This window comes from Macrosteles quadrilineatus, unplaced genomic scaffold (genome assembly GCF_028750875.1).
Source record: "Macrosteles quadrilineatus isolate MER2022 unplaced genomic scaffold, UCM_ALF_1.0 Scaffold_8__2_contigs__length_117827958, whole genome shotgun sequence".
Taxonomy (NCBI): Eukaryota; Metazoa; Arthropoda; class Insecta; order Hemiptera; family Cicadellidae; genus Macrosteles; species Macrosteles quadrilineatus.
Window position 1 is genome coordinate 37,653,217 of NW_026542601.1, and position 54,218 is coordinate 37,707,434.

The window sequence follows — 54,218 nt, forward strand, 5'->3', positions numbered from 1 at the left end:
AGTGGGTCTGGTAGTACCTCGCAAAGTTTGAACCAAGCAAAGCTCCAATCACCAACAAAAGCAAAAGATGGACAATGAGTTCATAAAATCTTTGCCAGCGTCTAGCCCTCATCATACTTTGTCGGTGCTGCTCTCGAAAAACTTCATGAAGGGGTTTGTACATAGATTCAGATTTCAACCTCAAGATTTTACTCAAGTAATTCACATCACCAAAGAACTTTAGATTACGACCATCTTCAGGATCAAAGGTATAATTGTCTTTGTAAATTATGCGTTTGAATGCAACAGCTAAAAGGGCTGAATTTAATAATATTTTTAAAGGCAAAAAGATTATTGAATGGATTAATACAGACAATATCACAATAGATAGCCACTTTTTAGTTTTCACAGGTGGAAGATTTTGGGACAGAAACAATGTGATAATTACACTTGCAAAAATTACAATAACCACAACTGTCCATGTCAGAACTAACCATGCGTGTCTTACAAATACATTTGGTGTATCTCCCTCTAACTGAACCGGAACTAATGGCTTGGGCATCAAATTCAAATTAATTATCTCGGCTAACCTCATTTTTCTAGCATCATGCGATGTCTTGTGTCTTCGGCCGTAGTGTACATGGGTTTGATCATCTCTGAGAGATGTGTATGAAGGCACTGTTAAATAATCAATGTCCATACTGGTTCTTGTCACTCTTCTTCTGTGAGATAAATCCTTTTTTTTTCGTTCCATGAAGAATACAGTTTTATAATTCTTCCTGAACATGTACATCAGTAGACAAGCCACAATACCTGCTGGGATACATGTGATAATACTAATATAGACCATTGGCCATGTTAATGAATATGAGAAATCGTCAACTTCAATGTAAGTGTCAGTTATCAATATTAAAACAATACTGACAGCCATCGAGACGAGGATGAAGCACATGATGATAGCAAGTCTATCTACTCTTGTCACAGGATCTCTAGGGTGTCTGAATATTGTATTTAGCCAAACATGACAAGTGTGAAAACCAGACCTAACACATTCACCAAACACCCTCGATGGACTTGTTATCTCAGAGAAGGGTGTGGGGAACAAACATACTTGAGGGAATCGTGTTGAACTCAAAGTTATCCAATCATTTATAATGAAAAAGTAGCAATCTTTGTGATGTAGGTCGTAAACCAATATAGAATCACAAAACCAGTCCGGTTTTGCTCCTGCATTGTCGTGCCAGACGTCCAACAAAACAATGTTCCCAAGTGACTCTGGTTCGTAGATAAGAAACCAGTCTTCCCCTACCCCTTCCATTACGCCGTATTTCTCGTTGCTCAAAATATGTGTCCGTCCATCATTCTTTGTTCCACAAATCTTGATCCCTACTGCTGCATCTGTTCCTGACCCAAATCTAGCACCCGTCACCACACATACAAGAAATCCAAATTTATCCCCAGGGAGATTGTCTGGCAAAATTGACACAAATCTCCTGGTACTATCGTGGTGGTCTGCCTTTTTACAAATTATAAAGAGAATTAGAAATAGTAACATTAGGAGTGATAATAATAACACTTTAATTCTGTTATCACTAGGTACAGTCAGATACAATGGAAAGTCTGATACAACATCCAACGGGAAATCAACCTCCTTGACAAGACCACCTATCAAAGAAAGTCTATTGCACTCACATATCAATGATCCAGTATCAGGGTCGGTTTTTGATTGGCAACCCCTAGTCTCCCAATAGTTATGCCAAGTGTAGCATGCCCTTGAATATATTTTCATGTCATATTTTATCGTATAATTTTTCTTTACTTCTGGATGTGATTGAATTGCCAAGTAATAAAAATGTCTGTGGTAAGTCGGTTTAGTGACTATCTGATACACCGGATTTTCTGGTGTGACTTTTTGGCCTTCTCTCATTAGTGATTCAAAAGTTGGTCTTATGTCTCTCATTGCTAGAATTAATAACACTGTGTCATTCTCATAAAACTGGAATTGTACATCAACCTGTGCTGTTGGTAGCGGATCTATCTTGTACACAGGAAGTTCTAGGTCTAGTGGAGTAGGATCCGAGAGGTAAGCTATTAAACTATTTATTGAAGTATTAAAATTCTTGAAATCCATTTGTTTTATAAGATCAGAAATAACAAATGACACTTTAATTCCAAACTTTAAAACCTTGGGGTACACACAAGTATGATAATTGCTTGCTTTGAAACATATGTTTACATCTAGAATGTTTTCCGTATTTGTTTTTGTCACACAGGTAGGATTAAGTTTGAAATTTACAAATTGAAGGGATAAATAGAAGTCTTTTTGTTGTACATAACTTGCAAGATCTCCTGAAATAAACACAGGAAACAATTTATTACTATATTCTGCCAAAGTGAAGTTACTGAGTGCTGATGGTAAGTCTACTTTGATCCACATAGAGAGGTTTCCCACCTTGGATTCAATCAAACTATGTTTCTGTGCTGGTAATTGTCTGTAAGCAAGAGCTGACTGAAGAAGAAACAAACTGTTTGTTACTAACGTTGATATTTCCTTCAGTCGGGAGAAAACCACAGGTTCACGATATCTCATGTTCAACAGATCATTGCCTTTATATTTATCTTGAAATTCTAACACTATATTGAAGCAATCCAAAATCCTACTGTAAATCTGGTAAAGTACTTTAAAGGTGCAAAGTATCCCACGTTTCAGTCCAGCAGTGAAAAGCTTGGTCAATGTGTGTAGAGTACGAGTTGTGTACAACGTCCCTTCAAGGCTCAGGGACTCTCTTGCACACAAAAGGATAATATGCAACGTTGAAATACCCACCTTGGCATCACTGTAACTGTTTATACTTAGTGTGTAAATAGATGCCACTAACTTTTCAATAATGTCTGCCTTATAGAATTGCTTATTCTGTGTTATTGAAACCAACAAGTCGGATAATATTGACGCTTTTTTCAAAGATTCTCCAACGCTTAGTAATCCAAAGTTATACGTTTCTAATACATTAATAAAATCTTTAAACACAGTTGAAACATTATAGTAGTTCGGTGTAGACAACTTTACATCAATGGTACTAACCGTAATCAACCCATAGTCGTTAATCAAATGTATTTCCACCTTCCCTCTTGTAAGAATTAGTTCTTCAATATTGCCTGTTAATTGAGAGGCAATCATCCGTCCGCTGAAATCTGGTTCATCTGTGCTGTATTTATCGTAAAGTTCAAACATTGATATAGGGCTTTCGGCCACACAAGAAATATTAAAAACAGTAGACCCTGCCACTCCCGTCTCTGGGTAAATCTTACATGAATGTAACGCTGAGAATGAAGTTGAAATAGGGTATATCGCAAACTGGTTTGAGCTTGAATAAGTGACTTTTAACTGGTATGACGAGTTTTCTTTTAGAACATTCTCATTCAAAATCAGTATAAAAGAAGGGGTATCAAATTGCCTTAAAGACTCGACCGAGAAATCAGTGTTTAGTAAAGCACCTTGCTCATCGAACTCAAATATTTTCCATTCAAAGGTCATTTGATTTAAAAGAGCCCAATGACCGCCAACTCGCAAGTAAATTATGTCTTTTGGATTAGTTTTGGTCTCACAGTTGTAAACACAGTCAATTAAGATACTTTGGAGTAAGGTTTTGTTTGGTCCCAAGTCGCCAACAGAAATAATCTGATGTGTATAAGCTGGCTCTAACTTATTATCAAAACCTTCAGAAGTAACTTTAAGGGTGAACTTATAATTTCTATCACTTTTTAATACCATATGCTCAATTTCATAAAGCCCTTTAAAGTTATCTGTTATCGTGTAAGGTTGGCACACAGCTTCTGTGGTCCAGTTACAAGAAAACGTCAAGGTCATTTGCGACTTACCATCACGCGTGTTTGGGTTTGAAGAGCGAGATGCGTCTAGGACTAATCCTTGTTGTCTAAAGATAAATCTTGAGCTTCCTCCAGATATGACAGCAATTAAAGGAGAATATGAAACGTTCAATAAACAAATGTTAAAGTTCTCAAACCTTAAACGTAGACCTTTTCTATCCTTTGAACTTGTAAAGTGAAATAAACCTTTGTACGAACAATTAATAATGTACAATCCATACCAATAAAAAGCTGGAATACTCCAGACATGACTTTTAAATCTATAGTCTTCTATTGATTTGAATGTATCAGTGTCTCCTTCCACTTTGAAAGCTTCCCACTTTTGTTCAAATTCAATCTTATCTACCTTCTCGTCAATATCAACGATTTTTATCCACCATAGGTTGTAATCGAGGTGAATATTGTCTTTATATTCGTATCTCATGATTGAGGAAACAGTATATGCGCATCCTTTAAATCGCACAAACGGTTTCTTTTTGGGATAATCTGGCAAGCTCACATGGTATCGATGATTATTCTCCGACAATTTCATTTCGTCCCAGTATGTATCCACTCGGAGTTTTCTAATCAAAGACCTTGGTGTGCCAGAGATAGAATCAAGAGACCAGGGCATATAACCAAACAACTGGTTCGTCCAGTCAAACGGAACTATGATCTGAGCTGTGGCCAAGTGTTCTGTCACAGACTCACTTATATAACGACACATATCTATGTCCAAATACGTGTCATTCACGAAACTTTTGCAATACCCCCTTACGTCGCTCTGATAATCTAAGTGTACAAACTTGTTAATCCGAGCGAAGTAGCCTCTGTCAAGATCGTAGACGTGAAAAGACAATCTCTCCAGTTGTGCTTTATCCCTCGGACCCCGACCCACACTTATGAGCAGTGGCGCCGGAGTGTTGAACTCCATATGTATTGGAGGGAAGAACTGAATACCGCTTGGATACCTGAAGCCAATATCTCCCGTCTTCTCACATCGCTTTCCGTAGGCAGAATCATGGCAGAGACAAACACATTCACCGTAGCCATCGTAAGCTTTCATTTCTCTGCTGAAGCAGCCTGCCTCACATTTTCCACCTGCATATTTACATGGATTGTTTCTTTTAAATATATCCCCGTCTCCGAGACTGTTGGTAAAAAATATTTCATCGTCTATGAGTTCACAAATGCCTTCAGGTTCATTAAGCCGTCCTCTACAGAAGCCACATTTAATAAAATCAGCGGGCTTGTTACAATCCAAATCATCTTTGCACTTAGTGGTGCCGGTTTGAAATTTAAAGAAAAAAACAGAATGAACTATGAGAAGCAACAAGAAGAGAAATCTGATCATGTTGCAGGACATCAGTGAATTAGTTTCAACAACATTGATTGAGGTTAGAATATTACAATTGACGTGCTTTGACTTTGTTTGTATTAAAACAAAGCATTAAGTTGTGGTTTTACATCAGCTGTTGCTTGGCCTTTAATTTCAACATAGCGTTTTGTCATTATGTTTGTGTTAACATCTGTGATCGCCCATCATATATTACTATGCTTTGCCAGATTGCCCTGGTCATCAACTAGTTTATTTCACGTACTACAGTATAGCCAAATATAATGATTACCAAAAAGAAGACACACCCAACGGGGAAGATCAAGATCTTATATTAGGACTGATGATGGCAATTTATTCTGCCGAAATGCATATCCTGTAATAGGACACAGCACATAAGGATCGACTGGCGGACACAGGTAACTTAACCTTTTATTGTATGTCATACCGATCCGGAACAACAACAAACAACATAAAATTAAAATATAATGATTACCAAAAATGAAATCTACTATCTAAGATCCAGCCTTGTCTTAGATTCCCTTACAAAACGAGATCGGCAAATATTGTCTGACAATGGTTCTGTTATCTAAAAAGAGAATTTGTGTTCATGCCTTTTTAGACAATTGCACTCACAAATTTAAACATCCATGAATAAAATAAACTAGGCGACGATCTGTATTTTTACCACATAAATCTGCCATATTATAAAATGGCAACTTATTTTCAAAATATAAATACTATTTTAAGATTTGTCATTCTTACAGATCCCCTAAGACAAGTTTAATGTTAGTTACACAATCAATCATAACACAAGATGAAAAGAATTTCGTCGACACTAGCGCTCAACGTCATCAACAAGAAACGCCCACACAGATTGTTCATAGGATGAGGAGGCTGCTTGTGCTCGTCAATTTTTATGATCTACGGCAATATTGTATGGAGCCGATGGGACCTGTACCTGTACCAATACAGAAAAGATTTTATTGGGATCGGTACTAGCACGAATACAGTATTCGTGAGTACTAGCATAGACTACCGTATATTTAATCTATAGTACAATTATTCTTCGTTGACGATAATAATGATATCCATGGTTCTTACCGTCAACGCAATCAGGGGTAATATTCCACTACGGCCGTTTCGGAGATGACTCCATCGTCAGGTGCGTAGTGGCACCTATACTACACTATACACCTATATTGACTATACACCTCTACTCATACACTCTGACTATATTGACTATATTGACTATACACTCTGTAGAGGTGTATAGTCAATGGTAGTGGTACACTAAACCATACTAAACTATAGTCTTGTCACATTTAACACGAACTTTCTTCATTTGCATTACGCCAGGGGTTGAATAAATAATACACATATAAGCACAGGACGGACACACGATAACACGAATACACGAAAACATTTAGAGCGCGTGCACGGCTTGAAAACTGACGACCGAATGTTCAATCCTGACCACTGCAGGATCGAGTTACATGGATGACTCAACAACATTGTTTTCCATGTTAACTTCCTATATAAATGGATACCTAAGTATTTAACCTATATTTAAGTTAGTTCAGGAAGTTGTTGTTTATTGTGACATGAGGACAAGAATTTCGATTTAGAGTAAGAGAAAGGTGGACAGATTTAGTTTCATTAATTTGAATCTCCATTTTTAAATTTAAGTAAGGTTTTAAATCATTTTACTTTCGGGCCAGTTGCATGATTTGTTATGTTTATGATCCATACAGTTTCTGTTCAAATATTCGTGTCCACAACAAAGGTTTTGACGCTAGTTGCAGTATGACTACCATGTCGAGAAATATCTCATCGTTTTAATTTAATAGTGGGTCGCTCAAGGTACTTATATGTACACAAACACACTGGGACACTCACATTGTTGACGAAAAAGACAAACCAGCACTACCACACTTGCGCTGCGCCACTGCAGCGGTGTGTGCCGTAACTACAACGGCAATCCTTGTGATGGACGCCAGAACATATGATAACCGCAGCGAATATTCTTAACCAGAGGTCTATATTCTTTTTGTCAATGATATTGCTCAGAAGTTTAAAATGATTATTAAAGAGTAATAGATTTATTTCCTCAAGAGGAAATAATCACTAGCCGTTGCCCGTCGGCTTTGTCCGACATATTTTAGAGGTTTATTACTGCTATGAGCCGGTTGAAGTTGTGACTACGGGCTAAAATTACCTTTCAAATTAGTTTTACGTGCAGTAACATTTATAAGGATGAAATCCATTGAGCCTAATTCGCTTGAACTAAATAAAAATATGAGAGTACTGAAGTATATAAGGGATAAATATTTCATTTGAAAAATTAACTGTCCTTCTACATAGGCTTCAAATATCTCTGGACCGACCTACATAATGTTGTTTTATCAAAATACTCTTTCCGCTATATCTCCTTTTACCTAGAACTATACATTTAAACCAAATTTGCCAATAGTACGGTCAGTTTTCTCATAACTTTATTAAAAAAGTATTATATAGGCTATCTGAAGTAGCACGAAGTAACAAACACCTGTTGAAACGTTTTTATTAGCTCGCTTTCTTGTCCGGTACAAACTTTGCAATCAATTTTATACTAACTTCCCGATGAGCTAGAAACTTTAAATTTGAAACATAGCTCACAAATGGATGACAATGCAATATTATATCATTTAATTTTCATACTTCCCTTGGGCTACACCCCATGGGCTTCCAAATTTTCCATGTTTACATTTTGAAAGAATGTAAATATATCAATTAATTTAAGTCAGCTGTAAATACTTAAGTTTGACAGTTTGAAGACGAGAGGTTAAGACGTTAGTCGGTATTTACTCAGGGGAGGTATTAGAATTCGCTACGATGACAGCTGTGGGCTTCTTATTAGCTGAGGGAACGCCTTTACCGTAACACAACGGTCGGTAGCCATCTGCTTCGGTGGTCTAATGGTTAGCGTACCGGGCTGACATACTGCAGGTCCCGGGATCGTATCTTAATGGTAGCATTAACTTTTTGTCCAAGATTTTTTTTATTATCAGCAAGTTTGGTTGGTTTGGTTCGGTTATTACAGTTTAATTTTATTATTAAGTCATTATAAAATTTTAATTGAGCAAATTCTAGTTTTATTTAATAAACAGAATTATTTTTCCTATTACTAAACTTTTGTTATATTATTTCTTTATCAGCAAGTTTGGTTAATTCGGTTAGGTTATGATAGTTTAATTTTATAATTAAAAAATATTAAATCGAATTTGAGACATTTATAATTTTATTTTATGAACAGAACTATTTTTGCGATTAGTAAACCTTCATTGCCAAAGTTTTCTCTACTACAGCGCTGTTCACGGAGGAATTTTGAACTAAATGCCTCATTCGTACCTCCCCTAAGTCAGACCCACGTTAGTCTATGTTTATAGTTAGTAGGTAGGCCATACATTCAATCTAATACATAATTATATGAAAAGAAACTGAAATAATCCTTAGATTTCCCACTTGTCTTTGTCTTAATCTGATATAGATGCTTGAAATAGATTTAACATCCGCACACTTTAAAAACTAAAAAGTAGAAAATAATTTGTAATAAAAAACTTTTTTAAAACAAAACGTTTTTAAACGCACTAAAAAGTAGAAAATAATTTTTAATAAAAAACTTTTATTGATAATAATACATTAGTTCAATAGGTTAAGGTAATTGTAAATTATCTATTGCATGCACCCCACGTTTTTCGTTTTAAATCTTACAAGTATTTATACTCTCCACATATTAAAATATTATTTCCTATTTTTTAGTGCGTTTAAAAACGTTTTGTTTTTAAAAAAGTGTTTTATTTATAAATTATTTTGTTACTTTATGTTACAAAGATAAATAAATAAAACAGTTTGTATTGACAGGAGCACAAATTTAAAAAAAATGATCAGCTGTTAGGGTTTTTATCTTTTTCTTGGTCAAAAACGTGTCAAAAACTGTTGGGAAATGGCTGAGTACGCAGGTTTGCTTTAATTTCAACTATTTGTTTAGCGAAAATTATAACCATCAGGTGTGCATAGTGGTAGCAGCTTGTACTAAAAATAAAGTTTTAGAGTATCAAATTTGCAATATTTGTATGAGATTACGGGTTTTATCTGGTAAGTTTTTCGGAAATAATAGTATGAGCAATAACTTCAAATACCCCCGCCGCAGCAAACCTGCAGACTAAGCGAATTTCAACTTGTCTGATTACATTTTTACTAAAATGCGTCCATTAATAAGACATATTTATTCCAAATTTAAATAACATTAGATCTAACGAGTGCTTAGGTTTGCTGTTACGGGGAAGGTAAAAAGTGTTTTTTGACCATACGTCAATAGTATAGGATGAAATAAATAATTTGCCAAATTTTATCATTATATATCCGTAAACAAGTAAACTACAACAATTTTCATTTTCTCCATAAGAATAACATTTTAATTACACTATTTTTAAATTTTCTCCGTGACCAGCAGACAACAGCGCTTCAATATACTAAATTATTTATTTTTTAAGCTCTACAAACAGGTTTAAAAAGAAATTTGCAAATTTTTGTTTTAGGATAAAAAATGGGAAAACCCCATTTTTACCCCATAAAACGGGGTAGCGGATTTTTATCCCCCTGGAATTTTACCCCCTGGGCAAACGTGACGTCACAAACCAGGGGGTAAAATTCTGGCCGCGAACTTCTGAGTTTCGCGACATCAGCTCGATGGATTAAACGTGGAATTAAACATATATTTTCACGGTTGTGAATTTAATCAGAACGCATCAAATTATAAAAACCTAGAGTGTACGGCCCGGATTTTTACCCCCGGAATTTTACCTCGGAATTTTACCCCCGGAATTTTACCCCCGGATTTTTACCCCCGGAATTTTACCCCCTGGCCAGATATATAAATTAGTGAGAATGATTAATTATCTTCATTCTGTTTTAATTTAAAAGTAAACATGTTACAGTATTATTAATTTGCCTATCTTAATTTATTTGTAACATCAACTAATCGAACAGGTTTTTGTTTTTAATTTTTAGATTCGAGTATCATGATTCTATCTTTGAAGCCAACTGTTCATTAATATGACGTATAAACAAACATCAGAATGGTAATTGATTCGAAGATTTCTTTAACGTTTTATTATACAACCGTGGTAAACAATGTTTTTCGTTTGTATTGTAACAATAATAAAATATGCCTTATTGTTTCTTTACGAAGAAATGTTCACCCAATTATCATTTAAATGAGCTACTCAGTTTATTTTACATACTTATTAACCAACAGTTGGCCCCAGACGCAAATCCCGAACATCAAAATTAAACAGCGAATTCTGTTTACTTAGTTGAGGTTGCAAAATAAATAAATAAAAATAGGCGACTAAATAATGAAATGTTTACAATTAATTAAAAACAGAAATAAGAAAATCAATCATTCAATTTCTAAAATCGGCCAGGGGGTAAAATTTCGGGGGTTAAAATTTCGGGGGTAAAAATCCGGCCCGTACATCTTCAGTTGTCTAAACGCTAGTTATATGGACAGGGAGTAAAATTCCGGTTTTTATCGCTAATCTAATTAATTAATCACGCTCTGGCTATTTTCATTAGACTTCCAAATCCGCGGGGGTAAAATTACGGCCGCGGACAAACCTTTGGCCACTCGGGTTACTACGTCATAGTGACGTTAGCTTTGCCCAAGGTGTAAAATTCCTGGGGGATAAAATTCCGGCGACCCATAAATATCACTACTTTTACGCGGAAATCAAAGCTCTACAACTAGTTTGGGTTGTACTATACTACAGTATTAGATTTTACATAGTTTTCTCGGGGTATACTTGATTACAGATACCTTTTGCACACAATTTTCACTAAATGCGTTCTTGTAATTAATGAGTGCATTTAATGAAAAATGATTAAACCTATTTTTACGTTTAATGCAATATTTCTCCCCTTAGGCTGATGTTATATATTCCAAATAATCTATCTTTTATTTAATATTGATCATATGACTGGAATAATTTCATATTGAAAATAATTCAATGTTTACATTTATTATTAAGAAATAAAAATGTATCAAGAGTTGTGTTCATATATTTTGTATTATTTTTATATCTAATAATTTGGTGACGAGGAAGAAAATGACTGAAATACAAGACCTTATATCTACTTTGAACAGTTTTATGACATTAATGACACAACATACAAGTCAACAGACAGAACAGCCTAGATCAAAACATAGTACCAAGGAACTACTACAGAGCAATGCCTTGATGTTTGATGCTTATGATGAAAGTAAGGAAACGTTTGAAAGCTACACTCAGCGTTTAGAAATATTTTTTAAAATAAAAGGATTTACAGACAATGATTCAGAGACTGAACAATTGAAAGGTTTATTTTTAATCAATTGCTTAGGTGCTAAGCACTACAATCTGATCTGTAGTCTAACATCTCCAGACAAACCAGACTCAAAAACATATCAAGAATTACTTATATTACTATATGAGCACCTAAGCCCAAAGAAGAACATACTTACAGAACAGCACAAATTCTTATCCCGTTTACAAGATGGAAATGAATCAATCACAAATTATGTCACAGTCCTCAAACAACTGGCTTGTTCAGCAGATTTCAAATCTGGGTGTAAAGAAGGAAAATGTACAAAATCAGTTATAAACCTCATGCTCAGGGCTCAATTCATCAGAGGCTTATATGACTCGGACATCAGAGAAAAACTCTTACAACTGGGGGAAATATCATTTGACAAAGCCTTAGAAATCGCCTTGGCTATAGAGGCATCAAAACTTGACAACCAGATTTTATATACTAGTAATAACCAGAATGACATTCACAAAATAAGTTAAACAACAAAGAACAATATCGGCCCTAAGAATAAAAGTTTCTCAACCAAAAACCATTTCTCTAATGACTCAAGTAAAAAGAAAGTCAGGAAAAACAAAAGGCTACAAAGACTTGGACATTTATTTGTCTGTTTGCACTGTGGAAGGAATAACCACGAAACACAAAATTGCCGATTAATAGATGAACTAAATTGCAGGTATTGTCATAAAGATGGACACATAGAAAATGTTTGCATAGCGAAACGAATACAGGAATTACAGTCTTCAGAGAAAAATGTAAAAAGAGTTGATGAAATTGATTCTGAATATGAATACGACGTTCAACGGATCATAAATGTATTGAAGAATGACGAAGGAGATGACAGAATGATGATTAACGTATCTCTAAATGGTAAACAGCAACGTTTTGAGTGTGATTCCGGAAGTCGTGTTAGCATAATAAATAATGATGACTTCAAGAAACTAGACTTACATGTTCCAGTTTGCAAAACAAGTGCCCTTTTTCGATCTTATACTGGACAAATTTTCAAACCAATCGGGGTCTGTACCCTAAGCATATCTTACGAAGGGAGATCTTGCAGAGAGGATCTATACATTGTAAATCTACTTAAAAACGCTATTCTTGGAAGGGATTGGATTCGAAAATTGAAAATTAACTTACACAATATTAATCTTGTTAATATGAAGAAACCAGAGGTTGATACCAACACTATTGTCAAATCTATCAAGCAAAGATTCTCAAGCGTTTTTGAACAATGCATTGGTAACACACCCAACTTTACATGCTCTTTAAAACTAAAGGATAATTCAAGACCTGTGTACTTAAAACCCAGACCAGTACCTCATGCTCTTCGAGAAGCTGTTGAGAATGAACTAGATAAACTTGAAAAAGAAGACGTAATAGAGAAAGTGGATCAATCTGAGTGGGGAACACCGATTGTTGTGATTCCAAAAGCAAATGGAGCGGTCCGTATTTGCGCGGATTACAAGGTAACTGTGAACCAACAACTACATGACAGTCGTTATCGAATACCAAGAATAGAGGATATCCTTAATAAAATGAGAAATGGAAACTATTTTTGCACTTTAGACATTTACAAGGTTTATTTACATCTTTCAGTGGACTCTGAAAGTTCTAAGATCCAGACAATTACCACACATAAGGGTACATATCTAGCAAAAAGACTGTTTTTCGGAATTAAGACTGCCCCAAATGAATTTCATAAATTTATTGACCAAGTCGTACAAAATCTTGAAGGGACAGTGGCTTATTTTGATGATATTGTTGTACAAGGATGCACTTTTGAAGAATGCAAATCCAGGCTCATAAAGGTCTTAGAAAAATTGGAACAACACAATCTACATGTGAATGTTGAAAAATTCAAATTTTTTGAGAGAAAGGTGCAGTATCTGGGTCATATCATCAGCAAAGACGGTATCCAGAAATCACCAGAAAAGGTGAGGGCAATCCAGGATGCTCCCCGTCCAACAAATATCACAGGAGTGCGTCAATTCCTTGGACTAGTACAGTACTATTCAAAGTTCATCAAAGATGCATCTACACTGCTAAATCCCTTACATCAGCTTCTAAGGAAAGAAAAACGTTTTCACTGGTCCCAGGAATGTGAAAAAGCTTTTAATTGTGTTAAAGAAGAGATAGCAAGTGACACAGTCCTTACTCCATACAACCCAGACTTACCCGTGATACTTGCTACAGATGCTAGACCTGTTGGCTTATCAGCTGTGCTGTCTCATAAAATGCCAAATAATGAAGAGAGGCCTATTGTATTTCCCAGCAGATCCCTCACTGCTGCAGAGAGCAACTATAGCCAATTGGACAGAGAAGCAACTGCTGTATATTGGGGGTGTAAAAAAATGTTCGATTATATATACGGAAGGAAGTTTACTCTTGCCATTGACAACAAACCACTGATGACCATATTTCATCCAGACAAGAAACTACCATTGTTGACTTCATCCAGGATGCTTAGATATGCTCATTTTCTTTCAGGATTTGATTATGAGATCGTACATAAAAAATCAAACGACCACTGTAATGCAGATTACCTCTCAAGACATCCCTTGCCAATAAAAGAAGAGAATATAAATGTGGTTGACGAAGATTACACTGTTCGAAGAGAGACAATACACTGCATAGCAACCGATACAATCATGGCTAAAGACATAGAAAAAGAAACATCACTTGACGAAGAACTCTCTCGCTTAAAGGAAAAGCTCCTAAACGGAGAAGTCGCTGACCCAGAAATATCACTTCAAGACGGAATTATTTTTAGAGGAAATCGTGTTATCATTCCAGAAAAGCTACAACCTAAAATCCTCCAAGAATTACACTCAACACACGTAGGAATAGTGCGGTTGAAGAGTCTGGCAAGAAACTACTGTTACTGGAAAAACATTGATACGGATATTGAGAGTATGGTGGCAAGTTGTAAGGCATGTTGTGAGAATAAGAAAAATCCAGAGAAGGCTCCTACCCATGTTTGGGAAATACCAAAACGCAATTGGCAGCGAGTCCACATGGATTACTGTAATATTTCATTTCATTTCATTCATTATTTAGTATTAAATTTTTTTTTTTATGTTAACTTTTATTCATACACCTAATAATCACTCCTCAGAAAGGCTGCCCTAATATTCATTTTCCTAATTTATATCATTTCATTAATATGTTCAATTAATCATTAATAATATTCATTCCATAGCCTATATTTTTTTTTACAACACCCACAACCTAATTATTTATTAAATATGTAAGAGAATTGCAATACATCAAAATTTCTTATAATATCATTTCAAAATTAGTCCTTAAGGAATCAAAATTTAAGAAGCAGTGAAAGTGATCCCATGTGTTCAACAATCAGTGATGTGAACATTGGAATGGAGAGAGAAGTGTTACAAGTCAGGACAATGTTACAAGCCCCGCGCAACAATAGCCAGGCGCCGTCTCAAAAAGGGTTGTTTGTTTACACGGGTTTCTAGCGGGGTAATGGTTAGCTGGTCCCGTAATCCGAGGGTCGAAAAAGGTTGGGGCAATAAAACGACTCCACTGGTCCCAAGAGGTCCAGGTAGTTTTGGGACGGCTAATCCAGTGGGGCAATGAGGCATGAAGCGTGATGTAAACAAACAATAAATACTTGCAGTCCTGTCCTCGGCAATGAATGGTGCGAATTTTGGAATTCCCTCGCCAGGTCATCATCCCATCGCGAAGCTCTAAACAATGCATCACTTCACTCTACACGTCAACAACAGCAAATACTTGCAGCGCTCTCGGCATCAAAGAATGTCGCGAATTTGGGGTTTCGAAGCACTCACCTACCTTCAAAAATGCACCATTATGACGGAAAGTCCAAATATGCTGCCCCTTCTCCCAATAAATACCCGATACACTTAGTCAATAGGTCAGTTGTGTGTTTGTGTTAGTGAGTGAAGGTTGCAAGTGTATTTAATATGTTGAAAAAAGTGTTTAGCCAAAGGGGGGCGATTTTGATAGAGCACGATGGTGCGACCTTCAGAAATGACACGCGAGGACCTGTCTTCGTGGAGGAACGGTGGAGGTGCACGAAAAATGGTAAGTAAATATTTATTTTGTGTTCCTACATTTTATTAAACGCAGTTTTAAACTAATAAAAACCTTTTTAACAGAGGAAATAAGAAAATGTGAATTCAATAAAATTGTGTTATAAATAACTTCTTGACCAATAATTTACGTGTTAGTAAACATACTCAAAGTAAATATAAATAGTCCAATAACAAATTACATTCCCCTATCGAATCTGATGATGATTATGATGTTCCGTCAAAATCAATCAACACGTACTTAATCTGTTATATTATGTACGGTATTTACCGTCTTGTGAGTTAACAGTACATGTGTTTTAAGTGTTATTAGCCGTATTTTATTTACATTTCGTAATTCATTTAATCTAATTATAGTCTAACTAAAGAATAAATGGATTGTAAATCTTGTATTGCTATTTTGGTCTAATGTTTTCCATAAAACAAAACTAGTTTAAAATCGTCACACTAATTACTAAATTAAGAAGCTTTCCAAAAAACATAATCTCTATAGGAAAAAATCATTATGATCATAATAGGATAAAATGTTGTAAATATATTTATTTATTTAAATGAGAGTTTTCTAAATCCACCATTTTTATTTGTCCTAGACACCAATTTGTGGTGTGGTGTAACTCGGGCAAAGCTAATAAATTTATAATAATACACTATAACTTACTGTTAGTTAACTTTTTATCCTCATCTTAAATCTACTTTTATGCCTAAAACCCTTTAGTTAGTTCTTTCATTCGTTATCTATGATTTTGATACGGTTAATACGGTTAAGTGTAGCTTTATAAGCCAATAAAGAATCAATAAATGTTATTTAAACATGTGTCCTAACGCATTCCGTTTTTGGTCCATCCATCCTGTATGTATTAAAACATAATTTATATATAAAAATAATTGTTGAAAATGCCACATTTTTAAGCGCACTAAAAATTAGAAAATAATTTATAAATTTGTTGAGAGAATAAATACTTGTAAGATTTAAAACGGAAAACGTGGGGAGCATGCTAATTTACAATTAACTTCACCTATCGAACTATTATGATCAATTGCATGCGCCCCACATATTTTGTTTTAAATCTTACAAGTATTTATTCTCTCAACATATTTATAAATTATTTTCTAATTTTTTGTTTATCTTATTTGTATAAAAAATTAATAAAACGTCTTAAACCTAAAGGTTTAAAACTAGCAGCTATTTTAAATATTTTATGCAAATTCCATAAAAACCTGCGAGAGCTTCCACAGAAAGTTCAATGCTTCCTGCTCTGCAGCTCACCCCAACATCTTCAACTTTTTACATACCTTGAAGGAAGCTCAAATAGACACATACATTGGTTTGAACAGCGTTAAGGGGAGAGAAGGAACGTGGAGGAAAAAGAAGACTGTTGCAATGAAAGACTTCATTGACAAAAAACTAGATTCTCTTTCAAAAGGGGAGATTGACCAGGTCACTTTTTTAAAATGTGTTTCAAATGTTTCCCAACCCAGAGAGATTTAGGCTAGTTGAGGGGTATAGAGTCTGTAAATATAGTTTTTAGTCATTTGTAATATAGTTTGTTTGTAAAATCTTTGTAAGCATACAGTTTGTCGTATTTTCCGGTTTTTTCTTGTATTTTATCAGTTTTTGTTTTGTTATCAATTGTAAATACATCTTATCCGCAATTTCGTTTTATATATCATCGTATTTTATCTGGTTTTTTATCAATGTTAAAGTCAATTTTTGTGAAATATGTTTTTTAAATGTACATAGTAATTATTTAATCGTAAATATTCATCTTTATTTATGTATTGTTTTTAAACACATGTCTTTGTATATTTTTTCAGTTATTTTCTTAACGTATTTGTATTTATAATAAATATTTTCAGCATGAAATAATCGTAAATTATTCACAACACTGTGTATTAGTATCCCTAGGAATTAAAACGCAATGAATTCTATAACCTGCCATATTACTGAAACTCATTCGCTGAATCACCATTTAAACACTCACAAGTATATAAACATTAATGCTGTACTTTTTAATGTTACTGGTAACACTATCTGAGTCTATCAAACACTCTCCAAACATGTGTTTTTAGAGACAGCGAAACACCTCAGGCCTTCCTCCTACTGATGAATGGGCATTGATAGCTATACAAACACTAGCCGTAATCCTGTTAGACAAATTACAAAGGGGCTGCCGACGGGACCAGTGGAAGTGCGGATTAAGAGACCTTACTTGAGACCAGGACCAGTAGAAGTAGGGTACCTGGCTTACGGGACCAGTTGAGTCTGCCCCTTCTAGCGCACCACTGATAGACAATAGACCCATGTCAACGTACTACCTCAATAGGGGCCCTAGAACCTTCTACACTTCTACGGCGTAAACACCTTTGTCTAGGCTACCAGGGGTCTCCAGAATGTTCCACGGCAAACTTATATAAGGGACCGTCTTCCGGCACACGGCAGTTGAGTTGAGTTGAGCCTTCCGAGAATCGTCCTAGCAAGCGCCCGTCGGTGTTAGTGACCAGTGCTAGTGCTAGTGGCAGTGACAGTGTAGTGACGGTGTAGAGACAGTGTAGTGACACTAGTGACAGTGTAGTGACAGTGTTGTGACAGAAGTAGTGATAAATCCTGTAGAGGCTAGCTGTAAGTAGAAACATTGTAAATTAGAATAGGCATTAGCTAGGTTTAGATAGGGTTAGTTAGGTGTTAGGAAATTGCAAATATTGTAAATAGAGAATATTAGTGTAAATAAATAGTTATTATAAAATCGCCAAGTTTTATTGTAAAGAACCTGTTAAGCCCGCAACAATTGGTGTCAGAAAGCGGCATTATTTTGGCGATTTTAATTGTAAAATCTTGAGTTTAATTTTAGTTGTATTAGATATTAGTAAGATTCGAGGTCTTAGTTACATATTAGTAATTTGTGTCGTAAATTTGTTTACAAAGGAAAAAATCATTTATTGTAAAATAATTTTAATTGTTTGGCATAAAAATGGCTTTCAAAGGTGTGAAACTTGATGAGTTAAAAGTAGCTGATCTTAGGAGAGAATTAGAAGAACGAGATCTTGATACTAGTGGAACTAAATCAGCCCTTCAGGCACGCCTTAAACAAGCTTTAATTGATGCAGGTGAAGACCCAGATAACTTTTTATTTGAAACATCTGATATCAATAAAATGCTTAAAAAACCTAGAGTCAAAGATGTCAGAAAATAGCAAAACATTAGAGTCAAAAATGTCAGAAAATAGTAAAACTTTAGAAAACCTAGAAGCTAATATTGAGGCAAAAATCTCAGAAAATAACAAAAACTTAGAAGCTAGCATTGAGTCAAAAATGTCAGAAACTAGTAAAGCGTTAGAAAACCTAGAAGCTAACATTGAGACAAAAATGTCGAATGTAGAATCAAAAATGCTGAACAAATTAGATGAGTATTCTAGCAAAGTTGATAGTTTAGAAAGTAGAATGAATGAAATCGATGAGAAAGTTAACTGTATAGAAAAGAATCTAGAAGATAGGTTAGTTGATAAGCTTCGGCAGGAGATGGCTGCATCGAGGCTTCACACCTCACTTCGGAGCTTCACACCTGCGTCATCGGCTAGCACTGGCGAACTTCAGCAGGGTTACGCCCTTGAAACGATCTCCAAGCCAGCGCCCACCATTGCTGCCGTTGCCCCTCAGAACGTCGTTCCTCACTTCGATGGCAAGACTCCCTGGGAGGACTACATGCTTCTATTCGAGACAGCGGCTATGGTCCATGGGTGGACCGAGGAGACAAAAGCTTCGACACTGTGTCTTGCACTACGGGGCGATGCATTAGCTGTTCTGCATGCTATGCCAATGGCGGAGCGGAAGAATTTCGCAGAATTAGTAAGAAGATTGGACATGCGCTTTGGACATCGACATATGGACCAGCTCTACCGATCACAGCTGCGGAACCGGATCCAGAAGCCCAGCGAGTCACTTCAGGAGTTCGAAGCCGACATTGCTCGTCTGGTGAGAAACGCCTATCCATCGGTCACGGATGATGTCTACGAGAGCTTGGCAGTGGATAATTTCCTAGACGGACTACGTGAACCTGAGACTCAACAGGCAGTGAAGCTCGCCAGACCAAAGACACGGAGTGACGCACTGACACTGGCGCTGGAGTTCGAGGCTGTACGACAGTCGGTGAGAGGTCAGGCTCGAGTCCGTGTGGCAGACGCAGAACCTACAACTCCACTGGACATCGAGGACCTGGTAGAGAGAGTTCTGGAGGCACTCAAAAATCGTCACCGGCAGGCACGCTGTTGGAACTGCGGAGAGATGGGGCGTCCCCGGACTAAGCCTCATTCAATCCCTCCAGGATCGAAGCAGGAGTATGACTTCGAGTCAAATCATCGCACTGGGCTGGGCCATAAGAAGGCGGATGCACTCTTCAGAAAACAATATGGAGACAGTGGCAATCATTGTGCGCGCAAGGAAGACTACAGTGCATCGGTTCGTCGTGTGATCTTCATTAACGACGAAAAGGACGAGAAGAAGCTTTCAGAGGACCAGAAGGGGGACCCAGACCTAAGGCACATTATGCAGTGGAAGATAGGCAATAAAGGAAGATCATCGTGGCAGGATGTGGCTCCCTTGTCAAAGAACGGGAAGATGATGGACGAGAAAGTCCGTCGCAATATATCTGGAGCAAGTGACAGGATGAGGGAGAGGTACGACGTGAAGGCCGAGAAAGGAGGCTTCACACCTGGAGACCTCGTGTGGCTACACAATCCCCGAAGGCGTCGTGGATATTCGCCAAATCTCCAGAACTCGTGGGAAGGACCTTATGAAGTTATTTCCCGTCTAGATGACGTCATCTACCGGATTAAGAGGCAACCAGACGGCAAACCCATATTAATCCATTTCAACAGGCTTGCACCCTACAACGGAGATCATGGCCAACGAGAGGAACAACAAGTTCGGAACCTATCGACCGAGCCAAAAGACGCCGTGCCTGAGAGACGTGGGAACGAAGGACCGAGGCTGTTATACAAGGACCTCTTCACTTTGCCAGTGGAATATGCCTTGGCCCACTGCGTAGCAGAAGACCTGAGAGCGTCGCGAGGTATAGCCACAGTCTTCAAGAAAAAGTTTGGAGGGACTGAAGATCTTGAGCGTCAGAGACCCGCCATTGGCACCACCCTTCACCTGAAGCGCAATGGACAGCATTTGTTCTACCTCGTTACGAAGGAAGCGTCAAGCCAGAAGCCCTCCTATGAATCGTTGAAGAAAAGCCTGCAAGACCTGCGAGACAAACTTCTTCGGATTGGAATCAAAAAGCTTGCTATTCCCAGGCTGGGATGTGGTTACGACGGACTGGAATGGAAGACTGTAAGAAATATGGTGCAGGAACTTTTCGAGGACACTGGCATCGAAATTGTGCTCTGCGTATACAACCCATGGGGAACCTCCGGTGGACCAGAAGATCGCAAGCTTCAGGGGAAATCTGTTCTGGGACAGAACAGTCTTAAGGAGGGGGTAGTGTTACAAGTCAGGAGCCCCGCGCAACAATAGCCAGGCGCCGTCTCAAAAAGGGTTGTTTGTTTACACGGGTTTCTAGCGCACCACTGATAGACAATAGACCCATGTCAACGTACTACCTCAATAGGGGCCCTAGAACCTTCTACACTTCTACGGCGTAAACACCTTTGTCTAGGCTACCAGGGGTCTCCAGAATGTTCCACGGCAAACTTATATAAGGGACCGTCTTCCGGCACACGGCAGTTGAGTTGAGTTGAGCCTTCCGAGAATCGTCCTAGCAAGCGCCCGTCGGTGTTAGTGACCAGTGCTAGTGCTAGTGGCAGTGACAGTGTAGTGACGGTGTAGAGACAGTGTAGTGACACTAGTGACAGTGTTGTGACAGAAGTAGTGATAAATCCTGTAGAGGCTAGCTGTAAGTAGAAACATTGTAAATTAGAATAGGCATTAGCTAGGTTTAGATAGGGTTAGTTAGGTGTTAGGAAATTGCAAATATTGTAAATAGAGAATATTAGTGTAAATAAATAGTTATTATAAAATCGCCAAGTTTTATTGTAAAGAACCTGTTAAGCCCGCAACAGAAGGAAGCCATTGAGAAGTTGAAATTGTTAGAAGAAGGACTCAAAATTTTTACCTAAATCAAATTCATTTATCAAGAAGACCAGTTTCAAGTTATATCACAGTTTTTTTTAGCCTAAACCTCAAGAGGACTCAACTCAATCATTATCTTCAAAATTAAGTATAACCTTTTCTTTAAACTCTTTTAAATTTGTACTAATTGGACTTACCTTTTGTACAACACCAAAATTATATTTTCCATTGTTGAGATTGTGTAAATTTAACACTTTAATTAGACCTTTTTGGACGCTATTAAATTTATTAATTATCAGCATTCAAGCCAGCACGACACCCTACCCTGAGAGATGTCACATCTAAATTATTTGAACCTTTAAGTTATTATTCAAATTTATTTTTTTATTTAAATTTAATTTCAACCCCATACACCATTGTCAATCCTTTCATTGTAACGTCAAGCCTTTTCTCATTGCATGTTAATTGTTCATTTGTTTAAATAAAACACATTTTGTAATCCATATCTTTGTTAACTTATTAACTTTAAACATTTGTAGAATAGGCCTAGCCTAAAATGAATATTTTAAGGTGAATTTACAAATTGGCGCACCAACGTGTTGGCTTGAATAGCTCATTAACTTTATTGCAATTCTCACCATAACTAGCCTATAAGTTTGTTAGATTTAAGAGTTTGCGTTGTTAATTTGTCCCGTAATTGCCCCTGTTTCCCAAAATAATCAACACAACATCACATATTTAATAACCACGCATGACCTAACCAATTTTACATTAAAATGTCGGAAAATAAATATAATTTACGGCCTAAACGAAACTACCCGTCTCTGAATAGAATGTCGAGTTCAAGCGACGACGCCGAAGACGACATAAATGACAGAACACTTCAACCATTCGAACAGAGGTACACTACGACTGAAAAGGAACTCCTTGCCATAATTTATTGTCTACAGAAGTCTAGATATATCATCCTTGGAACAAAATTAACCATTATCACAGACAACCACGCACTTACTTTCTTAAAATCTTGCCGCCTATTAAATAACCGATTAGCCAGATGGATACTCACTATACAAGAATATAACTTCAAAATTGTTCATTGCAAAGGTATAGATAACATTACTGCTGACACACTAAGTCGCCTTTCAATCGACCAATCCACTATCTCATATAACAACCCAAAGGAATTAACAATTCACTACATTGAAAACATCCCCGATCAACAACTGAAGAGTGCATTACGAAATCTACCACAACTGCAGAGAGAAGATATTAAACTACAACCTATAATTGAAATACTTGAAGAACAACCAAATTCAGATTTTGCACAAAAATTATCCAATAATTTCCGCATCTATAAAAATACTCTTTATCAAAAGTTAAGAGACAAATGGTTGATTGTTGTTAATAATTGCATGATTAAAGATCTCATATGGGAATGTCATCTGTTTTACCTACACTGCGGAGCCAAAAAATGCTTTCAGTTATTGCAAGAAACTTTCATATTTCGTAACATGAATCGAACTATAAGGAAATACCTATCTACATGCGATATTTGTCAGAAATGTAAGATCAGTAACCAACCATTGATGGCTACAGCGAAAGGAGTGCTATGTACAGGAAAGAATGAACAACTTGCCGTTGATATCATCGGACCTCTTCCCAACAGTGTTTCAAACGTTAAATATATTCTTATAGTCATCGATATATTCACAAAATTTGTAAAATTATATCCCATGCAAAAAGCTAATACTAAGACAATATTAAACAAGTTATTTACATTGCACTTCCCAAATTATGGATATCCAAAAAGAATCCAGTCAGATAATGGAACCCAATTTAAGAGCGGAGAATATATTCATAAGATGGAACAAAATAATATTGAATTAATCTTTAATCCAGTGTACCATCCATGTTATAATCTTGCCGAAAGACCGATTCGTGAAATAAAGCGATGTTTGCGCACATATTGCTCCAATCAACACAAGAAGTGGGCAAAATATATCCCCGACATTAATGCAGGTCTCAATGAGCTTTACCATGAATCAACCGGATTCACACCTAATGAACTACAATTTGGTGTTAGAGATCGCCGATTTTGGGAGAAATATTTATCTGAAAATCCATTCAACACCGAAACCCCTATAGAACAAAAGCTTCTGATTGCTAAGCGTAGGTTGGATACCAAAAGACTCAAGAGATCAGCAAAATTAAATCAAAATCGAAAACCTCAAACATTAAAAATAAATGACAAAGTATTAATAAAAACACATCCCCTCTCCAGAGCCATCTATGGAGAAACAGCAAAACTTTTCGAAGTTTATGAAGGACCGTTCTTCATCAAGCAAATATTAGGAAAATCCACGTATCATGTAACAAGAGAGAATGAAGATATTTTACTCGGACCATATCATATACCTGCTTTAAAACGATACATAGAACCAATTATAGAAGAGGAGATGTCAAATGGCGAAGAAGATCTCAGCGACATAAACTCTCAAAACATTGTGTAAATAAAATCCTATTCAATCCATATTAATCAAGTGTCATAAATTATATTAGAGGAGATCGTCATGAACCTTAATCGCGAGTGCGTGTACCCTTTTCCCCATTTCCCAAGTGAAAACTGTGAAAACATATCCTTAACATTGCTTCTATTGCTATTCCCCTGTGTCAGGTCATGAACTATCTTAACCCTCAATAATTTCCCCATTTATGTTTGTTCCTGTGTTTATGTAAATTTAGATTAAGAAGTTTCTAATCATCATCATCCAAAAATATCAATCATTTAATGTGACCCATAACTAGCTTTAAATATAATTCATACTAAATGATTCATGAATTCCATTTCATATTCGTTCGAAATTTGTCCTTCATTCCATATCATACAAATTTCTGAGGAGATAAATTGTAATATTTCATTTCATTTCATTCATTATTTAGTATTAAATTTTTTTTTAATGTTAACTTTTATTCATACACCTAATAATCACTCCTCAGAAAGGCTGCCCTAATATTCATTTTCCTAATTTATATCATTTCATTAATATGTTCAATTAATCATTAATAATATTCATTCCATAGCCTATATTTTTTTTTTACAACACCCACAACCTAATTATTTATTAAATATGTAAGAGAATTGCAATACATCAAAATTTCTTATAATATCATTTCAAAATTAGTCCTTAAGGAATCAAAATTTAAGAAGCAGTGAAAGTGATCCCATGTGTTCAACAATCAGTGATGTGAACATTGGAATGGAGAGAGAAGGAAGCCATTGAGAAGTTGAAATTGTTAGAAGAAGGACTCAAAATTTTTACCTAAATCAAATTCATTTATCAAGAAGACCAGTTTCAAGTTATATCACAGTTTTTTTTAGCCTAAACCTCAAGAGGACTCAACTCAATCATTATCTTCAAAATTAAGTATAACCTTTTCTTTAAACTCTTTTAAATTTGTACTAATTGGACTTACCTTTTGGACAACACCAAAATTATATTTTCCATTGTTGAGATTGTGTAAATTTAACACTTTAATTAGACCTATTTGGACGCTATTAAATTTATTAATTATCAGCATTCAAGCCAGCACGACACCCTACCCTGAGAGATGTCACATCTAAATTATTTGAACCTTTAAGTTATTATTCAAATTTATTTTTTTATTTAAATTTAATTTCAACCCCATACACCATTGTCAATCCTTTCATTGTAACGTCAAGCCTTTTCTCATTGCATGTTAATTGTTCATTTGTTTAAATAAAACACATTTTGTAATCCATATCTTTGTTAACTTATTAACTTTAAACATTTGTAGAATAGGCCTAGCCTAAAATGAATATTTTAAGGTGAATTTACATTACGCAGGACCTTTTCTGAATCACAACTTCTTGATTGTTGTAGATGCCAGGTCAAAGTGGCCAGAAATATATCCGATAAAAAGTGTGCCAACAACTGCCAGTACTATTCATTACCTCAGAGAAATATTCAGTCACCATGGCCTACCAGAAATATTGGTCAGTGACAATGCCACAATTTTTAAATCTGCAGAGTTTCAAGCATTCTGTAAACGCCAAGGAATAAGACAACGATTCATTGCACCAGGAAACCCCTCTACAAATGGTCAAGCGGAAAGATTTTGCCAAACACTCAAGACAAAACTGAGGTGCATGCAGTTTGAACAGGGCACTTTACATGAAAAACTATGTGCACTATTATTTCGGTACCGAGCTACACCACTGAGTACTGGTGCATCCCCAGCACAATTAATGTTTGGCAGGAACTTGAGAACCAAGCTAGATCTCTTAAGGCCTGGCGAAGATGACAAAAATTAGGCTCAACAACCAATATTTAACAAACATTACAATATTGGGGAGAGAGTACAATCAAGAAATTACGCAGGATCCATTCTGTGGAAATTTGGAACTGTGGTGGAAAGACTCGGACGACTTCACTATCTCGTAGAAATTGATGATGGGTATGTAATAAAACGCCACTTCAATCAACTTCGAGCTTGTCAAGTGCCAAAAGATTCTACTCATTACAAAAGCCCTCTACCTAGCTCATTGACACAAACAAGGCAAGAAAGTTCAAACAACCGATGCGACCCAAAAGCCAAAGTACCACCAAAGCAAACTAATCGAACTTTAATATTCCAAAATACCAATCAAAATTGTTCAAGACAACCTATATTCATGGGAAATACAAGGTACGGTATGTTAAGGAAATCAATTAGCAATTCAGAAAAGTCACAAGATACAGAAAATGTCTCAAGTAACACCCCAAGCTGGGAAGGAACTATAGACACTGAAACATCGGGTCCTACAGCAAGCACTATGCCTAATATTGAGGGAAAAAGCCCTATACATAACAATGAAGCGTCAAGTACAATCCATCGTACAAGCAGCCGACAAGAGGCCGAAGAGCCAAGTACACAACAAGACGCTGAAGTGTCCAAAGCAAACTCACAACCAGATGTTCCTGTCCCTAAAATTCGCCGCTCATTGAGAATAAGAAAACCAATTAAAAGGATGAACTTGTAAATGAACATTCTCTTAAATAAGTAGGGAGGAATTGTTATATATTCCAAATAATCTATCTTTTATTTAATATTGATCATATGACTGGAATAATTTCATATTGAAAATAATTCAATGTTTACATTTATTATTAAGAAATAAACATGTATCAAGAGTTGTGTTCATATATTTTGTATTATTTTTATATCTAATAGCTGACATAACATGTGTGGAGATTTTTTTATACTATTTGACGGTTTTTAACACAACTTGATAAAAAAACATTTCTTAAACGAATTGTAGCGCCCTTTTTATTGATTTTTCATAATTTGTTATTTAAGTCGAATTTACAAACTTTTAAATGGGTTAAGCTGTGCCATATTATACGTTTTTGATAGAAAACTTAATGACGATTCTAAAAATGCAATTGAAAATATCATTATGTAGGTTAACAGTTGAGAAACATAATATTTTATTAGGCAATGTCAAGAAATTTAGAAAAATCTAAAAATGGCTGTTGCTGGAAGTAGGAGTGAGATATAACTATACAAATTGCGTATTTTTATCGCAATTCGCGTGCATAATAATGCCTTAAAATATTTGACACTGACTACCAAACACCCTGTATAGATTAGACATATTAAACGTGAATGTGATGTCATGGATGTTAAAAAGTTAGTCATGCATGTTGCAGCTATCGCTTGTTAATGGTTCCGTGGTTTCAAGTCTTAATCTTAGACACGCCAAGTAACCATATAACTTGGTATTTCGGGTTTTTTCTATGGCCGCACGTTCGACCAGACTGTGTCTTTAACATGATCATCTTGGCGTTATCGTGTATTTCCAATTGGTTAGAAACCTACTGGGCTGTTTTAGGTTATGTCTTTTTTAGCCATGTCATGATGGTATCTAAGTACCTCTAATGTAATTCTTACTTAGATTATCGGTACCAATACGTTATCCAACATCTACTAGTACTGATTTGAAATAACCTTCCTTCAAGTTCCGACACATCTGTATGCTATAAACGGACCTTGATAAATACTGTACATTGATAGACCTATCATTGACATTGATACAACGATATATACAGTACATATACATTTATATTATTTACTCATTTCGATGCAATATTGTGACTGACAACCAATTGAGTTTCTAAATACTTGTATAGCAACATGTATGTGCGGATATAATGCGTTTCGTGATATTAAATTCGAAAAAGTGACTCTGAATTGAATTGGTGAATTTGGTTTATTATGTAAGATATACATCATCAGGTTTTGGACCATATTTGAGATTTTCAACAAATTTTAAAGATAACACACCATTAAAGAAGAAAAACCCCACCAATTCCATGCAATATTGTTATTGTTGCCTTCATTTTAGACAACGCAATGCATTTGCATTTTAAGCAATGATTGCGCGTCTTTAGGATTACGGGAGCTAAATAATATCCTGGTTTGTGAGTAATAGTACTCAAACAATGAAACAATGCATATCAGCTGATCGACACTGAGGTAAAGGATACAATAACAACTTATGAGCTTCTTTTATCCACTGCCCCTTGGTACATGTTATTAGAGTTGAGTTAAAAACCCCTGTACTTTTAATTTTGATGTTATTATGGAGGCCAACAACCATAATATTGTATTACCATTGATTACATAATATTTGACCAAGTTTTATGGAGAATAGTTATGAAAGAAATGTTAACCTTAACTCACAGTTAGTCTCACTTTCGTCTTTTGTGAGGGAAAGATCCAAACGTTGACCTACAATTTCAGGTCTACACTTAATTAGATAGCATACCAATCATACCATAAAACTGTGTCATACCAACCAATCAATGTTCTTGTACACTGAATTTTCTTCTTGTAACAAAATGGGTACAGCAGCTATTATTTCATCCCATGATATACCCGGATAGATTTTGTGTCCAAGGCTATGTCTGAAAGAAGATCAACAATCTGCCAAAGGCGAGGCGACCAACTTTTGAAGGCCATCTTGGCAGATAATAAGGGGTCTTCACGCGAAGTGAGGATTAAAATTGGTGCATTTGTCTGCGTAAATCGACACAGCCTTGGGAAATCATCGAGTCCATCTTACAAAATTGCAGGTTGTTTGAGATCTAATTAATCAAGGTTTTAGATCGAAAATTACGGATAAAAACAATGATGGTCAATCAAATGGCAAGTCGACTTTGCAAAGAATGGTGGATGAAAAAGAAATGTGTTTATTGTTAAAAAATACTTTTTACCTCAATTTAAGTTTGTTTATATCCCTAGATGTATTTAATGTGGAGTTGTTCTGCAGAAAAATTAATACTGTGACAATACATATGGCGTATGTGGTACCGTATGTTGCTCGGTGTTTGTAGAGTGAGTTTTGACACTAAATTTTTATTTATTGTTATTTCCTTTACGTAAGCTAATCTAACAGAATAGAACGATCTATTCTGAACTGCTGCTTGACTTTTTTTATAAGGTAAGAGTAAATATTCACATAGCTCAATTTACAACCAACACAGAGGGAGAATTATTTAGTCCTTTTTTAGTGCAGCACGCTCAAGCGTAATCGGAATGAAACACATTTTAACAGGTTTGTGATTTTTCAATATGATGAGAAGTCCACTTGCAGCATCCAAAGTCAATGTCATAAGCTTCAAACATAGGTCGGTTTGCTGCTACTGTTCGCCAACGTAAACAATTGATTCAGGAGCCTGTTTATAATGAAACCAGCTCATTGTTGCCTCTGGCGGTATTTGCTACGAAGTAGCCTTTGTTCTGTTGTTTTAGGAGCTTCTGTTATGCTTGGGCTACGGTTGGGAATAGACAGTAGCCATTGTATTACGTAAAATTTAATTTTAAGTATGACTAGCTTGTTACCTATCTTGAATAAAGTTTGTGAAAACTAGTCAACTACGCAGTCAAGGAAGCTTGATTAAAAATAAATAAAGGGTTAAAGTGATTGATTTCGCACATCACTAAAAGACAACACCAGCCATTTAATGAAACATTTTTTAACTCTTGATATAAATATGTTGTTTTCATAGGTTTATCTTTTCAAGTCGATACTAGTTATTAACTACTTAGTTTTGTAATTGCTCAATTTTAGAAGATGTGCAATATAGGTTTTAACTTTTAATAGTTTCCTATTTACAGGTTAAACACTTTAATACTTTTCAATGAAATAGCAACGACCATGTGAGCTAATATAATACATTGCATAACAGTGTTCATATTATTTTATTGATTAAATGTTTATGGTTTGTAATAAAACAATGTTTAAAATATAAAAATGTCTGTTTATGTTAATTAAACCCCTAAGAAGTGTGTTAAACTACTAAAACCCAAGTAACCACAACCGAGCAAGGCTCGGTCCCCCGGTACTGATCTTAAAATGAATAAAACCAGCTTGACACTAGTTTTAGTTGATAATCTGACACAACTAGAGTCTACAAACTTTTTATTAAACTTGGTGAAAGAATACCTTAGGTATGGGTTATAAATAAGTATGAAACTCTCCGACATATTGTTTATTGTATATGTCAGACATGTTTACGGCTAATTAATAACAAAAAGTTCTATACGATGTGCCAGATATGAGGGTTTTGTCACACTTTAGGTCATCCCAACATTTAAAGTAGAATTTATTGCCGTTTAACAAATGAACGCACGAGATGCATCTATGACCTTTCATGCCAAAGCCTTTATCTTTGTTAAATTTCGGAGAAAAGTACCAACCATGACATGGGTAGATAGCCGCACAAAGTGAACCTGAAACATAACCGTTATATAATTCTGTTGTTTACACTAACAAAAGACAACTTTGACATTCGTATCTATATAACAATAGCAAGTCTTTTAGCCTCAAAATAATTCCAAAAATTGCAGTATTTTAGCACTGCACATAACTTAACTCGACTAGAGATGTGTAAGCGATTTGAATTTCAACTCGAGCTGGTCCTAAAAGCCTAAAAGCTGGGTGATTGAGCACCAGTTCAGAAAGTTGAACCAAGCTGAACTTTTATCATCGCGACTGCAGCAAGCGTCTGCGAGGTTTATGTGATCAAACATTCCCGATTTTACCGAGAAAGCGGGATATGTTGATGTCTCCTCCACCACATTAGGTGTTCACAGTTTGCCGTTATCGCAGTAGCCGATGTAAGTGGGGAACCAAGTTTTTCTCGAGTTTCTTTGTTTCAAGTTTTCATTATATATAACTAGCCTCTTGATCACATTTAAAATACTTTGGAGAATACTTTCTTAAACTTTGATTGGTGAAAATACCTGCATGGATCTGATATGTTGCAGTATGGCAACTAGTCAACTCACATACGAGTCATTCTCAGGTCAGTCTTAGGATACTTCAATACTTTAATACTTTTCGATGAAATGGCAACCGTACAAAGTAGGTATTTTAAGCCAAGTATGAATGGAGATGAGTGTAGGATGTCGTCTTGCTTCATTTAAAGGTCTTAAAACCCTACTACTGGCCTGAGGATGACTCGTATATGAGTCGATTCTAGTTGTCATACCGCATCATCGATCAATATAAAAATGGAGCACGGCGTATACCAACAACTGAAGCACTGTCTTGCGGACGTTGCGGTATGCAAGACACACCAAATGTTGATAATGGCGCAAAAATTCACTGCTCTGCTTCCAAATACAAAACCCCATATCCAGCCAGTTTAGAGTAAAGGTAAATGGTTTAAACGTTGTGTGGGTAAAATCAATGATTTTGATACAATACGGTTAGTTAAAAGCTTGAAAACGACAGTTTTATTTTTTGAATATTCAAATAAGACCGTTACTTTGATATAAGTTTTGAAATCCATAAGGAGAGTGATTTTGGTTATGTCCGGCCTTTTTCGCTATGGCCATACCCACTTCTAGCCACTCGTGGTCAAATATATGTCAAATATACAGGGTGAATATCATACGTTGACCAGCCATTATTTATTTAATAATTAAATTAAAAATCCCTTACCAAATCAACAAACACCAAGGAACAACTTAAAAATGATGAATGATATTTGCATAGATGATGTACCAAAAACAAAAGGTTCACTAGTTTAAATCTCCCAATTATAAAATACATGGAGATATCTCAACTATGAACAAACCTTTGTATTACTTATAAGTTAAGCTTTGACTCGTCTGCAATACTACAACAATATCATAAAAACATTTCAATTTTTTTTAATATTCACAGTAGCCTAGTTACATAGCCTAACAAAAAAATAAAATAACGTCAAAGAGCGTATCATTTTAAAGGCATGGCAAGTCCAAGGAGCTTCCAATTGCAAACATTATTCATAAATCTTTTAGTTTTCGAGTTATCAACTAAAACATAATTTACAATTACAATTAAAAATATATATCGATGGCTAAAGAGATAAAAACGACCTTGTATAACATTTGGAGAACGACCTTGAATGACAAGTGTTTCATGTGAGAAAAACGTGTTTTTAGTTTATTACAAAATCAACTTGCACGACCTTGTATAACGTTTGGAGAACGACCTTGAATGACATGTGTTTCATGTGAGAAAAACGTGTTTTTAGTTTATTTCAAAATCAACTTGCAGGCCGTTTGAAATACTGACATTATTTTGCATAGTTGTGGACAAAATTTATTTGCAATTTTATTTATATAGATGTATATTTTTATAAATTAGCCATATGTTGGCAACAGCAGGGAATAGCTCTTACAATAATCTTTAATTTTAAATACTGAAGATGAAATGTATTAATCATTTTGAAAGTTACCATAGAATCTAAAGATTTGCAAAGCCATGCAAAAGATTACTACAACAGATGTTGTGGTGGTATAACAGGGGGGCTACCTATAGCCTAGTCAATGGAAACAATAAAATTTTTCGCATTTAAATGGTGGAAAGCTGGATTTTTGTATATGTGATAGCCCCACATGAAAGGTGTATTTTCCATAAAGTTCCAAATTCTACCACCCCCTGAGCTTTTCCCCCACCACTTTCCAAACCTATAAATTGCAGTGTTTTACTTAATTGGTCATAAGTCGAATACTATGTACCCTATCGTATTGAAATTTGTTTTGTTTTATTTCTTAACATACAAATCAAACATACATAAATACATCTCTAATTTCAACGTCCCATCATCAAATGAAGACTACAACTCTGAGCTCAACATAATAAAACAAATTGCATATAATAACGGCTATAGCCCCAACATCATAAGCAAGCTCATATGGTGGTATATAAGAATAAACAAAACAAAAAAGACCACCCCACCCTCAAAAACAATTTGTTCCGGTGACAAAGGGTATCGAATTGCTTACCAAGAATTATTATTATCCAAGAATAGTCTAGCCCAAATCTCCAACAAACCAAAACACAGAAATGAAAAAGATTACAACATATCGGGGGTAAATAAACTCAAATGTGCTACTTGCCCAAAATATATTGGTCAAACGGGCCGAAGTTTCAAAGTCCGTTGCAAGGAGCACCTTCCCAAAAACTCCAATACAAACCCATCTACATACGCCGAACACCTCATAGACAATAACCATTCATATTCTACCATAGATCAAGACCTCGAAGTTTTACATAAAGGCCCAAAAAATAATAAGTTGGATATAATCGGAAAATTTCATATATATATAGCAACACCAAGTCCAACCCTTTTGAAATCCTCAACGACCAGCGCAACTTTTCAGCAAACATAATTTTCGACACATAACTGAAAACAAATAATCAATCAAACAATTGTCCGCCTCGACCCAAATACAATCAAGACCAGAATCTTTTCAATTCGTAGTCCACATAACCTGCAATCCCGATGAGTTTGACAGTTGCCGGCAACAGGTTCTCTAACTAAAACGAGGTTATCCCACACTATGAAAACCATTGAGATAAATAGATTATATGAAAACCATGGTTTTTATCCTAATTACTTTACTATTTTCGTGTCCACTATGACTTGTATTGTGTTAAATGTTATGAAAGTTTCTACGACACCCAAAGGGTGAATTCTACTATAAAAATTTGGTCAACCTAGACTCCGACTGATGATGGACCTTCCGGCCCGTAATTAATTTCGGATTGATAAAATATAATTGCTAAGGTAAGGCCTTATAATATCAATTAATTATTAAAATATTAATTGAATATTCTGATTTGAGCTAACTAAAGTGAACAATTATTTCTATGGAATATTAGCATTTACTATATATACCTATATACAGGGTGGCTGGTCATCAGTGTCACAAAAATTTTTTGGCGTAAGCACAAAGTAAATGCAGTGTAATGATGCATATAAAAGGTTCCAAGTCCAAAAATTAGCTTCCCAAAGAATTATTTCATGTTTTTCAAAAATAACTATGTTTTCAAACTTAATACAGCTATTTCTCAGTTACCTGTAAATGGATTTGAGTAGACAATGTCATTTTCGTGTTCTACATTAAATTTTGAATAAGAATAATATAAAATGACGGAGTATCAGTTGTAAAAACTCCATTGTAAATAGATTCAAAGATAAAAATTAAGATGTTTGAAAAACATTTAAAAAACATTGGTCTATTGTATTTTTTCACACCCTGTATACAAGAAAGTGTCCGAATATGTTTAAAACTGCGCCATTTTATAAGCTTTCCAACCATATGCTACACTATTGAGGTTTAGAAATTCTGTTGTTTGTTTTAGTGGTTTGAATACCAGAAAACAGGGTGTCTTTAACATTTAAAACATAGAAAGCCGGTATGTATTAAGCAAAAGTTGTATTTTTGTTTCAGCTTTAACAGTAAAAACAGTAAAAAAGTTCCCTGTTTTATGGTATTCAAACCACTAAAACAAACAACAGAATTTCTAAACCTCAATAGTGTAGCATATGGTTGGAAAGCTTATAAAATGGCGCAGTTTTTAACATATTCGGACACTTTCTTGTATACAGGGTGTGAAAAAATACAATATACCAATGTTTTTTAAATTTTTTTCAAACATCTTAGTTTTTATCTTTGAATCTATTTACAATGGAGTTTTTACAACTGATACTCCGTCATTTTATATTATTCTTATTCAAAATTTAATGTAGAACACGAAAATGACATTGTGTACTCAAATCCATTTACAGGTAACTGAGAAATAGCTGTATTAAGTTTGAAAACATAGTTATTTTTGAAAAACATGAAATAATTCTTTAGGAAGCTAATTTTTGGACTTGGAAACTTTTATATGCATCATTACACTGCATTTACTTTTTACTTACGCCAAAAAATTTTTGTGACACTGATTACCAGCCACCCTGTATAGTCAATGATATTAGATAACTCTAACATAAGCCTAGCAGACGTAGCCTAGCAAAAAATATATTTTCTTTGGCAGTGTGTATAGGTAGTTGGCCTAGACAAGCCTTGATCGTTAAACATATTAAAACGATGATTAAATTATTCTCAAACTATCTAGGCGTATTTGAAATTATAATGATTATGATTTAGACTTCAAGAATTGGTTATTTCATGTTAGTCAAAGGGTACAATTAACCGTGTTAGTTTTAAGATGTTTCCATAATAGATCAAATTGTGGTTTATACTGAAGAGATGTTTTTATTGGCTTTTCTTTTAATAAAAACTGTGAGTTCACATCAAACCTACAATTTAATTAGATTTCTGCCCCTTTGAGCAAATGTAGCTTGTTGGCCTAGTCTAAACAATGATAAATAGTGTTAAATAAATAAATAGTGATAAACAAATTGTGTTATAAAAATACACGTTTTACATAATGAGTTAGAATATAGAGTTTCCACAACCACTTCTGATATGTTTTTGAGGAAGTAAATATTCTAAGGTCTTTTGTTACTCTGATATTCAATAAACAAAGTAGATGTGTTTATAGTATTGCATACAGTTGACCAGTAATTTAGCCTGACCCATCGCTTATCACAATCCATATTTCTAAAGCTAATGGAATAATCATAAATAATTAAAAACACACATTTATAATATGTAGCCTACTTACACATCACAAGCAGGAGAATCACCTTGATCAAGTACATTATGTGGCATGTGTGAAGATACTCGACAATATGTGATGATGTTGCAAGAGTACAGCTTCTGGCAAATGAAAATTACTCTAATTAGATTGTGAACTTACATACATTTTTGGATCATTAGATTATTAACCTATATCTAACTTATGTGACTTGCCTGTGCTATAATGATAATTGCAGTCATTAGTCATGATCGCGAAAACTGTAACACATTTTGTAAGTAATTTGTGAAATGAACCACCAGATACCATCATTGAAATTGTTTAAGAAATATAATATTTAACTTAATATTTTACATTCTGTAGAGCTAAATTATTAGGTCGTTTGATCGACTCGCAACAATCTCTAGCATAATTTAAAATATCCCATATTAACAGTAAAAATAATGCTGAGATTAGGCTATTAATCTTCTGGTCGTGTTTCTAACAGTCAGTCTTTTATTCTTGTCCCCAGAGGACATCATCATGTCCAGAGGACTTATATATTTAGGTTTTTGTGTGTGTGTCCGTTAGCACGGTAAACTCGAGCAAAAATGATCCGATTTCGATTAAATTTGGTACACACGTGTATACCTACGTTTATTCGAACGAGTTCGCGAACCAGCATGATCGGACTATGGGAACGGGGTTTTATGGGGGCATTTATGGTGTAAATTAGGGTTTTCTCGTTTTTGACCCTCAAAAAATAATATTTATAAAAAAACTACTAGTCCAGCAGCTAGCTATACTTTAGTGTGCAAACTTGCGTATACTCAATATTCTTGCATAACGTTTTAGTTTGATGTCTAGGGAGTTTAAAAAACCTGGGTGTTTACCTCCTACCCCCCACGTTTTCCGGCTATGACGTAATCAAAATGGCGGCCATTGATTTTTAAAAAGCGTAGCCTATATTTCGCAAACTATTTGTCGGATCGGAATGAACTTTTTTTTATTTGAAAGATAAGTTTAAATGCTATCTGTTTTACATTTACACATTTGTTGTACGTTTAAGAAGTTTTTCGTAATTTTGCAAAAACCTGTATTTTTTAATATTTTTGTGTTATTTTTGTTTGTAACGTTTTATTGATACAGTATATCAAAAACCACCAATGGAAAAAGTTGTAGATCATTTAAAAAGCTTTACAAAAATACCAAATTCGATATGTTTTACTCAAAATATTACGTCAGGAAACTAGATAAATCTCATAAAAACACCTATTTTGGCGCAAAAACGCCTATTAGTTCGGCATCTAGGGCAGTGCACAAGTCTTATATAGACAGTTTTACTATTCAATGTTGATCTATGTGTCTAAATAAGTGTTTTCAACTTGGGTGTCACTTCTGCACCCACTGCAGTTTCCGGTTATGACGTCATCAAAATGGCGGAAAGGGCTATATTAAAAATAACTATATTTTACATACCATGTATCGGATCGGAATGAACTTTTTTTTGTTTGAAAGATAAGTTTACATGCTATCTTTCATACGTTTACACTTTTGTTGTATGTTAAGTGCATTTTTCGTAATTTTGCAAAAACCTATATTTTTAAATATTTTGGTGTTATTTTTGTTGATTACGTTTTATTGATACAATATATCAGAAATAACTTAAAGAGAAGGTTGTAGCACGTTAAAAGGGCTTTACAAAAATACCGAATTCGATATGCTTTACTCAAAGGATCACGTCAAGAAACTAGAAAAATCGTACAAAACAACCTAATTTGGCGCAAAAACTCATATAAATCCGACATCGATGGCTGTGTACGAGTCATATATAGACAGTTTTACCACTCAATGTTGATGTATGTGTCTATAGAAGTGTTTTTAACTCGGGTGTCACGTCTGGACCCACTGCAGTTTCCGGTTATGCTGTCTTGAAAATTGCTACATGTTACGATTTCACCAACTATTTTACTTAAAATAAGACCATTACCCCCTTTTATGCAAATAAAAGCACAACAAATCAATGTAATTAGTCCATAGGAATGTTCCCACTATATAAATACCCCGGGTGCAGCAATCCTGTTGACTAAGCGAATTTCCATTTGCCTGGGTTGATTTTCAATTAATCTATTAAATTAACATTGTTTAAGAGTGCCTAGGTTTGCTGCTAAAGGGAAACTAATAAAGTGTTTTTTTTATTAAAATATTAATGGCTTAGTGTTGGATAAATAAATCTGCCAAGTTTGATCAAAATATATCCATAAACAAGCCAACTAGGGCCCAACTACATTTACAATATTGTCCGTAAAAATAACATTGGAATTTTAAATGAAAAATGTTTTTATTTTCTCCTTAACCAATAACCGTACAAAACGCTTTTACATACTACATTATTTGTTTTTTGAAGGTCTTTCAAAAGGTTCGGAGAAAAATTGATAAATTTTGTGTTATAAGGGTAAAAGAAGAGAAAATCCCATTTTAGTCCCATAAAACCCCTCTTTGAACTCCGTTCCTATGGTCCAATCACGCTGGTTTGCGAAATTATCCAAATTTATCCCGCCTTACACCTTCAAACCAAATTACATCGAAATCATACTCAAGTCAAAAGTAACTCAAGTTATCGTCTCTACGAACACACAGCGTTTATATTCTTCCCTTTTTCACCTTATTTTGAACACAGAGGTCTATACTGGAAGTCTAAGTTATTCATATACGAACAATTGAACGTGTTATTTACGAATAGTGATAAAACAATATATTATAGGCCTAATATCCTAAATTTAATCCTAAGCAAAAGCTTAGCTAGTAGCAAGCAATATCACTATTGGCCAATTAAGTTAAGTTGTAACTTATTTAATTAATTGGCATGCTACCTAAGTATCAGACGGGTGAAAAAAAAACAATCAGGACAGTTATAAATTTAGTTGTACTTGATAGGTATTCAACAATGTGTATTTTTTACAGTCCATTGGTTGTGTGCTAAGTAAATACTTTTTCCTAAAGATACCTAACAATTTACATGCAGACAAGATCGTATGCGCGCGAAATACGTTGGCAGCACTGGCTGTAAATCAGCTGGTCAGCTGTTATACTGTTGTATCATTAAATGTCATATTAAAAGTTCACTTCTGTGTAAAAATATGTTACGTTTCTTTACGGTAACTGTAAGAAAAATATAATGTGCAACTCGAGTGCAAAGTGCAATTGCCTCACTCGAGAGACCATTCCTCACTCGCCTACGGCTCGTGAGTAAGTATTTCTCTCGAGTGAGTCAATCGCTCCCTTTGCTCACTAGTTGCACAAATAACTATTGTCTTTTAATAATAAAGATGTTTATTAAGTTAATTTGTATATTTATTTACGACAGAATCAAGTACTTTTGCACTATTAGTTGGACACAAATGGTGGAAGGCAGTTACGTGATTTTGAAAAGCACATGTTAGCAAATTTTCCACATTTGAAAGTAGCTATTATCGCAAGTCTCATGGTAATACCTAGGTCCGGGACCGTTTAAATTTTTTATTTTGATATCCCCAGAGGCCAAAAACCTGTGTGTTCAAATGTTAGATTGTTAGATGAAATTGGGTTTGAAGGTGTAAGGCGGGATAAATTTGGATAATTTCGCAAACCAGCGTGATCGGACCATAGGAACGGAGCTCAAAGAGGGGTTTTATGGGACTAAAATGGGATTTTCTCTTTTTTTTACCCTTATAACACCAAATTTTTTAATTTTTCTCCGAACCTTTTGAAACACCCTTGAAAAACAAATAATGTAGTATGTAAAAGCGATTTTGTACGGTTATTGGTTAAGGAGAAAATAAAAACATTTATTTCATTTAAAATTCCAATGTTATTTTTATGGACAATATTGTAAATGTAATAGTTGGCTTGTTTATGGATATATTTTGATCAAACTTGGCAGATTTATTTATCTAACACTAAGCCATTAATATTTTAATAAAAAAACCACTTTATTAGTTTCCCTTTAGCAGCAAACCTAGGCACTCATAAACAATGTTATTTTAATATATTAATTGAAAAATCAATCCAGGAAAATGAAAATTCGCTTAGTCGAAAGGATTGCTGCATTGGGGGTATTTATATAGTGGGAAACTTCCTATGGACTAATTACATTGATTTGTTGTGCTTTTATTTGCATAAAAGGGGGCAATGGTCTTATTTTAAGTAAAATAGTTGGTGAAATCGTAACATGTAGCAATTTTAAAGACATCATAACCGGAAACTGCAGTGGGTCCAGACGTGACACCCAAGTTAAAAACACTTCTATAGACACATACATCAACATTGAATGGTAAAACTGTCTATATATGACTCGTACACAGCCATCGATGTCGGATTTATATGAGTTTTTGCGCCAAATTAGGTTGTTTTGTACGATTTTTCTAATTTCTTGACGTGATCCTTTTAGTAAAGCATATCGAATTCGGTATTTTTGTAAAGCCCTTTTAACGTGCTACAACCTTCTCTTTAAGTTATTTCTGATATATTGTATCAATAAAACGTAATCAACAAAAATAACACCAAAATATTTAAAAATATAGGTTTTTGCAAAATTACGAAAAATGCACTTAACATACAACAAAAGTGTAAACGTATGAAAGATAGCATGTAAACTTATCTTTCAAACAAAAAAAAGTTCATTCCGATCCGATACATGGTATGTAAAATATAGTTATTTTTAATATAGCCCTTTCCGCCATTTTGATGACGTCATAACCGGAAACTGCAGTGGGTGCAGAAGTGACACCCAAGTTGAAAAAAAAGTTGTAAAACTGTCTATATAAGACTTGTGCACTGCCCTAGATGCCGAACTAATAGGCGTTTTTGCGCCAAAATAGGTGTTTTTATGAGATTTATCTAGTTTCCTGACGTAATATTTTGAGTAAAACATATCGAATTTGGTATTTTTGTAAAGCTTTTTAAATGATCTACAACTTTTTCCATTGGTGGTTTTTGATATACTGTATCAATAAAACGTTACAAACAAAAATAACACAAAAATATTAAAAAATACAGGTTTTTGCAAAATTACGAAAAACTTCTTAAACATACAACAAATGTGTAAATGTAAAACAGATAGCATTTAAACTTATCTTTCAAATAAAAAAAAAGTTCATTCCGATCCGACAAATAGTTTGCGAAATATAGGCTACGCTTTTTAAAAATCAATGGCCGCCCTTTTGATTACGTCATAGCCGGAAAACGTGGGGGGTAGGAGGTAAACACCCAGGTTTTTTAAACTCCCTAGACATCAAACTAAAACGTTATGCAAGAATATTGAGTATACGCAAGTTTGCACACTAAAGTATAGCTAGCTGCAGGACTATACTTACTTTTGCCGCACAATTTTTACTTTGCCGCACAGTTTTTCCGCACACCAGTATTCTAACCAAACAACACAAAATAGCACGATTTTATTAGGCACGTAATACGTGTACGCTTGTGTTTAGTTGGCAACACTTTAGGAGATTATGACTACGATCAGTTGTTGCAGCGTTTCCTATTTCATTCAATGTTTGGATTTAATCTAACCTAAAAACGTGTTTTACAGTGTTTGAAAGACTAATTATCTATATGCTTTAGTGTAACTGTAGGAAAAATATAATGTGTGCATATTTTTATAATTTATTTTATATATAAATCTCGTGTGCAGCAAAGTGCCACTTCGCCCACTAATTAGACAAATAACTACAGTATATTGAAGTGTTTTTGTATGGTTATTGGTTATGGCTTATTAGATCCATGAGTCATAGGCCTCGGGTAATTGAAAGTTCCTTTACCCTGGTTAAATAAGGGCTTAATCCCAAAGATCACCCGAAATGGTTTTGAAATATTTGAATAGTACATAAAATGAAATACTAAAAAAATATGAATACCCTAGTTTATACCAACATGACAACATTTTACAGCGTCTTGATTTTCTTATAGAGTTGCCATGCCAGTGCTACCTCTATTTTCTAGCTCAGTGTTTAAAAACCACCTTATTGTTTTCTCACCTCATTGAGAAGCACGGGTAAACCAACTAGTATTAGTTAATCTATGGCCCAACGATCGATATGCTATTGCAATATTAATAGATACATTAATTGTTACACAAATGAAAGCTTTATGTCAGTTTCGCGGCATGAAGGGGACAATCTTGTTTGCAAGGGCAATTCACTTAAAACACAAATTTTTGAAATGTGTTTCATTAAAATCTTGGACGTTGCCTGACATATTTGAGTCTTATAATGAGAAATGTCCATAAATAATATCTTTTTGACAGTGGGACCCGGACTTTCTTGCTATAAATTGAACGAGATTCCAAAAACCAGAAATATTATCAGGGTACTGCCCCCTGGTACGTATCGCATTTTGCACACCGGTTATGTAAGTGTTCCTGGGGACCGAGCTTTAATGAAATGTAATTTTGCTTATAATGTTTTATTATAGTTTTAAAAAATCCAAACGGTTATTGAAGTTTTATGTTTAACGAGAAAAAAATCTCAATGATTGGGATTATGATTCATTTGGTATAGTTTTACATTTTTGCTGTCATGTGATATTTTAATTTCCTTAACTTTGTTTTCTTTCAGACCAGTGATGTCATTTGTGTATAAATGATTCACAATTTTCTGTTCTAATGTCAAAGAATTACAATGTGAGTCTAATTTTACATAAAATAATTCAATAGAGAACATCAAACCAAAATGATAAATTAGTATCAATAACACAAATAATACAAAAAATAAGGAACGCTTAATTATGCAAGCAGCCAGGGTGGTGCTAACAATAGTGCTGACCAACTATTTACTAATATCGGCACTTACTGAAGAACAATACAATAAGACAATACTAGGTTCAATTAGATCACAGATATATCATGTAACAGTTACAGCTCTGACACTAATATTCCTCACGCGGAATAAAGTTCAAAATATGTAATTGGAGCGAAAAATCCCAAGTTGACCTTTGACCTTTGCAATGACAAACTACGTCCAGTCACTTTGTATCACGGTTCGGGAAAGGTTAGGGTCAGTAGGTGTTAAAAAGTGAGAGCAATACTGCTTTTATTTTGTTGTTAAAATAATTTAAACTGGATTTAAATAATATTTTCGTCATACAGCAGCAAAAAACAGCTGTTTTTAATACATGCGTTTCAGGTGCCTCTTTTACTCCCTTGGAAATAGGTCAGCTGTTAACTCATGTCGGTTAAGTAGTAGAGTTAAAAATAAAATACACACTTAAATAAGAAAAAAAACACATTCAGTCGTTATTGCAATCAAATGCTTACACAAAACATCGATAAAAAAAGGGTTTTAGATTTCGAAAATTTGTTTTGTCACCAGTATAGTGTGCTTTAGTTAAACTCAGTTTCCCTATATACTTGTTTAACCATGCAAACTGAAAATAAACTCACCTATTGAATCTTTTAAGATAATTATTATGGCATCAAAATCGAGCCATGAAAATATAACTCCTACAAACAGCACATACTATGTAGTCAACTATTCTTTCTGGTTGGTCATTAACTAGAGTAGGGTAAAATAAAAACTTGTTATGGCAGGTCCTAAATGGAATGTGTTATACCTCTCGCCACCCTAAGTTGAGGCAGCCCAGACGGACGGGCAGGGTCATTATCGGCCGGTCCCGCCCGACCCTTTATAATCCGATTAGTGACACTTCCGTGAACGCTCTAGTTCCATAATTGTCATTAACAAAGTTAAAAACCGATGTATAAATTTAGTCTTTTACATTAATAACGTCGATTTAACAAACATTTCCGTTTTTGTCCCATCAAAATCGGACAATGTTTACGGTTTTTGGATTTTGGGATCTACACTACTTTGTTTAGCTCACAAACCGTAAACATTGTCCGATTTTGATGGGACAAAAACGGAAATGTTTGTTAAATCGACGTTATTAATGTAAAAGACTATGTTTATACATCGGTTTTTAACTTTGTTAATGACAATTATGGAACTAGAGCGTTCACGGAAGTGTCACTAATCGGATTATAAAGGGTCGGGCGGGACCGGCCGATAATGACCCTGCCCGTCCGTCTGGGCTGCCTCAACTTAGGGTGGCGAGAGGTATAGTCATCCCACTTATGTTTCACACCCAAAACTCTCGCACTTTAAATGTTTAACGAACAAAGTGTTCTGTCAATGGTGATTATTAGCTTTCTTCGTGTTCACTGCGTCACTTTGTTTTGTTATGTAGCGCTAATACTTGCGTAAAACACTTTTTGTTCGTGTTCTTAAAAGAAGCGTCTGATGAAACGATGAAACCTACTTTCAAAAAGCCTACCTGTGTTAGTAATGCAGGTAACATTTTCAAATATAATTATTCGTTGAAACTGCTATAAAGATCATACGAAAATACCTATTTTAACTTCAATTCATACTAATGGATAAAATGCAACATGCTGGAGTCGGGTATCATCAGGGAAGAAAGGAATAAAGTATAATCAAATCGTACTCATCATATACCTGGGGGGATTCAGACCTCAGCTGAAGGACCACAAATCTTAACAGAAAAATATGTAGGCTTATCTACATCATAACTACCTTATATGAATACTACAAAGTAATATAGTAATTCCCGACACTACTCAAGCCACGCCCGCTGTCAGCTGGTTAACCTGATTTAGTAGTCTTTGAAACAGCTGACCCGAGATCGGAAATGCCCGTGTGTTCTCGGAACCACCATTACACCGCCAGACGGAGTAATTACAGGCAGATACATGATCTCATCCTTACGTAACGCTACGCCCAATGTTGGTCCTTCGAGCCGGTTTCTTCTGAATCACCCAGTTTCCCAACCAGTTTTTGCCGCGATCGGAACGCACATAACACGGTAGGAACGGAGTCAATATTCGAACAATTATTTAATTTAATTTGTTGAAATTTAAGGTCATAATCTATGTATAAACAAGGAAGTAAACATTTCACTTCAACTTACACCTTCCATGTTAAAGTTTTGACCAGTCAGTTTTACTTTCTCCCCCTATGCATTGTATATGGAGAAAGTATTGTTTTCGTCCAAATTTTCGAGTTTGGGTGGGCACTTCAAAAAATATGTGTCCGTAGGTACGATAACTTGAGTAAAAGCCAACCGATTTTGACGGAATTCGGTACAAACTTGCAAACTTACATTTATTGCAACGAGTTTACGAACCAGCATGATTGCACTATTTTTTATAAAATTTCAACTATAAAATCCTACACAGTAAATACTTCAAAAATGTCTAAATCGCATTGGTAAATCAAACTTGGAAAGGTACGTTTTGGAAAACCGTCAATGATTCTTTTAGCGTAATTTAGATTTCTGAGTTTATGTTATTTTTTTACTATTTAGTTTTTGAAGATGTCAGCCTCCGGATTGCCAAATAATTACCAGATTAGTTACCGTGAATGTGTCGTTTTTAAATGTTTATATTTTTACATACAGTAATAACTGTTATGCTCTTCATATGGAAAAAAAACACTTTCTTTGTACCACCTGATGGTTCCATGTTGGAGCTGAAACTAGTTGCGTTTGCAATTTGAATGGGTTGCCTAGTAGCAGGTAACCTATTAAAAGTTTTGTTCAAAATATTTCAAACATTTTCTAACAGTTTGACATCTGAGTTCGAATAATATTTGTCTCGTAAAAGACCAATTTAAGATCAAATCAAGTATGTTTATTTTAAAAATTACAATATAAACACTCTTTGAATTTATAATGCACTTATAAGCCATGATAAAATAAATAATTGTAATTTAAGCACTTCTGGGTTTATTTGGCTAGCTTTTACCACTTACATAAATCAAGATGCTGTTAAAGCCAGACTGATGGCTTCCTAATTTAAATTTCAGAAAGTAGGACAAGTTACATCTTCAAGGATGACTGGACCCATCACTTATACGACTTTTTACTGCTGCAATTCGTTTGCAAAATAATCATCCTGTTGAGGATTATTTTGTACTAGCAGAGTACCCGTCCTTCGTACGGGCTTGGCGAATAAGTATAAAATGCGTATTGCAGTGATACTCGTGCTTTGCGTTTGCAATCAATGGGAGAGGACACGTTAAAAAAATGGTTTACCGTAGGCTATATTATAATTTACGGTATACTATAATATAGCACATCGACCATAGCCATAATGTTCCACCACTGCACCTAAGAAATAGGAAAAAGTAAAGTTCCCACAGGTTTTTTGCTGCTTGGTTCAAATTAGTTGTTGTCATAAATGCAAAAAGAATCAATAATGCTGCACCCTGTTGGTAAACCTTATAACTATTGAATGCTATTGTATTTCATAGAACCAACTTGTATTTAAATATAGCTACAGATTTTAATTGCACGCTTTGTTTGATTTTAATATTTTAAGTAATTACTAGCTGTTTGGCCCGCTCTTGAATACACTCGGGCAATTTTTGGTATAATAAATTAGAAATGCAGCTGTAAAAAATGTGATTAATCTGTTGACTGACGTACTTGATACAATCATTGAGATACCAAATAGACCAAATATCCAATTGCATAAAGAAGGCATGAACCTTTTTCCATATTATGAGACGTCCAAACGCCACCAAAAAAGGTGTAGGTATTTTATTCATAAAGTAAAAATCGAAGATACAAATTTCTAAAAGAAATAAAATAGAAAATTAAACTAATGAGCTGTAAAATAGAAGTAGTAAAAACCATAGTAGCCAAGCACACACCCCTTTAGAAGTTGATAGTTTTCAAAAACACCTAGAAACATTTTAATCTTAATAAATTATAAACAAAAACAAATATTTTGTGACAGATGTTTTAAATGAATGTTCTAACAGATGGTATATGGTATTAATCTATCTATACTATTATAAAAAAGAGGTGGTGTCTGTGTGTGTGTATGGGAAAAGTAAACGCGAAAACTACTGGTCGGATCGGGCTGAAATTTGGCATGATGATAGCTCACATTCCCGATTAACATATAGGCATATTTTTATCCCAAAAATCCTTTCGGGCTCCGCCCCAGTGGCTCTGGAGTTTCCCATGTTAACCTTATGAGAAATGAAATTATTGAATCTTAACAGCTGTTTCAATTAAACAAGTTGGTTCTGTTCTGTGATGTTCAATAGCATTAAAGTTACAAGGATTACCAACAGGGTGCAGCACTAGCACTATTATTTCTTTTACATTTATGACAACAGCAAAAGGTGAGTGAGCGTAGCGAACAAACTTCAACCTGGAGGCGAGTGAGCGTAGCGAACGAGCTAACCTGAAGGCAAGTGAGCGTAGCGAACGAGCTAACCTGAAGGAAAGTGAGCGCAGCGAACGAGCTCCAACCTAAAGGTGAGTGAGCGTAGCGAACGAACTTCAAAAAGAACCGAAATTTCTTAAACCATGTCCTCACTCATAACTGCTATAAGCATTTGATACTTATATGCCAACCCCGTACGAAGGACGGGTACTCTGCTAGTAACCCATAAATAAGAAATAAAATCTTGGAAGTGTCGTGGTCAGAGTCCTGAGGTCTAAATTAAATTCTCGCTCCGTCACGACCTTCTACACAAAATGACCTTCAAATAAAATATCATCAAAATCCGTCAAGCTTTTGTCTTGCAATCTGCGTGAACTAAATGACAGATATTTTTTTTAATATATAGGATACGCATATAAAAAAATTGATATAACTTTGCAGAAACTTCCATTGTTTCTCTAGATGTTCTGATCGGAGATCAATGAGTTGTATACGGTGGTAGTTAGTGAAAACGAACTCTCTTGACAAAACACTAACCTAAGCTAACAAAATATATCTAGAAAGGTAGTCTAAATAATTGAAGCGATTCAAGGTTACTTACTAAATAGTATTCGCTTTCAATTTGCAGGTTAAGTAACTGCAACATATTAACTGCAATATGAAACATGGTTTTACTACGATTGTATTGCACATTTTAAATCAAATTTTGTCACAATCACAGTTCATAGGGAGTTTAAAAAAAATGTAAAGGTGTTCTGCAAAATAACTTAGCTTTTATAAAACTATACTCACCCACGTATGTGCAAAAAATCATCGGAAAATTTACTCCATAAAACTTTGGTCCTTCGAGCCGGATACTTTTCCAGTTAATTTAAGCGGCGCAAAGAACCCTATTCAGTGTCTGATAATGTTCCAACTGACGTAACTGTTACTCAACCACTCTCATCTCCCGCCACAGCGCAACCCGCAAGTAGTTATGGGTAAATAAGCTTCCCAGATTATGGTCCTTCCGCCGGATCCAACGACCTTGACACTGAGTGACCTTGGTCGACCTTGCAACAGCTACGCGACCGTCACGCTCTCTGAGGCTTTCTTAACAATTTCCTTTCAGGTAATATCTTTCTCCCTGGGGAACAGAGGTTGACGGAATCGTTAAGGAGAGGAAGTACGGAAGTGTTTATTGTGTTATTTACTGGAAGATTTTATTGTAAGCAATCCCATACCACAACGCCTATTGGTGGAGATTCGTTGATAGCTTAGTGATTCTGTGTTTGGGAAGGTTTTAAATATTTAAAGTCAGTATAAGTCAAACGTGTGTAGTTTGCACGGTATGCGGTTTTCAGGCTTGCTACTATGAAAAGTAATATTTTTGTCCAAATCAGGAAAAAATAAAAATAAATTGTCCCCCTAACAATATACAGTATGAACGAATGATTTGTTAAAACTATTTTTGACATAAAATTTATATTTGATCCTATCATATTATTGGGATGTGTATATTTTATTCTACTGCACACCATAATTTGTTACTATGGCGATTCATTCTTTAAAGGGGGTTTCTTTTGTGTTGACGATAAAACAAATTAATCGATAAAAAACTATTGAATAAATGGATGCTGCATAATTGTTTTAAAGCATACAATATTCACCTTTAACTTTCTATCTAACCTCTAAATGAAAGCTCTTCATGCTAAAAATACCACCAGCTTATTGCTTTGATCTATTATAAAAACTAGGTTAAACGATGATAAAACTTTTTTTGACCAAGCACAAGATCATCACGGTGTTTTGGTTGTATAAATTATGGATTCATGTTAATCAATGTCAACATTTTCAAACCTAAGTGTGTTCAAGTCAATTGATTTCGACCGTGTCGATCCGTTTGCCTACAGGCATATGTAACTAGTGATCAAATATAGAAATGAGTGATAATCAAAGTACAGCTTGTAATTTACTGGTAAAACCTGCATTATCCCGCGCAGTTGCCAATTTGGGAGTGAACTGTTTTAGATGGATGTGGACTCAATGAAGAAAGACTGGTATAAGAATGAGGTCTTGGATTTCCCTAATTGTAAGTTAAAAATGCAGAAGCATACTGCATTGGGAAGACCGAAGGGCAGGTTGCTAAGTTTGAGATGTTGAACAATTGATCTCACCAAGCGCGATGACTTATGTAATTGTTAGCTTTTTCCATTTTACGTTTTGTAGAAAGCTCTAAACCATTAATTCAAGAATAAAACCACTGAATTATGCATACACTTATGCGAATACAATAGGTGAAGTCATATACTTATCACAGTTTAACATCAAGTCTCCATTTAAATATTTTACCAATGGGTCTCCCTTTTTTAGCGAATTACCAAACGTAGCACGTAGAACTTTATTGAATGTGCAATAAAATGCATTTGTATTTTATTGTTTTTATTTTTCGTTTAAATACCATTGGCATTACTTACGTGTTTCTTAAAGAGACTACCGAAACTCATGTACACTATCTAAGGCCATTGTTAGATATCTCCATTACTTGAGAGCCTAATACCAAATTGCATTGGAGTTGATAAAGCAACCAGATTAAAAGGCGAATACTATAACCACTTTGCTGAATAGGAAAATATTTGTCCATGATAGTCAAATAGGAAATACCACAAAACCACTGAAAAGTAGAACCAAATCACCTGATAAGCATCTGCAAATTTAAACGTCCTAACTCTGAAGCTTAGTAAATAAATCCAGCACAACAAGGACCAAAGTAGCAATATGTTTATGTTGAGTTTTAATAATTACAAATCTATGAAAATAACTTTTTATCCGTACATTAAGATTGCTTTTCGTCTATAAACTCATAAACCAGTCAAGCCAACAATGTTTTCAATTAGCTCTAAAGTTACTCAATACAAACCACAGCTACTTAAATTGGAGCAAGGTTAAGTCAGTTGCAACGATATATAGCTGTCTAATACTACAGAGATATATCTGATACAACTAAAGTGGTCATATGCCCTTTATCATATGATTGTTAGGCTCCCATCAGGTGTTTAATTTATACTCATGTCTCTGACAATTCAATAAACACAGGCGGGACAGGATTTACTGACCATAAAATAATTCAGTAGACATAAGAAAATTGAGTAAGAAAATTTTTGATTATTCAAAAAACTATGAAACAATTTGATAATCTCTTTCCACTTTGAAAGTTAGAAATTGTTAGTAACTTATTTTTGGCTCCCATTTATACCCTCTTAATTAGATGTCATGCGAAAGCAGGCAAAGTAAATCAACTATGCTGCTGTTAAGGCACATCTGTTTAAGAGGATAAGTGAAACTGCTCTAATATTTTGATTTATAAATTATTAAATTTCCCCACTCATTAAATAGGATTAGGAAGGGCTGCATTGCAAGAACAGAAACGCTGGACCTCTAAAGTTCTTGAAGGAAATCCCCAAATGAAGAGGTGTGTCTCAATATATTACCACGAAGAGACATTCGATTTCGTGATCGAAATATAATAGTATGTTACGTCAGCACACTATGGTGATTTCGAACTCTAATCATTACCAACGTGCTCTCCAGCAATATTTTCAACCAAGCCAAAACATATAGAATATAATGATAAGAAGAAGAAGAAGATGATGATGATGGCGATAAAGTGTTTTATTAGTTGTACCACACAGGGTAAATTTAAATACTAACACTTCACCACCGTGTCTTCCGTGGTAAAATAATAAAATCACAATAACAACGACAGCAGTATTTACTTTTTAACTAAATAACAAGCAAACCAAACAATAACATAATTCCGATACCAATACAATGATAGCAAGGAAACTGATTATATGAAATCGTACTGCAGTATTTTCACAACACATACTTACAATCCAATACAATATACCAGAATGTGTATTCCATACGTTGCCACACTTTATATACATTACGCAACATATTGGCCCAAACGTGGACAGTTTTCCGTCTGGAATGTTGGCCACACTGCGTGAGGGCGTGATTGGCCAGCCTGATTGTATGCAGATGATGCTGTGTAGGCCAAGGCCTGCCTGATACTGTTGTCATACTCTGGGTGGCGACGACATGTCACCACTGATTGTTCTTCAAGTTTTAACTTACTGTATGAAAGTTTAGGTGATCTGTTTTGCGATAAACGTATTAGTGTCAAACTTTGGGATGTGATTATGAAGAGAAAGGACAGTTTCAACTCTTCCAACAAGGATTCTGGGTATTTGATGAGATTCGGGTTTTCTTCCGAAAGACTCTATACTCCGTGACACATTTTTGGAGCAGCGTGTTGGACTCATATTTTTTTAAGAAGTACTTTCGGAGCATTGTTTTTCGATGAAGGTCTAGCCACACACATTCTTTCAGAGCGGTGCTTAACAGTCATATTATTTTTGGAGTAGTGTCTTAGCCCCACATTTCATTAACCCTTTGGGGGAGCCATACTAGCTCACCCTTTGCTTTGCTGGATAGCTGGATAGTCCATGCACATGTCCGAAGCCCATGTGGACGGGCAAATGCAAAAGGTAAAGGAGGCCACCAACCTATAAAAAAACTTACTTACTTGTTGAAACTAATACTATTGCTGATTTTCTCAAAACCTTGACCGAATGTAACATTTCGAGACATATTAGATCCAATCGATAGAAAAATATATGTTGTATTTGAAAAGTCAAGAGTCATTCTTGCAATCGTCGCCAAATATCTTGAAATATCAAGGACATTGTTCGTTTCACGAGATAGCCAACCACTTATTATTGCAATTAGTCAATAAAGTGGAGGAAAACCACTACTGTACCTCTCGAAACACAGCATGCCCCATAGTGCAATAATTCGTATTTATTTAGAATACTAGAAGAGTAGCCGTCCTTTATACGGGATTGGCATAAAAGTATAAAATGCTTAAGTACAGTTATACTCAAGCTTTGCGTTTGCAATGGGGGAGGACACAGTATGATAAAATTTGCTTCTTTAAATTTACGGTATACTATAGTATTACACAATACACTTCACCCAAAAAATAAAAAAAGTAAATTATTTCACAAAATATCACAAATTATTCGTGAAATTAAAAACATAAACATAACACTGTTAACAGACATTGTGTATCACAGTTTTTTGTTGCTGCTTAATTCAAATTAGCTGTTTTCATAAATGAAAAAAAAATAATAGTGCTGCACCCTGTTGGTAAATCTTATAACTTGTAATGCTTTTGCATATCATAGAACCAACCTTTTCGATTGAAACAACTGACTAAAGTCTTTAATTCCATTTCAATATGAGTACTCATAAGGTTAACATGGGAAACTCTAGAGCCAGTGGGGCGGAGCCCGAAAGGATTTTTTAGATAAGAATATGCCTATAAGTTAATCGGGAATGTGAGCTATCATCATGCCAAATTTCAGCCAAATCCGTCCAAAAATGCGTGATTGAACTTCAAACAAACACACAAACTTTTACATTTATAATATTAGTAAGATTATTAGTAAAAGGCACCTTAGTGGCTAAGTAATATTAAATTAATTAGATTTTGAAATAATAATTACAGCGAGAAGACCCATTGCAAATTGCAGGGTCACTTAAAATATTGACATATTGTAGCTTCCACAATGTTACTCCTTTAAAAAAATATTGTTATCAATTTCTGCACAATATTTAATTATATAATCTGTGACTTTTGCACCCGAAATCCATTTCTTACCATGAAGTAGGAAGACCCGTTCAGCATAAAGAATTAAATGAGTCTACAGGAAGATGAGGAAGAAGATCAAAACTTCCACGGATTTCCTGAAGAGAGAACCGTAAACAAGATCAGATCCCTATTGTCTTATAGCAAGAGGCATGACGTTAAAACAAGATAGTGAAGGTGCTGTCTTCCTTCATCTAGGGTGTGTGGATTGCTTTGCTACCGTATACACTTTAATAGACAATAGACATTCTATATATGTTACCGGCATATTATAGGCTTAATGCTAGCATTTCATACAATGCCTGAAGTTTTTAATCAAAGTATGAAATGGAGTAGTAACGATAGGATTTTATAAACATTGCCCAGGGTATTGTGTGCAATACCTAGGCGTTCTTTAGAATGCCCACAAATGTAGCAGGCAAAGAATAAAATAAAACTTAGTTAAAAATCAATAAAATTAAATAGTATTGGTTTAATTTGGGATTTTTTATTATCTTACCTGTTACTGCAAATCTTAGTACTAATCGAACTTGACATTTAAATCATCTTACCATTTTAAGGACACATTTATGTGGAAATCGAACTATTTCTTAGTTGGATTTCTTAGTGGGATTTCTAGTCTGCAGGAGTTTTGCATCGTGGTTATTACTTACTACAACCACAGGTTTCTTTTATCCAGGATAATTTATTTAAAGCCCAATGATGAGATGGTTAGCTGAATCCAGTTTCGAAAAACGAATACACAATGGATAAAATTATAGATTGCTACTATCGATGACTTAGAAACCCGAAATACACTTCCCATCATGGACTAGGTATATTCCATTTTTATTGGATAAGAAAATATGTTTTAATCAAATTGGCGGATAAAATTACCTGATTTTAACTACCCAACTGAATTGAGAACTAAACTATTTACCTCAATTTGGAAAAACTCACGAAGTAGTTCTAAACTAAAATTAGTTATGCTCAGTTCCAAACTATAGTTTGCTTGACATATGCGTAAGAGTGACGTAGTCAAGGTCAATCAACACCGTAATGTGGTCAACCTCTGGGATAACGGCTGGTGACACAATTGTCTATTGTGTCATGCTGTAGGTGGAGCAGACATGGTGTGTGGGAGGCAACTGCACAAGAGGAAGTGGTTCTGGAACTATGAGAACATTAGGAAGCGGTTCAGGTCTGCTTCGTATGTCATCGGTTTGACCCCAAGTAAAGCCAATACTTGCCCTTAGAAAAGCGAATGCTGACGCTTGGTAAAGCCAAATACTGGCCCTTTGTAAAGCCAATACTGGCCCTTAGGAAAGCCAATACTGACCCTTAGGAAAGCCAATACTGGCCCTTAGGAAAGCCAATACTGACGCTTGGTAAAGATAATAATAATGTCCCTTAGTAGAGCCAATCCTGGCGCTTGGTAAAGCCAAATTCTTGCCCTTTGTAAAGTCAATGCTGACACTTAGTAAAGCTAATACGCTTTTGGGTGGCTTGCTTCACTCTACTGTAATTTGTGGTACTGTTAAACTGGTTAATGCGTCAAATGGTCAGTCACATATTAGTTCTGAGCAAACGGTATCAGCAAATTGACTGTCACATACTTTCTCTTA

At 35.1% G+C, this 54,218-nt stretch overlaps 1 protein-coding gene and 1 long non-coding RNA gene across 2 annotated transcripts; one reads left to right on the top strand and one right to left on the bottom strand.

Moving 5' to 3' along the window:
• The first annotated feature begins 12,732 nt into the window (after positions 1-12,732).
• LOC129000329 (uncharacterized protein K02A2.6-like) lies at positions 12,733-17,862 on the top strand. Its single transcript, XM_054427291.1, has 3 exons — positions 12,733-14,500; positions 16,911-17,086; positions 17,719-17,862. The coding sequence occupies exons 1-3, from the start codon at positions 12,733-12,735 to the stop codon at positions 17,860-17,862; spliced, it is 2,088 nt and encodes a 695-aa protein (XP_054283266.1).
• A 12,395-nt stretch (positions 17,863-30,257) lies between these two features.
• Positions 30,258-35,890, bottom strand: LOC128999292 (uncharacterized). Its single transcript, XR_008491270.1, has 2 exons — positions 35,735-35,890; positions 30,258-30,513 (listed from the first exon to the last, which is right to left on the bottom strand). It is a non-coding gene; the product is annotated as an uncharacterized LOC128999292 (long non-coding RNA).
• Between the last annotated feature and the right edge of the window lie 18,328 nt (positions 35,891-54,218).

Bases quoted from the DNA above. Each gene is read 5' to 3' on its own strand.
- LOC129000329 (XM_054427291.1), top strand. From the start codon at position 12,733: ATGAAGAAACCAGAGGTTGATACCAACACTATTGTCAAATCTATCAAG. The intron at 14,501-16,910 runs GTAAGGCATGTT...CCTGCTCTGCAG, and splicing joins TGAGAGTATGGTGGCAAGTT to CTCACCCCAACATCTTCAAC. The intron at 17,087-17,718 runs GTCACTTTTTTA...ATGTGTTTTTAG, and splicing joins CAAAAGGGGAGATTGACCAG to AGACAGCGAAACACCTCAGG.